The 72,089-nt window shown below is 36.1% G+C and overlaps 1 protein-coding gene and 1 pseudogene across 1 annotated transcript; both read right to left on the bottom strand.

The window, feature by feature from the left end:
* Positions 1-14,318: 14,318 nt before the first annotated feature.
* Positions 14,319-15,492, bottom strand: LOC149250969 (uncharacterized). The gene is made up of 2 exons (XM_089453803.1): positions 14,406-15,492; positions 14,319-14,323 (listed from the first exon to the last, which is right to left on the bottom strand). The coding sequence occupies exons 1-2, from the start codon at positions 15,490-15,492 to the stop codon at positions 14,319-14,321; spliced, it is 1,092 nt and encodes a 363-aa protein (XP_089309929.1).
* A 1,565-nt stretch (positions 15,493-17,057) lies between these two features.
* On the bottom strand, positions 17,058-49,819 carry LOC149250970 (putative protein phosphatase 2C 58; annotated as a pseudogene).
* Positions 49,820-72,089: the final 22,270 nt, after the last annotated feature.

Raw genomic sequence — 72,089 nt, forward strand, 5'->3', positions numbered from 1 at the left:
AGCAGGGGTTTCATGGTTGTCTAGATCTAGCTAGGCCAGGGACTCGAAGCTATTCCTTGTACTCGGTCTAGGGGGGTTATCAGCAGAGGTCTTGGGATTAGATCCAGATTTTCTGAGGTTCTTTTTACGATGGGAGACTTTGGTAAATCCATCAACGTCTGATTTTCTAGAAGGAGGAGGGGTTGAGGTTTTTAGGTTAGATGGGAAATCTCGAAATAAGTGGCCATGAGTGTGACATTTCCTACAGCGGAATGGAACATGTTCATAGTCTATAGATTGGATCCATTCAAAATTTTCATGGAAAATACTTACCACATCTGGCAAGGTATTGTTGAGGTGCATATAGATGCATATACGAGCATATGAGGTGTATCTTCTGAGCTTAGTCTCCTCTGCCACTTTGACGAACTCACCAAGACCATTGCCAATATCTTGTAATGAAGCCTCATCCCAGTACTCCAAAGGGATGGAGTAGAGGAGGATCCAAACTGGTGCCCAACTAAGATCTTCTTTATCCGGGTTAAATCTCTGAACCCATTCTTTGAGATACAGGCTAGCAGTGTTGAATAAATACGACCCTCCATCAATGATTCTATTTCTATCCTCTAGACAGTTGAAAATTGTCGTGAAGAATCCCTTAGGGCCTAGCTGCAGGGTTATATGACCTCTCGGCTTCCATTTGGCTGCAATCCATCCATGAAGCGCTTTTTATGTGGGCCAAAAGCCAATGAACTTCCCTATCAGAGCATGATCCTTCATATATTGGATTTGTGTGTTAATCCTACAACTGGGTAGCTCGATCTTTGGTCTTGAGGCCGCAACTAGCTTGCATGTGGTGGAAGTCACTTTGGGAATCTCATTAACTGTTTCTTTATCTCCTTGAGAGTCCTGTCCTTCTTCTATCTCCTCTTGGACCGTTTGTTTGCAGGCTTCCTCCTACATTGGAACCTGTTCGTTGTCATTTGGGGGAGGCTCTGTGCCCTCCCCCTGAGGCATTCTCATGATTCATTCACCTCCTTTGTCTATTGTGGTTTTTCTTGATGCTGTAAGAGTTGGCAGAGTTACTGCAAACTCTGTAGGCCTGTCATTGCAAATTAGACCTGAACCCTAGCTGCCATGAACGCCCGCGCTCTCTCTCCGGTAGTCTCATTATTCTTCTTACTTGATCTCCTTCCATGTTGAAAACATCAAAGCTTTATCCAAATTCTTCAAAATTACAAAGTACAACAAAGCTCTCCAAAACTTTCCAAAGCCATCAAGGAAGAACTACAAAATCTAAGCTAAAGAACTAAAAAACCAAGCTAAGCTAACAAATGAAGGAGAGAGATCTCCTATTTATACAAAAAGATGAGAGGCCATCTCATTAATGAGAGTCCATGAATCTCTCCCTCTACCTCTAGAGTCCTAATCAAAATAGAACTGATAAGACACATGTCTACTTGGAGTTTCAATACAATTAAGAGATGTGACACATATCCTCATGATCTCATGATTATCTCCACTCAAATTCGAATTTGGCCTTAGGGTGCCACATGAAGGTCTTCTAGAAGCCTTCTTTTTACCTACATATGTCAACAATCTCAAGCCATTTGTTAGGTATAATCATATGCACGTTATTTTCTAATTTTTAACCACAAATTCACTTAAAGAGGCTAAGAATTAATAAAGTTTGGAAAAACATAAATGTGGCCCAATGACAATGAAAGTGGGATGAATGTAGTGACATAGTAGTGAAATGGAGGTGATATAATGGACATAATAGTGAAAATGTAATGGAAATGAATGACATTTTCAAGACCCAACAGGATGGTTACTCCTTTGGGGCACAAAGACATTGTCTCTGAACTATTGTAAAATCTTGGCTAAGAGATAGTTTCTCTGTGCCCTGAAGGAGTAACCATTAGCTTTAGCGCTTCCTTCTGGTAAGTCTTCTGACTCCCAGTTCCTGCTCAAACTTATAGGCATGGTTTCTATTTGATTTACTATTTAAGGTTAACCCTTGGTTATTCATTATAGGCCACCATAGTGTCGACTCCATGGAAAAAACAATGAATACCCCAATGACATTATATCCTTCCGCTTCCCAGGTTCTTGGTTAATCAGTATCGCCTTTCATGTATATGACTACGACTAATTTATTTAAATGATTAATCATGTTTTTGAACACTTAGTGGCCAATGGATCTATCCATAATGCATTATGTAGTAATTTATGGGTTTTCTTGTGTTTTCGCTTTGGATTTACCCTTGAATCGAGTTATGTTTTTTTATAAGTCTGGTTCCCGAATTTGTCTCAACCAGGGATTATTTGGACATTGTAATTTTGATATATATTTGTATTATAATTCGAACACACGTCCATTTATCAATTGCAAATGATGTACATTTGCATGTTTTTCTATTATGTTCGGGGTTCTAGACTGTTATATTTGACTTGTTATTTAAATTTCTTGCACCTACCTACATGCTATTAGATGTATGTTTCTTATGTATTCTTGTATGAATGACAAACTAGGGAAGACTAGACCTAGCCTATGGTTTCTCCGGTAACTAGGGTATAAACTTTCTCAGTGCCCACATCAATTAAAATTTGTATGTTGTACAATAATTTCAGTTAACTTACAATTTCTATTAAATATTTTAACTCAACGTTTTGGAACATTGCCTCAGTTCTCTCAAGAGTTGAAAGAGTGACTCCTCTCGACAAACTATGGCTCTGCAAGGGTTGTCATTTTGTTTATTTTTGGCTTAATTAAACCATATACTTACCCCTCAAGCTCTCTCTCACAGTCTCCCTAGGTGAAGTTTTGTTCTCCATAAGTAAGACGATAGTAGGCTACCCTTCCATCTTGACACATAATGTATGTTGTTTAGGTTGTGGTCGTCAGAACCTTCAGTTGCACAGTATATACATTTTCATGTTGTTTTGTTCTATTCAGAGTTTTGGACACTTATATTTGACTTGTTATTTAAATTTCTTTCACTTGCCCGCATGCTATTAGATGTGTGATTCTTTTGTATTCTTGTCTTTTAATTTCACATGAAATTATTATGACGAATTGTGGAAGACCGGACTTGGCCTCTAGTTTCTCTGGTAGCTAGGGTCTAAACTTCCTTAGTGCCCACATGAATTAAAATCCGTATGTTGTACAATAATTTCAATTAACGTACAATTTCTATTAAATAATATAACTCAACTTTTTGGGACATTACCTCAATTGTCTCAAGTGCTTAAACAATCATCACTCTCATCTAACTATGGCTATGTAAGGGTTATTATTTTGTTTATTACTGGCTTAATTAAATGATCTACTTAGTTTTCCCTTTACCCTTTAGGGTCTCTCATTGTCTCCCCAAGTGAAGTTTTGTTCTTCGTAAGTAAGACTACACAAATTTACCCTTCCATCTTGACACATAATGTATATTGTTCAGGTTGTGGTTGTCAAAACCTTATGTTGTTCAAAGAACTATGTGACCCTATACCCCTATCAGAGGATTGTATAAAGGACTTATTTAGATTTTTCATTCTTTTAGTTACAAGCATAAACAGGTTCATTCACCATATCCCATTAACAAATTTTGTTCATTCGCGAAAGCATAACCTCTGACTTTATTCATCATAGTGTTTTTTGGCTTTTCATAGTGACCATATGCCAACCGTTTCACAGGTGGAGGGACAATTCTGGGGTTGTAGTAAATGGTTGGGCCCAAGAACTAACCCTTCAGCCAAGTCATTGTTTCCTACAACACAACTACACTTTTGCACTCCTTTAGTTTTCTCTTAACTATAAAAGTTTTCCACTAAAAGTTTGGCCTCGTTCTCCTAAATCTATGGTTTCCAACTTCCTACAACACTTTTGTGCCTCTAACAATTCCCCATTTTCTGATGATGCTAAAGCATCATTTACAAAAAGTTGTCCATTCCCACAGTAGTGTATTCTATAGTTACACACACTTTGTTTCTTCACTGTTTAAAAATAAATAAAATAAATAAATGTTATGTGTTATATATATATATATATATATATATATATATATATATATATATATATATATATATATATATCAATAAACAATGAAAAATCTGAAAAATAAAACTTTTTTTCCTTCGCAAGATATACTGAAAAAAGATAATTTTTGGAAGGATAGGAAGGGTCAATCACTCATTTAGCCCACCAAATACCAAAATCTCTGCAACTCAACATGACCAGCAATCTCTACAAATCTTTGAATTTGACCCAACCAGCAATTGCCAACCACATAGAAAAGCTATGTAGGAGAGTATGAGAGTATGAGAAACCACGGGAAAGGAACATGCACAAAGATGTTGTTCTAGAATGCTGCTCTACCAATATAATTTCCTGGAATCTCAATCATTTGAGTTTCAACTTCCCTTCCTCCACCTACACTAATGAAATCAAGCCATCTTTGAACTGAATAGATTCAACTCTTTCTTGCAAGCAGAACTTGGTTTTCTTCCTTTTTGGAAAAGAAAAGAAAACTTTATTAATGTCGTTTATTCAAATATTTCAATTTTGAATTGGAATCTTTCATATGCTTCAGTTCCATAATTGAATTTTAAATTTTAATATGCTATATTTTAAATGTTGGTTTTTTAATTGTAAAATTTTAATGTTGAACCTATGTTCATATCCTTAATGTTTATATGTGTAGCGTTAGAATTTGCATGTTTAATTTTAAATTTTAAATGTTAAATGATATTTTAATTTTTTATGTTTATATGTTTCATCTTTAAATTCCTATGTTTATACTCCTCCCATGTTTATCTTTACATCATTTCCTAGCTCAAACACTTGGCGTTCTAAATACCTTAGCGACTAGAGCTTTAAGAGTTTCTGATGAAAACCATCTCAATTAAGAGAAAGCACATCTCCTAAGTGTTTTCATTAATAATGGGTATAGTAGACACCAATGTACTAAGGCTTTTCTGAAAGCTGAAAAGAGTCCTAGTGCTAAGAAATATACCAAGGATCGATTTTATGGTGTTCATCTTCCTTTTATCCAAGGGACCACTGACAAGATTTTGAGGATCCTAAGGAAGCATAATGCGGCTTCAACCTTTAGGCCTTTAAATACCATCCAGAGCTCTGTTAGATGTGTAAGAGACCTAGTGGACCCCATGAATATGAAGGGTGTTTACATTATCCCATGCTCTTGTGGGACTCTCTACATTGGTGAGATTATTCACTCGATTAATCAAAGGATTCGTGACAATTCCGCTGACATCAAGCATGGCATGACCCGCTCCTCTGCTTTGGTAGAGCACGCAAATAAATCTAAGCATTACATCTGCATTGAGGAGGCACAAGATGTTGCTAGTGTTAGTCATTTCCATCATCGTAAATAGAGCGAGGCCCTAAAAATTAAAAAAAGAGCCAATAATTTGAATAGAGACGATGGTTGGAATATTAGTAGAAGTTGGGTCCCTGTCTTGTCTCCTAGTTTTTTAGGTTTCTTTTTGGGATTTTTGTTGTTTGTTTGTTTATCTATGTAGATTTTCGTGTCCTTTTTATAGTATTTGTTGTTGATTTGTTCTTCATTAGAGTTTATTTTCTTGACCCTTTGTGTTTTCTTAAGTATTTTGTCATCATATTCATTCTTAGCTCGTTTTAGTATTTTTAATGGACCTCAACCTCATATTTTATTGTTGACCTGTTTTATTTATTGATTATTTTTCTTTATTGACTTGTGGATATTTTTGTTTTACTTTATTTATTTTCCATTAATTATTTTTATTTATTAAAGGGTCTTGACTCATTTTTATAATTTTTGACTTTTGTTTGATTCTTGTTAGTTTTTTTTAATAAATTAATTTAAATATTATTTCTCAAAAACTAGCCGTTACTTATTAATATTTGTTTTTAATAAATTAATATCAGAACTTAAATATTATTTTTCAAAAACTAGTCGTTACTTATTAATATTTGATTTTAATAAATTAATATCAGAACTTAAATATTATTTTTCAAAAACTAGTCATTACTTATTAATATTTGTTTTTAATAAATTAATAAACTAATATCATAACTTAAATATTATTTTTCGAAAACTAGCCGTTACTTATTAATATTTGTTTTTAATAAATTATTAAACTAATATCATAATTTAAATATTATTTTTCAAAAACTAGTCGTTTAATATAGCCATTACTTTTTGAGAAGATTTTTCGACGGAAATCAAATTATAATATTTTTGTCGACACGTTTCATACCAACAAGTATGGTTCATCGTCAAGACAAGTTGAAGAATCAAATCATGGTTGCATGTTAAATGGGGAGAGCAGATCTTCCAACGGCTATATTTGACTAGGAAACATTTATATTGGACAGGGCAATTTGACTGAGAAACAACTAAATTTGACTGGCCAACCAGACTTGACCAAGGGAAAGGGACAAGAAAAGTTACTTTTGTTATAATCATTACCAATTTTTTTATATTTATTACCAACATTTGAATAAAGTTAAAGTATGTATTTAATAATCAAAAGAATGAAAGAATTAGTTATTACTAGGCATTTTCTCTAATTATAATTATATAAATAAATGGTTAGTTAATTATTATGAAAGTTAGTTTTTGTTATATTTATTACCAAAAAATATAATCACTAAATCAAACATTAATCATTAATAACCTTAAATCAATAATATGGAATAATGTGTGTGTGTGTGTGTGTATATATATATATATATATATTCCGAATTAAATATAAATATATAAATACATAGTTAGCTAGTTAGTTATTATGCAAGTTAGTTTCTTGTTATATTATTATCATAAACAGAAATTGTAAGAATTAACTCCCAAGACCCTAACCTATTAATAGACCTATCTAAAATAAAAAAAATCAATGATATACATATATATATAATTATATATATATATATATATATATATATATATATATATAAAGGTTTATTAAACCTAATAAGTTAAATAATGGACCACTAATTAAGATTAAGGAATCTAAAAGTATTGAGAAGAGGCAAATTCCTTAAAATCCTTGAAGAAGAATAGGGTTGGTTAATTCATTTATAGTTAACTATATCAAAAGGGGGGGGAAATAGTTAATATCAATGTTTAGGAACAAAAGGAATATTCATAATTTATCTGTTCATACAATAATGTTAATGAAAAGGATTATTCATTTGGAGGGAGTGAAAGAAATTCGAAACCATAGAATAAAAACTAAAAATAGAGAAACGAGAAGGGAAAAAATGGAAAACAAAATGATCAAGGGGATGAGGGGGAAAAACAAGGAAGACACGGGTCGGGGACGGAGGAGGGGAAAGGCGGGGAAGCAGCTAGGAGGAGAGGGCAGGGATCCAACAACTACTAATTTTCAATTGTCATCTCTATTGAGGTTGCTCTGCCTTTTTTCGATTTCTATGGCTTCCCTAAATTTCTAGTAACGGAAATGCACCACCTTGGAAATAACACAGGGCTCCTCAATGCATACATGGTGCTTAGTCTTCTCCACATGTTCTGGCAGGGCAGAAGACCGAGTCCTCCCATGTTTTATGTTGGCTGAGTGCTCATTAATCCTTTGATTAATAGAGCGACCAATCTCACCCACATATGGGGTCCCATAGGAACATGGAATAACATAAACACCTTTCATGTCCTTGGGGTCAACTAGGTCTTTTACAGATCTAAGGGAGCTACAGATAGTGTTAAGGGGTCTAAAGGTTGAGGGAACATTATGCTTCCTAAGGATTCTAGCAATCTTATCAGTGGCCCCTTAGATGAAAGGGAGATCAACACCATGAACCCCTAAGAGGGGTTTATCTCCCTTTCATCCAGGGGGCCGCTGATAAGATTGCTAGAATCCTTAGGAAGCATAATGTTCCCTCAACCTTTAGACCCCTTAACACCATCCGTAGCTCCCTTAGATCGGTAAAAGACCCGATTGACCCCAAGGGCATGAAAGGTTACTATGTTATTCCATGTTCTTGTGGGACCCCATATGTGGGTGAGATTGGGTGCACTCAGCTGACATAAAACATGGGAGGACCCTGTCTTCTGCCCTGGTAGAACATGCAAAGAAGACTAAGCATCATGTATGCATTGAGGAGGCCTGTGTTATTGCCAAGATGGCGCATTTCCATCACTGGAAATTTAGGGAAGCCATAGAAATAAAAAAAACTATGAGCAACCTCAATAGAGATGACGACTGAAAATTAGTAGTTGATGGATCCCTACCCTCTCCTCCTAGCCACTTCCCTATCATTCCCCGATCCCCCATGCGTCCCCGGCCTGTGCCTTCCTTGTTTTCCCCCTCATCCCCTTGATCGTTTGTTTCCATTTTCCCCCTTCTCGTTTCTCTATTTTTAGTTTTTATTTTGTGGTTTCGAGTTTCCTTCACTCCCTCCAGATGAATAATCCTTTTGATTAACCTTATTGTATGAACAGATGAATTATGAATATTCCTTCTGTTCCTAAACATTGATATCAATTATTGATTCCATCCCTTCCTTTTTTGAATATAGTTAACTATAAATGAATTAATGAAACCTATTCTTCTTCAACGATTTTAAGGAATTCACATCTTCTCAATACTTTTAGATTCCTTAACCTTGATTAGTGGTCCATTATTTAACTTATTAGGTTGAATAAACCCTCTCTCTCTCTCTCTCTCTCTCTCTCTCTCTCTCTCTCTCTATATATATATATATATATATATATATATATATCATTGATTTATGTTTTTATTTTAGATAGGTTTATTAATAGGTTAGGGTCTTGTGAGTTAATTCTTACAATTTCTGTTTATGATAATAATATAACAAGAAACTAACTTGCATAATAACTAACTAACTATTTATTTATATATTTATATTTAATTCGAAGAATATATATTTACATATTATTCCATATTATATTAATGATTTAAGGTTTTTGATTTTATAATTATATATATAGTTAATTCATGATATACATATATATTTATTTATTATTCCATATTATTGATTTAAGGTTATTAATGATTAAAATTTGATTTAATGATTACATTTTTTGGTAATAAATATAACAAAAACTAACTTTCATAATAATTATTAACTAACCATTAATTTATATAATTATAATTAGAGAAAAAGCCTAATAATAACTAATTGTTTCATTCTCTTGATTATTAAATACATACCTTACCTTTATTCAAATGTTGGTAATAATTATAACAAAAATAACTTTTCATGTACATTTCCTTCGGTCCAATGAAATTTAGCCATTTCTTAGTGAAATTCCCCAGTCCAATATAGTCGTTTCCTAGTCAAATATAGCTGTTTGAAGATCTTCTCTCCCTATTTAACATGCAGCCATGATCTGATTCTTCAACTTGTCCTCACAATGAACCACAATCTGTCCTCACAATGAACCACAGTCGTTGGTTCTCGACAAAAATATTATAATATGATTTCTGCCGAAAAATCTTCTCAAAAACTTGATATGGATCACATAACCTTAAATTCAACAATAGCCATTACTTAATAATATTTGTTTTTAATATACTAATTAATTAATATCATAATTTAAATATTATTTTTCAAATATAATTGTTACTTGAAAAATTTGGTCTCTACAGTGCTCTTTATTTAAGCCTTTGACATGCTCTGCCTCTTCATGTGGTTCAAAATGCGTCGGCCAAAAATTTCTCTTATATGATTTCTACCGAAAGACTTTGCTTCATATTAAACCATTGTTAAACTACCTGTAATCAATGCTGACATGCTTAAATTTTAAATGCTTAAATTTAACTTTAAATTCAAATTCAAATTCAAACTCAAATTTTAATACAAATTTCTATTTATATTGAAATTTAAATTTAAATTAAATAAATTTAAATTTATATCTTAAATTTTAATTTTAATTTTTTTTCTTTCTGGGTAAAAGTAACTTCTATATTAAGCAGGAAAAGTATTTACATAAATTACATCAACGGAGGGGGACAAGGCCACCCTCAAACTGAGACAGCTGGGACAGACTAACAGACCTTTGAGACAGCATTACAAAAATTGTCCAGATGTGCACCTTGGACAACATTATAGTTCACAAAAACCGACTCTATTACCTTGCTAACTCGAACTTTTAACAAGCTGCCACTATAGGGCCAAGAACAGGAACTGAGCGAGATTGGGGAGTTGACCAACATAGACAAGAGCAAAAAAAAAAAATGCAGAAACCTGGAGAAACGCCTTCGATCAAATTCAGGAAGGGTGACTGGGCGAAGTTGGCGGTTGCCTTTGCATCGAGCTAGGCTGATCGGGCCATATGACGGACTCCTCATCCACTTGAAGATGCCCCTCCAAACCCTGAAGAGAGAAAACCGGTTCCGCATTCCCAATTTGGACACAGTTTATTGATGGCTGAATCTCTTGCATTGATTCATCACAAATTGAGTTCGCCTGGTTCTGAGCCTGCTGAAGCTGGTCAACATGTTCCATGGGTGCCTGCGGACGGGGCATCCTATGCACTCTTCCTTGCATATCCCCCATTAGAATTTCGTTGCTTTGGAGACTGTCAAAAGCAGGGGAGGGCCATGAGGGGTTGATAGGAGGCGCCTCTGAAAGATACACAGTGAAATTGACCATAACATCCGACTGAAGGATCCCTCTGGGTATGTGGAGGCGGAAAGACTGATAGGAATCCCGCATTAGCAGAAATTCCTCCTCAGAGCTGGAAGAGGAGGGGGAAATGGCAGCCATAGGTGCTATCGGGTGTGGTTCCTCCCTTTCTATCTCATAGCGAACCCCTGAACGCCCACCACGGCAAGGCACGCCCCTACGACGCATCACTGGTTCCAACCTGAGCGCCTTGAGACGCTGCTCAATATTCTGGAGATAATGTTGCAGGGCAGTAGTTTGCCCGTTGCCCACTACAAACAACATTCCTTTACCGACATTCTGTGCGATGTTGGTATATAACCAAAACTTCGCCCTCACCAGATGCTGCGTATCTGACTCCATTACATCAGATCTCCTCGAGACCGGAGCAGGCTTGCTCGACATCAATGCGACCTCAACCGTGCTCTGTCCTCCTTAATTTCGTTTGCCTGGAGCATTGAATGATTTTTAATCGCCATCGCAGTCTCGTACCTACTCGCTGCCTTGGCTTTGAGACAGGTATAGAGGCGCGGGAGAGCCTTAATGGCCACCTGCCATTCATGCATGATGGACACCCGCATCCGGGGGAAGGATGTCTTTGTGCACCAAAGAGATGCATTCCTGCTTGAGTTTGTCATCTTCAACCATGTCCAAAGAGCCGGAGAAGAAATGAGTCGACTGTGACACTCCCTGATTTGCTAGCCGATCGGCTACCTGGTTAGCTGTTCTTCTTACATGATGGAAGGATAGATTGTGGGGAGCGTGGAGCTTTTCTTCCAGGGATTCCAAACGGTTTAACAATCTCCAGCTCTTCGCTATTTTGACTGCCTTAGCTCCTGCCTGCATTCTTTTAGCTGCCTCTATAAGAATGAGAGAGTCGCCTTCTACTTCTAGAGGGGAGAGGTGATGCTGTTCAGCTAAACAGATTCCTTTCCAAAGACCCTCTAGCTCCGCGGCATTATTAGTATCTTTCCCTATTGAGCCATAGAATACTAGCATTTCTTCGCCGTTATGTCTACGGATTACTCCTCCGAAGCCTGCTGGGCCAGGATTGCCTTTGGCCGCACCGTCGAAGTTCAGCTTGTATGAATTGTGTGCAGGCGGGGACCAAAAGGATGGTGAAGCGGATCTGGTGGAAGGTTTAGTGGTCATTTTGACTAGGGATTTAAGATCAAGATTCCATTCCTTCATAATGCGGCGTTCCTGTTGATTTTCCGGCATATCATTATCACTCCAAACTCTGATGGCCAGAGTTTCCTGTAAGTTCTTTTTAAGCGTGAGCCAGAGATCATCTATGGATCTAGATGTGCTATTGAAGATTCTGTGGTTGCGTTCTTTCCACAGGGTCCAGTATAGAAATCCTGGTATAATGCGCCATAAGGAGTTGAGGATCCTGCACTTATATGGATATTTTTCCCAGGTCCTTATGGTTTCTGTGATGTCCTCCAGCCTGGGGTGAGCTCTCATATTGCATTTCTCGACTTTCTCCCAGATTTGTTTTGCTAATGGGCATTCTTCCATTAAATGATTGATGGTTTCACAATTTATGTTGCAATTTGGGCATCTGGATGGCCCTACAATGCCCCTTTTGATCAGATTGTCCCAGGTAAGAATACGTTTTCTGCTAAGAAGCCATAAAAAGGTTGAGATTTTGGGCCAATGCCCGGCTTGCCATACTTTCTCCCATAGTTGATCTTTAACCGCCCTGAGGTTGGAATAGCGCAGGTGATGAGCTTCCTTGGTGGTAAAAGTACCTTTGGTTGTGTAGCCCCATCTGAGTTTGTCTTGCTGATTCGAGAGGCGAATCTTCCTATTGCTGAGTTCCTGATCTATGTCTGTATACACTTCTCCCTGCCAATCTATTTGCCAGAGACGCGCCGGTTTCCATGATTGGAAGCCGTGATTTGGAGATGGCTGCCAGAACTGGTGTACCAAAGGGATGCTTGCTTGGTTCATTTGAGCCTGCCAGTGAGGTTTGTGGAACAGATTAGCCAATTTGGGAAGTTTTTGCCATGAATCTTCCCAGAATCTAGCTGCCTTGCCCGAATTAATTTCCCAGAAGCTATGATCCTGGATGAAGCTGCTTTGGGTTTTTGCGTTGTTCCACATGAGTGATCCCTGCACAATTGGATTGATTCTGATGAGGTCATTCCATTGACTGCCGCGGGCATATTTAGCTTACCATAGTTGGGTCCAGGGGGTGTTTGGCTTGGAGACCCAATTCCACCAAATTTTAGCTCCCATAGTGTTGTTGCTTTGGAGCGGATCCCGAAGACCTAGCCCTCCTTCTGATTTGGTTTTGCATACCTCTGTCCATTTGACAAGTGCCCATTTCCTGTTCAAGCTTGTGGATCCCCAGAGAAAGTTCCTCTGAAGATTGCGAATTTCTTTTAGAATCCCTTTTGGAGCTGCTAAGATAGAGAATAAATAAAGCGGCATAGCTTGTAAAACTGATTTGATAAGAACGAGTCTGCCTGCCAGATTTAAAGCCCTGAAAGTCCAGGATGAAAGCTTTGATTCTAATTTGTCCAGCAACGATCTCCAAGATACCTGCTTGATTGCTGAGTCGGTAAGGGGGGCGCCCAGGTATTTTGAAGGCAGGTGGGAGATTGTAAATCCCAGAATCCGGGCTATAATCCTTTGCAAGAAGGGGGGAGTGTTAAAGAAAAAAAGTTGTGATTTTGAAGCGTTAATGGATGTGCCTGAGGCTTCAGAGAAGAGGGATAGAAGGGATTTGTAAGCAGAGGCTTCTTTTGCAGAAGGATGCCCAAAGAGCATTGTATCATCAACAAATTGCTGATGCGTTTGAGGAGTGCGACCATGAAGGGAAATTCCTTTAAGGGCATGAGAGGATACAGCCGATTTGAGGAGCCTGCTTAGGCCTTCAGCCATTAAAACAAAGAGAAAAGGTGATAGAGGGTCCCCCTGCCGGATGCCACGAGAGGGGAGAAAAGGAGGTGAGGGGGATCCGTTCAGAATGACAGAGAAACTGGGAGAAGTGATGAGGTTCATGATCCATCTGGTCCAGGTTGCACTAAAGCCAAAAGCTAAGAGCATTTTGTGTATGTATTTCCAGCTAAGCTTGTCGAAGGCTTTAGAAAGATCTAATTTGAGAAGCATACCTGGTTTCTTGAGAAGCTTTAAAGAGTGTATGACTTCGTTTGATAGAATAATTCCATCCATGATATGCCGACCTTCAACGTACCCTATCTGTTCTGGGGAGATAAGCAAGGGTAGGAGCGGTTTGAGTCGGTTTGCAATAACCTTTGAGAATAGTTTGTAAATTACATTACAGAGCGCTATTGTCCGATACTTCTCCGATTTGTTTGAGGCTGCTTCTTTGGGTACCAAGGAAATGAAGGTTGAGTTGAGGGCCGGTAGTACCCAATGCATGCTGCGGGATTCTTCCACCAGATCCCAGACTTCAATTTTTATGAGATCCCAAAATTCATGGAAGAAGTTGGCCGTGAATCCATTAGGCCCCGGTGCCTTTCCGTCTTTAAGCTGAGCTATGGCGTCTTCTACTTCCCTTAGCGTGACTGGCTGGAGCAGTTGAGTATTGTGATCCTCATTGATGATTTTAGGAATGTGTTGTGTGATAGCTTGGATTGCCTCATCTCTGTTTCCATTAGGCTCCTTTAGTATGTCCTTGAAATATCCAGTGAATTCTTTCTCCATGTCTTCATGAGCTTCCACTCTTTCACCCTGCTGATTGTTAACAAAGGTGATTTTGTTGTGCATATGCCGTTGGATGGTAGTTTTGTGAAAAATTTAGTATTTCTCTCACCCTCTTTGAGCCAGCTTATTCGCGACTTTTGCCGCCATAAAATTTCTTCTTGTTTTTGACGCTCCTCTATTTGACTCCAAAGGATTTGCTCTTGTTGAGTTTGTTCTTCGGTGCGTCCTTCCAGAATGAATCTTTGTTGTAATTCTTTCATCTGCTGTTCTAATTTGTGTCTGTTCTTCTGTATGTTGCCAAAATGATCTCGGTTCCAAATTTTGAGAGTTTGCTTCAAATGTTTCAGCTTTTGTTGGAACTGATACATTTTAGCTCCTGCCGGCGGGATGAAGGATGTCCAGGCTTGATTGACCACTGCCTTAAAATTATTATCAGTGAGCCAGAAGGCTTCAAATTTGAATGGTCGATTGCTGCAATTGCCAGGTCTGGACCATTGTAGAAGAATGGGCCAATGATCTGAGCCTCCTTGTGGAATGATCTCGGCACTGAAATCTCCTCCGAGGTGGATGGCATTGTCTGAAACTAAAAATCGGTCTAATCGTGATGCGATTTGGTGAACCCCTTTTCTCTTGTTCGACCAGGTGAAGATGCCATTTGAGGTGGAGATGTCCATGAGTCGATTGTCTTGAATGAATTGCTTGAAGCCGCTGCTATCGCTATCTAGCCTGGTTCTGCCCCCTTGTTTCTCTTCCATGGATTTTATGATGTTGAAATCGCCTCCTCCGATCCATAAAGGAAAGTGTCTGTTTGCATTGAGGAGGGAAATCGTGTCCAAGAGATCTAATTTTTGTTGTATTGTCTGCGGGAAGTAAACATTGGTAAGATGCCCATGGATGTTGGTACCGATGAGGTGGAATGTTGCTTGAATGAGATGCAGAGTGGCATGAAAATTATCAAGTGACACAATCTGTGGATTCCATAGAATGGCTAGACCGCCGGAGGCCCCAGAGGCGTCTACTGCAATTGAACTGCTACCTGCCCAGACTTTGTTACTGAGACTGTCTATTGTTGAGCTGCTACATTTTGTTTCCTGAATAAAGACTATTGCTGGTTTTTCTTGCATTATCAGGTTTTTAATCACTCTGTGTTTTGCGGGACTGTTAAGTCCTCTTACATTCCAAGAGATAAGCTTCATGTAGACGGGGATTTGTGTTTGTAGAACTTGGTCAACTTGGGGAATTGCCCCGAATCCATGAGTACTTCACCTACTGCTATTGTGCGCTGTAGATCTGTTTTTCTGAAAGGTAGTGGGCTTGGCCCGGTTTAGACTAACTACTCGCACGACGAGCTACGACCTTGCTCGGGATCGAACACAAGACCGGTCTGTCATGACGAGGCCAACTTTACCACTACGCCGCCTCCACGACGGTTTAGACAAACTACTCACACGACGAGCTACGACCTTGCTCGGGATCGAACACAAGACCGGTCTGTCATGACGAGGCCGACTTTACCACTACGCCGCCTCCACGACCTTAAATTTTAATTTTAATTTTAATTGAAATTGAAATTTATATTTAAATTAAACTTTAAATTTATGTTTATATTTATATTTAAATCTCTGTTTAATTTTCAATTTATATTTATATTTACGCCGTAAGCCATTTCCTCTTGAAATCAACTTTCCTATGGGGTTACGTGTACAATTCTGAGCCTTTGATTTAATTGTTAGACGATTAGAATAATCTTAGCCATCCAATTGATTACACCGGACGAGTATGGTATAAAAAAAAATGAGATGCGACCCCGCAGATCTACCATTGATGATCTGATATTAAATGACGAGCTCATTAAAGTTCCGAGTGGAAGCTCATGAAATTGTTTGGCTGTATGATGCGTGTGCCTGTTCATTGTAATTCCGAGTGGAAGCTCATGAAATTGTTTGGCTGTCTGATGCGTGTGCCTGTTCATTATTTGGCTGCCTAATTTGATTTTTGTTGCAGAACACATTTCTGCCCTTTGTGTTTTCATTGTTTGGCTGTCTGATTTTATTTTTGGTGCAAAACATGGTGAAGAACATAGATGTGACTATTTTTATATTTCGGATTTCTATGAACAATTAGGTATGCATACTACCGCCTGGCCTGGAGTGGACAATCAGGTATGCATAGAACCCTAGGAGTTTATTCATGGTTTAATGGATTTTCTTTATTAATTGTTTTAGATTCATCTTGTGGAAGATTGCAAGGATTTTAATTATTGGCATTGTAATAGATAGAATCTAATTTGCTTCTAATTTCTATGATAGATGTAGCCCTAATTTGAAATCCGCTTATATCTACAGGTTGTAAAAAGAGGATTAACCATGAGTAAGGGAAGACGAGGGTTATTGTGTGCTTGTTTTAACCGAAGCGCATGATGAATGGAGAGGTTTGTTTCTTCGGATTGTCTACTACTATATCATACATTGCCTGGTTTTACTCTGTTGTAGATACATGCTCTGTGAACTTATTTTTTGTTCTCTTGGAGGCAGAGGAGCTGTTTCCAAACAAATGGAGATGAGGTGACATTCGATGCCCAAGAAGGAGAAAGGATGAAAGAATCGGACCAGTCTTAAAGGTACAACGTTTTGGCCCTTTGCGGACGACCCCACCTTTCCCGCCGGCGACCTCTCGTCGTCGATAAGGCTTCCCACTATCCTCGTCTCGGGGACCTCTCTCCCAGCAACAGCGACCCATATCCACAATGGCAACGGAACGTTTAATGACGTGAAATATGGTTCGAAGACCTGTATACCACACGCCGAAGCATTAAATGCTTGCGTAACGAGGGTAGATAAGGCTCGGCACCAGCAACCATACTCTCTCCGGCCTCTTGTACTGAAAACGCCGTCTCCGCTCCCATGACACTAGCCTCAACCTGCACCGATAGCTCAACAAGCATCTGGATGAGCGTGGGCCAATTCAAACGGGCCCCTCTCTACTCCATTTATTCGTCTTTATTTGACCTGAAACTTTGGCGCTGCATGTATTGAGATCTTTCGGTGTCCACATGGAAGTTTTTTCACATGCCTGTGGTGGTGATTCCTGGGGTTTCCTCTTGAATTCCGTACGGTGATTCCTAGGGTTTCCCCTTGAATTCTGTATTCCATTAGAGCTTTTTTATTTTCCAAGAGATGTTCGAAAGCTCTGTTTTTTCTGCGCAAAATTCTTCTAAATTCAATTATAGTGCTGATAATTAATTATTTATGTTAAACAAAATGCTTACTTTCATCACTGTGCGGAAATTGAACCCATGGCTAATATGAATATATTACTATTTAATGTAGACTTCTTACAGGATACAATTCTAAAGATCCCTTTTGTAGAAACTGTGGGTGGGTATCTTTTCTATTATAATGTCTCCCTAGACTTGTATCTGGCTCTGGTTGCTTGTCATGTTTTGCTTCGCAAGATGTACCCTGGCCTCAAGGGGCGAAACATGTCTCTAAGATTCGAACGTTGGTAGGAGCATGTAACACACCTCTTTCCTAACCAAACACGCCTGTTGACATGTAATTTTTTAATTCAGTGTCTCAATACAATCAACTTTTTGAAGCACATGATGGGAACGACAATTTTATTTTCCTATCGATCCTCTGTGGGTGTGGGTTGTATTTTAAATCGAGTATGACGACACACATCTTCAGTTCAATTTTCTTTAGTTAAGTACTCCTGCCAACTCGGCAATTTCATAAGGTGTTTCTCCAGCAACACCTTGAATTGGCAAAGAATACAGGGGTTGTCAACCTTGAAAAAAGCACTGGCAAGCAATTCACGCTCCTTGCATCATATACTAGATTGAATTTTTTCAGTATGCAAAATGGTGGAAATGCTATAAACTCGAAGACAAAGGAATTGCTTGAGAAGAGTGCAACGACTCAATTTTTTTTTCTAATTGTTGTTATGATGGTGGCTTTGTTGCCGACACCTCCATCTTGGTTTGAGAGGTAGAGATTCTGCCCATTCGAAAGCTCTGTTTTTCTGGGCAAAATTCTTCTGTTCCTTTTTGAAAAACTCAGTACAAGTAAAGTTAGCTTCATGTTCTCACCCATAATGATTTCCTGGTTTGTGACCAATGTCATGGCAAGACTGTAAAATATTGTGAAATATTATCCTGGAGCATTCAAGGAATTCAACCCATATTATATATACTATTACTTTCATGAATATCACAAACAAAGATGGGTGATGCTTGGAGGTGTAGTCTTGTGTATAACAGGTATTGATTATTCTCATGATGATATGTGCCTCATTTTATCATATAGTATACTTGGAAGTGTTTTCTAACTCAATTGATAAATCCATACCAATGATTTTCTCAAAAAAAAAATCGTAACTTCATCCCAATTATTTATGCTAAAGCTACACAAATAGAAACACTAACATCAGTTCATTTCTCTGACTGGATCCAGCAGTCGAGACCATGTTTGTAATTGGGCCATGTCAACAGGAAATCAATCCATTTCCAAGCTATATGTCACAAGTATTGAATAAGGAAAAACACCTATAAAAGTATGCATCTGTCTTCTTATCTTTTCTACTTAACTGATGATGTTGATGTTGTTTTATCTTGTGATTAGGTCTAACATTTGGCATCCATCATCTACATTCCCACATTTTCTATACCTGCCAACAAGGGTGATTCCAATAGCAAAATCTACCTCAAACCCACTCTTAATAATGTCAGCATGGATCTTATTCCCCTATTCCGGAGTTGTACTACTAGCGCAGGCCTTGAAAATGGTGCCAAAGGTGAAGTTATTTGGCTTAAAAACACTCCTTCATTTGACCAAAAAAATTTAGGGCCTCATGGCATTACCCATTCTGTGCATATCCTGAAATTACAAAATTCCATGTAACTTCATCTAGCTTAGGCGTTGCATTAAATAGTTTCAGTGTTTGGTCATTACACCCATGTTTACCATAGCCACCTATCATTGCATTCTATGCAATTGCACAACATCTCTCCACCATTATTCATAACCTCGTTTTCTCTAGAAACAACAATACTCATGCAAAACCCAAATTCCACAATACGAATTTGCCCAATACAGAACCCACAACTTAGTTCTATTGTTGCTACTGCCTAATGCCATAAAAAATGTATACATTATTTGGCATTAACTACATTTTGCAATTTAGTATTTAAACATTAGCCGCTGATGAATCATGATAGTAACTGCTACTAAGCTTGAATAAATCTCTGATGGGAACTTGTATGGTGATTGGTTGGAGCGCTGACTCCTACAATCAGGTCTGCCCATAAATGTAACTCAAAAATTCCTTTCATGTCAAACTGGTATCAACGTGGCACCTCAACTCAATGCTCCATCACACATGTTGATTTTGTTCCAAATTATGATGCCTTTTTTATTCCTACAGTGATGTCAGCTATGCAAGGAATTTAGTCAAGGAATAGTAACATGAGCCAAGGTAAGATGATACAAGAATGCGAAGTAGACACTATTAGCTTGCCTTCCATGAGTATATTGGGATGCAATCAAGTTTTCCAGTATGGTTTAGTTTATTTGAAGGAGGGATGTAGCTCCCTATCATAAACATGATATCATCTGTGAGTATAATGTGAATTATGGCATCCCACTTCTTGACATAATTTATGTTTTCGTATGTTAACTCATGCTGGCGTTGTCGTACTCGTCATTTTTTATCCTATTACTACTGTTCCTTTTTCAAAATCTTAGTACAAGTAAAGTTAGCTTCATGTCTCAACCATAACGATTTCCTGGTTTGTGACCAACATCGTGATTGGACAGTATAATATTGTGAAATATTATTTAGGAGCATTGAAGGAATTCAACCCATATTATATATATTATTACTTTCATGAATATCACAAACAAGGATGGGTGATGCTTGGAGGTGTAGTCTTATGTATAACAGGTATTGATTATTCTCATGATGACATGTGTCTCATTTTATCATATAGTATACTTGGAATTGTTTTCTAACTCAATTGATAAATCCATACCAATGATTTTCTCAAACAAAATTCATAACTTCATCCCAATTATTTATTTTAAAGCTATACAAATAGAAACACTAACATCAGTTCTTTGTTTTGACTGGATCCAGGTGCCGAGGCCATGTTTGCAAACTTGGGCCATTTCAAAAGAAAATCAATCTAGGTCCAAGCTATGTCAAGGACATAATTATTATTATTTCATGATACCTGTGTGCTTCATACTCCTTAAGTTTTAGTACCATAATGAGAAATTTGGCTTTTTTGGTGCAGCTTGCTTTTTTGTGTGTTAGTTTACCCATCTCTTCTTATCACATATATAGGACAAGCGACTTATTTGATAAAAAACCTAGGGGACATAGGCTGTACATTCTACAAAGAAATACCACAACCCGTGTATTGGCCAATGTTCATTGTTGCCACTTTAGCAGCCATTGTAGCCAGTCAAGCATTGATTACAACAACAATCTCAATCATAAGACAGTCCATGGCTCTTAGTTGCTTCCCTCGAGTGAATATTGTGCATACCTCACAAAATTACGAGGGTTAGATCTATTCACCTGAAGTTAACTATGATCTCATGGTTATCTGCCTTGCAATTGTTGTAGGATTCCGGGATGCAACACAGTTTGGAAATGCATATGGTAAGAATATACAAATTTATATCTAACAATCGAATTTGGTAGTTTTTATCGATTCTTTTTAGTTTCTAAGGACAATTTTAGGTGTCTGGTGGTCCAGAGGTTGCAGTGGTTGGTGTCATGTTCATTACGATGTGCGTAGTAACCTTGGTCATGCTTGTGGTTTGGAACATGCATGTTTTTCTTATACTACCCTTCACTCTGTTTTTTGCTATCTTTGAAGGAGTTTACCTATCATCTATATTGAAAAGGGTGCCACAGGGAGGTTGGTGTCCCTTCCCAATTGCAACAATTTTGGTCATGCTTGTGGTTTGGAACATGCATGTTTTTCTTATACCACCCTTCACTCTATTTTTTGCTATCTTTGAAGGAGTTTATCTATCATCTGTATTGAATAAGGTGCCACAGGGTCGTTGGTGTCCCTTTGTCATTGCAACAATTTTTATGACCATAATGTTCTCTTGGAAATAAGGAAGGTAGAAAAAGTATAAATATTTAGCACAGAGAAAACTCAGCATAGAAGGTTTGAATGGATTGGTTGTCGGGGAGAATTCACTTGTACCAGGAATTCATTTCTTTTGCAGTGACCTTATTTCTGACTTACCACTGATTATTGAGCATTATGTAAAGAATGTGGGGTCTCTACATGAAGTTCTTGTCATTGTCACCATAAGAATGGTTCCATTCAAGACAATACTTTTGTCGGAGAGATTTATGGTTGGAAAACTAGAGCCAAAAGGTGTATATAAATGTGTAGCCCAATATGGTTACAAAGATGCCCCAAACATTGAAGGATCTGAATTTATCAACCAGGTTTTTGAAAGCATAAAAGACTATCTCAAGCTTAGAGGAACTCATTCCTCCTCACATGACAAAAGTTATGCAAGCAAGAATACAGTCGAAGAAAGTAACTACTCTTAGATGAGGAATTGTAGTAGATTGAATTGGCAAAGAATACAAGGTTTGTGTATGTTCTAGGAAAAATCACATTAAGACTAATAAGAGCACTGGGCCTTTTGAAGGATTATTGATTGACAAGCTCTACAGGTTTCTCCAAAACAATTGTCGGTTGACTCTGTCTCCCTACAATATACCACCTGTGCATTTACTTCAAGTGAGAATGGTGCATGAAATTTAGAGTTCGTTCACACAAAACTGTTAGAAGACAATGAAATTATAAGCTTTTACTCATAATAAAGCTTTTAGGGCCTTAAAGTTCTTGATCACTCAAAAATAAGATATAATTTTGTACTATTGTTACTATTTTAATAGATTTATAAGATTTCAAAATGCAAATTTCAGTTGAGATCAGAAGAAATAAGCATTGAGTTTTTTACCATTTCCGCAATAAATCATGAATCATGTAGAGTGAACTGGTACATGCATGTTTAATGTTTTGTGACTGGCGGAATGGAAAAAATGATAACAACTCATTACTTTTCAGTTTCAATCCTTCTTTTACAGTAAGGCTCTTATCTTTTAATGAAATGCAGAGGCTAGTAAATTAAAATTTTCAAGAAATCCCAAGTAGAGTTTGTTAAGAGGGAATTTTAAATTTTAATAGTAACTCCTTTTTATCCTTTGTCATCGGAAATTTGTACTATTGCCACTTTAGCAGCCATTGTAGCCAGTCAAGCATTGATTACAGCAACATTCTCAATCATAAGACAGTCCATGGCTCTTAGTTGCTTCCCTCGAGTGAATATTGTGCATACCTCACAAAAGTACGAGAGTTAGATCTATTCACCTGAAGTTAACTATGTTCTCATGGTTATCTGCCTTGCAATTGTCGTAGGATTCCATACAATCCTAAATATTGAATAGTGAAATATGACAGAATGAAATTAGATGTCCAAATAATAATAAATATGACTTGGAACTCAATCCTTGAAAATATTTTTTCCTCTTGTTGGCCCATTATCAGCTCAGCATTGGCACGTTTTTGGCGGTTTACAGTGATGATGGCTCCTCTTTTGACTCTCACTCTGACGTTGTTATTGCTCTTCCTCAAACTTCCCAAGTCCTAGCTACTTCAACGAAACATTTTCTGGTGCAACACTACTACTGGAATTCTTTCCTCTAACTTACTTCATTGTCTAGGGTTTACACTTCTGGATTTGCCCCCCTTTTGAGGCCACCCGGACCTCTTTTCCATCTTATTCTCTACTCTTCCTTTCTTTCCTTAACATAGATTTTAGACTGTTTCAGAGATGCTCTAGGCAGTCAATCGCTGCTCTTCTCAGTCCTGTTGACCTGTTTTGGTCATTTGAGCTCATTACAGATTTTAGACTATTTCAGAGATGCTCTATGCACCTGCTTATTGCTGTTGTCAATCGTTGTTCTACTTCTTCCCAATCGGTAGGTTTAATTTAGTTTGACATAACTGAACTTGCTATCAATCTGTTTTTTCTTCTAGAGAAACCGTGATCTCGATTGAAACTTCAGAATATTTGATCTATATTATTTGATGTTTTAAAAGTATTTATGTTAATAATTACATATCATTTCCATAGAAGATTTTATTTTCCCAACAGGCATTGATTCAACTGGTGAGGTCGACGGAATGTTAAGCCAACTACCTTACCTCCATTCTCGCTACAGTGTTCCGCATTCCTATAGCATAAGTTAAGGGGTGACACTACGTGCAATTCCAGGGACTGGGCAAATAAATACCCCTCGGATCTGGCACCTAGGTGAAGGAAATCCTCTCTTTGCAGTGCAGTTACTTGGGGCATCTTTCTTTAAGAACTTCAAAAAAAAAACCTCTCTGGTATTCAGATGAAGTATTGGAGTAAAATTAATGACAATACAGTAATCAAAAAATTCCTAGATGCTTTCTCCCATGAGATGAGTTTGCGAAAAAAAATATGCATCTAACAGTAACTATGCAAATAAGTCAATGATTGGAAAAAATGCCTTGCCTTCCACAATCCATCACTAGCCAAAATGAGAAATTATGTGGTTGCATCTATGGTCGTGTCTATCACATCTGGTTCTGAACTTAAATGTTGCTTCAGACTCCTGTCACCAAACGCATGAGCTACAGCAAGTTGACCATTAACTTGAGGTACATCTCCTAATATATCAAAAAAGAACGCCATTAAGTATACAGTTTCTCCCTGTGACCATTCAAATGTTACTCTTGAGCTAGAACATTAAGATAGAATTATAAAGTTACAAATCAAAAAATTATTCAAGTATGTTCTCATTAAAATTAATCTCTGCACATTTGTAGTGGTACCTGGCAGGAGTGTCACAAATCCACCCTTCTCGACGTTTTGAAGTTCAATACTTGGCTCATGATCAATTGTCAGCTGAATAGTAGTGCCGTTTTTACATATAACAGCCCTGGAATCCCCTATATTTGCTACAAAGAGTTTTTTCCCATCAACTAAAATAGCAGTGACTGTTGTGGAGCCACCGGGTCCTAAATCAACTACCTTTGCTAAAATTTTCCCATCAGTCTGGTTGTATGCATTCTTGATGGCATTGTCTGGTTCTGTCCAGAACTTTGGCTCCGTTATTATCAGAGATACTTGTCAGCATTAAAATACTTAATTAGCATTTTACACCATACGAAACTTTGAAAATAGCAAGTGACAACCAATACAAAAAATGGCAGATCAGCTGTAAAAGCATTTTACTGGATGTGCATCAGAGTCAAAAATCTCATCTGATATACAATTTTTTTCTAAAGAGTCATTTGAGAACCATCATATTTATATAAATGAAGGAAATTATCAAAAATGATAACAATTTGTCGCAAATGCAATTTTTGCAATAAGGAAGCACTATTGCTTTATGCCATGACGTAATGCTACTACTGGACATTTTTTCTTTGGATAGGTTCAAAAGACACATGAACATATAAGTATAGGAAATATATGAACAGTTTAAGCTATTTGAAAAATAGTGGATTTACGCATGAAACATATTCAACTAGAAATATGATGGGAAAAACAAGAAATTCAATATGTGTGAGAAGTAAAATGTTGGAGAATCTTCGCCTTTGAGGTTTGAGAAATGGACATGGTGATATATCACAACTAGAAAAATTTTGTTCATAGATGCAAATCATTGTTACAATTAACAAAATATATCATATGCCAAAGATAAAACACAGGAAATTAACCCATGAAGTCAATGCAAGTAGAAACACCATAATAGAACCAATAGAGGAGAAAACGAAATTGTTTCACAAGTTACAATCAAGTTAGGCAATTGACATAAACATATGCAATTTGGAAAATCGAAAGAAACTTTGAACCTGCTCCAATTTAATGTATAATTTTAATTTTTGATTGACTAGCAATAGCAAAACAACACATGTCACAATACAATCAACTATAAAATTTAAATAGATGTTGTTAAATTCACAGAGACCTTCCAAGTATTCCTTATGATTCATAGATGCTAAACCAGGTAGACCATCAGCATTGATTACAAGTATTCCCCATGATTCATAGATGGTAAACCAGGTAGACCATCAGCATTGATTACAAGTATTCCTCATGATTCATAGATGGTAAACCAGGTAGACCATCAGCATTGATTACAGTTCATAACCCCAAAGGAATCGTAAGAGTTGAACTTGTGACATCCCATTTCTGAGAAGTTCAATGTCTAACTCCAAGGCCAATCAAGCCAACCCCAGGGCTCAAAAATAAGATAATAAAAAATATATGCATTTGGTAATGAGGCGTGATACCTATCATCCAGCTCAGAAAGGATATAGGTTGGTAACAATTGAAAGAGACTTACAAATTAGCTAATTTAGAGAGTTTCATTGTGGGAAAAATCAAGAATCTCATTCTAGATTACGATTTAAATTGGGAATCAAACCCTACTCAACTAATGAAAGGACTGAAATTTGCTAAACCCCTTTCCAGCACTAATTTAAATATGTAGACTATAGATTGGTACTACCCAGGCACTCCCTAGGTGACATTATCAAGCAGCACATCGATAGCTACAGAGTGATTGATACAGATGTGGATGCTTCTTCTCCCTCCTCTACTTTTTACATCTATACCTAATGACAAGTAATGGGCACTTCCACAGTATGTTGTAACTGGTGTAATTTTGAGCCCCGTTGACCTCTCTTTTGGTCACCCACTGCCATTAATAAAACTACTCTTATCTTATCTTCTGTCGTCCGTTAATAGGAAATGGTATTGTAATATAAAAACAATACTAAATAGCCAGGACTAACTCTCACCAATTCAGATCCTCATCTAGGAGTGAGCACTTAGTGTCTATACTTTCTTTTCTATATTTGAGGCCAATGTACATCGAGAAATTACATTGTACAATACAAGTATTCAAGAGACATCTACTATCAATTCCATCTTAGCAACATCAATCTCAGTTTCATACCATGAACCACGTTATCCAAATGTACATCAAGAAATTAAACTGTACAAAACAACTATTTGAGCGACACCTCCCATCAGTTTCGTTTCAACAAAAGCAATCTCGGTTATTTACCCTGAACCTCAAAATTTTGATGACATGGTTCATGACATACAACTGAGATTGCTGTTTGCTGAAATGGAATTAATGGAAGGTGTCACTTGAATAGTTGTTTTCTTGTTATTGTTTTGATTTAATGTTTCGTTATGCATACTAAATCTTTTTTTCATATAAAACCAAATTTTAAATGTTTACTCATTTACAAATACTACAACACATACCCTTTTTTCGGATCGATGTTTATGAGTAGTAGGCCAAAACTTGCCAAACACTTCAATTTCTTTTCCAAAATTTCAAAGATGCCCATTTGAAAAACCTTAAAATAATGTACGAAAACACGTTCACATAAACAACAACTACTACATGGATAATGGATAACATCTACCTGACATTAACTATAACTCATTATCATCCACCCATGCTTTCAAGAATGTCCATCCACATGTTGCTATTCTTCCACAAACTACTATTACTTACAAAATATCCATATTCAAAACACACATAACTAATAGTTTCAAGTGTAACTCAATATCATTCACCCTTGCTTTCAACAATGTCCATTCACATGTCACTATTCTTCTACACACTATTATTTACAAAATATCCATATTCAGCATACACATATCTAACAATTTCAATTGCAACTTATTATCATCCACCCTTACTTTAACCAATGCCCATTCACATGTCGCTATTCTTCCACACTCTATGCCTTACGGCGTTTCTTTTGCAACATCAGATACAAATGCTAATTATGTTTATCAATTAAATTTATGGTTACCATCTAAATTTATGTTTACCATTTAAATTTAAATTTATCTTTTAATTTAAATTTATGTTCACAAATTAAATTTTTGTTTATAAATTTAATTTACGTTTACAATTTCATTTAAACTATTATTTTTATTTATGTTTACTATTTCAAGTTATGTTTAAATTGGCAGTGCGCAGAGTGGCCCCTCTGGCGCGGGGTCAAAAAATTAAACATTCTATATTTGAAACTTCATATTCTGCCCTTCAAGTTTAAACTCATATTCTGCCCTTCAAGTTTAAACTCTTAATGTTCGGCCCTTTCCGAACATTGTCCCCTGACTTGCGCAAGGTCAAATAATTTCCGCCATAACGGCTCACACTTCCTACTGTCTCATCCATTGCCATTGATAGGGTACTCACACAAAGCATATTCACTTCGGGCTCAATCGCGGACCAACATCAGTACATCCGTATGAATCAATATAAATATGCCTATCAACGAAATATAATAATTTTTTTAATATTATATAAATTATAATATTTAAAATATATAAGTTAGAAAATTTGAAAATATTTCATTTCATTATTTTACATTAAATTATTAAAAAGTTCATTGTTTTTTTTATTTATTGGTTTTCTGATAAAAATATTTAAAGTTAAAAATTACTTATTTTATAATATAAAATTAAAGTATTTAATATTGAATAAATAAAATATTTAAGTATGTTATTATCTATATCTTTCCTATTTCATTTAAAATCTATTATATATAGATATGAATGAATTTTAATATTATATTTATTTAAAAAAAAATTATATATATATATTAAAAGTTTAATGTAAGTTTGGTAGGACTACAGCTTTATCATGTTCAATATATTAAATGATTTCGGAAGGGAAGTGAACTGGTTACTTTGTATCAAGGAAAGTTTATGTTAAATATATCACCTCCATCGGGACATTGAACCAGTTACTTCATATCAAGGAGAGCTTATGTTAAATATATCACCAATTGAACAAGTTACTTCACATTGAGGAGTGCGTTAACAAAGAAAAGTGCCTTAACAAAGCACTCGATCTTCGTGTATCCAAGACTCCATAAACAATTATTATTTTAATTTTAAGAAAAAAAATTCTATTAAATTTATTGTTAATATATCTAAATAGTAATTTTTTTAATTATATTATATATTAATGTTTTTATTAAATGCAAAATCACAGATACTAATATATTTATGTAAAATACTATATCTATATTTTTTCTTTAGCAATTAATATAGTTTGAGTTAATGATCATAATAGTCCATTTTGTTAAATAGTTTTAGAAATGGGAAGAAGGAATTTTAGTGCTGATATTTAGACGATCTATTGTTAATTACATTTACATGGATAATGTTGAATGTTTCTAAACAACAACCAAAATTTTCTGAGAGCCACAATACCTATACTTGGAGGAACTAGGGCTCTAGCAAAATGGATATTGAATGAGTTGCATGAGTTATCCTTAGTAAGCAAACATGGGTTAGATTGGCGAGCAAACTCACTTTTACCAACTACTTTCCAAAATGGAATGGACATAGTCAAAAGAACTATGATATCTTTTGTCATCGATCAGATCATCTATGCCAACTAAAAGAATACAGAGAGTGTCTTAGTTTAATATTTGATATATTGTTGGTTTATGGTTTATAAATGAACAAGTTTATTAAAACAAGTATCAATATCTTGATAAATTGTTGTGCTCTATTTAATTAAACTCTTTTTATAGCATTTGGTCAATCAAATTAATGTTTATTTTCTTTTATTTTTTTAACATATAAATTCTTATTTTTAAAATTTAGTGATAAAACCATACTTATAAAAATATGTATTATTTATTTTAGATTACAGTTAATGGATTTCTTATTACTTTTTAATTTACAAATAAATTAGTATCACATTTACATTATTAATAATAATTAATGAAGAAAATTCATATTACAATATTTAAAAAAATGAAAATGGCAATGGAAAATATATTTAAAGAAATTAAAAAAAATACTAATATATAATATAATATAAGAAGGGTATGTTGAAAAAAAAAAGGAAATTGAAAATATAAAATATATTTAAAGAAAAAAAAATATTAATATATAACATAATGTAAAAAGTGTATGTTGGAAAAAATGAAAAAAAAATAAAAATAAAAAGAAAAAGTATGAGATACTTTTTATTTTTAAAGATATATGATAAACAAAATTTACAAATTAATATATAATATGATGAAGTGAACAAAATAATAAAAGTAATAGATATATATTTTTTTCCTATAAAAATTTACATTATTTTAATTAAAATTTAATAGTCTTCTAATGAGTGGCTTATACTAACTAATTATCCATATATAATTAATAGTTCCAAAAAATTGACATTCAAAAAATTTGATTTGGTGAAAATATTAAAAAAACCTATTATATGCTTGTGGAATTTTTTATATATTTAAACACAAAAATATAAGCATAATGAGTCTGATTTATCACAAAGAAACTGATAATCAAAATCAATTGAAAATGTGTAAATGATTCTATTGATTCAGTTCATGTATATAGTTATTGGTTGGTGATTCCAAAGGCACACCACTAAAAATAATACACCCATAAAAAGAATTATGATTAATTAATATTGTATAAAGTATCCTTAAATAATGGCATGATCATAATTGCAATTCAAATAAATGTAAATGAATTCATGAAACAAGATATACAATTAATGTGCTGAATCATGTAATAGTGGAAGAAATTTTGTTCCAACCAAGTTTAGGTTTTGAGGTCTAACAATTTAGGAGTATAGTTTTCCTCTCCATCATTTGAGCATGTACGATTCATGACACTACTTGCATGCAAATATAAGAGAGAAAAATATGGGTTTTTGTTTATATATATATATGAGTTGTTGAATCACAAATGTCAAATATAATTGCATGCTTCCAAATATTAATATACATATGGGTCTTGAATATTAATATACGTATGGTGCTTACTATTATTCACAAATTCTAAATTTGTTCATTTTTTTCACACATTATTTCCATCAATTTTGTTGTGAATATTGTGTTTCCATGAATAAGGAACACCATACATACTCAAAATATTGCAAATATTTTCATTATATTGAAGTATAGAAATATATGTATGAATATTTGCTTATTGTATCTCGATAATTCTTGTAGAAACCATAAATGACACAAGGAGCTCTCCCACAATTTTTTTTTTTCAAAATAGGAGTACAAAATAGAATAGTGGGCACTATGATGCTTGGGGATCAATTTATTTGAGTAAGTGCCTCATTTCTTACTAATTAAAGATGATGAACCATTTGTCAATTTCAAGAGAGCCATCTCAACCAATATTTCAATCCTTTTGCAAAGGACTCTTGTATAAAAATTCCATATTCATCCAACAACCTTTTCATAGAGATGCTAATGTAAGCTTTCTTAAAAGGCACGCTCAACTCATTTGTCTGAATCATATAGATTTTCATAATTACTTTTAAAATATTCATTGATATAATAATTCTATTTGTAATATGATTTTTGCTCATCTTCACAACAACATATTGATAAAAAGTCATTTCTCCCAAGTATTAGTGATATCTTTAGTTGATATATACCTCATAACTTCCGTGTTTGGAATTTATTTCATCCCATTTTAAAAAAATCCAAATAAATTGAACTTTTTTACTATGTACCTTGTGCCTGCAAGGATTGCCATTGTTTTGGAATATTTATCTTAGTGTAACTTTATTCTTGAATTTAACCTCTTGTTGCATTCCTTAGAAGATATATAGAAACTGAAATTTCAATTGTATTTCATTGTCCATATATTTCCCTTGTTTAATTCCTTTTGCATTCCCCCACTCCTCCTATTGGCATTCCTTTGCACCTCTTGGTGCAATTGCTAGTTTATATATATATATATATATATATATATATATATATATATATATATATATATATATATATATATATATATCTTCTTAAATGTAACACATCACATCTCTAGTACAATAGCGGGGGAAACTTCTTAAAACTGATAATAAAAACAATCAAGACTCTAAATGCTCATAAAATCCTATTGTGATTCTCATGGAAAGTATCGCCAACTCATAGATATTCAAATGACACCAACCATACATGGTCGTTACATATGGGTAATATTAATCATATATTTTTTATTATCTAATTGTTGATTCTTAAAAACTAACATCCAATGGTAATCAAAGTGCATTAATATGAGAAAAAGCTTTGGTATTGAAATTATCCCACAAGTCTAACATAATGAAATACAACCAAGCTTGATTTAGTTTGAATACCATGAAATCCATCTTGTCATTATTCATGGATTTTGGAGCTTCATAACCAACCAACACCTGTCCACACAAACCTAATGTTCGAGCACAACGATGCAAACTTATGCACCACCTTTAACTTTAGAAAACACATTTGATCGATCCATTTCAAGTTCGAAAACATAAACACAACATTGATACCTACTTCTTTTTTGGTCAACAATGGAATGTTTATATATATTACACGAGTAAGAATGGAAATTATTATTATAAATTTATTTAATGGATTCTAGTGCAATACTCTCATAAATTTGATTTGAATTCAAGAGGATTATAGCATACCAGTGAAAACACTAATGTCAGGAGAGTTAGGATTCGTGAGGATCGTACAGGAAGCATGAGCTCCCTACGATAGACATATAATTTCTTGTAAGCTAGGTTATGCACCATTGGATCTAAAGTTAGTACAATAACATTATATCAATGAAAATTTAAAAACAATTACATTAATGAAGTAACGACCTCTGGTACCCTAACGGAAAGTGACAGTTGCATAGAACCTGATTCAATGAAATATCATTCATTATGTTATAATTTAGGTATCATTTTAGGGTGTGAAGTGTAAGACAACAATATTGGAAACCAATTCAAACGTATATTAGGAATTGATACCAAAGAATGATGTCCACAATGTACATATAAATACATAAAGAAATTATTGATTCACTTTTTGGGTCTTCTTGGACTTTAATAACCATTCACTATAACACAAACTAACCCAACCTTAATCCCAAGGATTAGTTGTATAACGTTCCCCCCTTAATCCGAAGGGATTTATCAAAGTCCAAGAATGAGAGCTCAAAATGAAAAAATGCATCTCAGCCAAGAGTTGAATGTCTTTCAAAAATAGTTTTCAAAGATAAGCACAAACCAATGATGGTGGTTTTTAAGATAAAACCAAAAATGATACCCACGTCTGGAACCTTCATAGCAGTTCTAAAACCAATAAAAAAAACATGCCAAAAGCATGCAACCATGTTCATTCTCATAGAGTATAAATACAAAAATTTATCTACAACTTTGAATCTGATCTCAGAATCTAGATTATAGTAGAAAAATTCTGATCTTTGTCATAGGCTCGCTTGAAAAATATTCAAACATGTAGTAGACCATCAATTCCATAATTTCCCCCCTTTTCATATACAGGGTGAGAAGATGAAGTACTCTTCTTCATCACTACAAGTTTGGTCAATATTCTCAAACATTGCCCTTGATATGACCTGTAAATCTTCTTGGTTGTTTTGGACCAAACCCAAGAACAAATCCATCCAAAATTTAGTTTCTCTCTTGTAGTAGTCTTCTTTCTGGAACATTTGCTTAAGTGGTGATTGTACTTTCCACAATTCTCACATGAGTGAAGATCAAAAGATTGATCTTTCACATGTCCATCTCTATCACAATGTTGGAATTGATCAATTTGTCTTGCAACAACACCATCCAGAAATCCAACACTACGAAAATGTATAGGTTTAGAAAAATCAGGTATATGAAAAGATACATCCAAGACATCCTCATTATACCCAAAACCATTTCTGTGTTTTCGATGTATAATTTATTTCCACTGTCTTATAAACTTTTTGGGAATGAAAAGATTCACATCTATATGAAATTGTCTCATGCATACCCTTGTCTAATTTCTGCTACATCCAATTTTTCTTTTGAAATCACTTCATTACTGTAACAACCCTAGTGAAAATTCCATGTAATAAAAGGTAAAAACAATAACCATGATCAATGGGACACCTATTCCAAGTTGAATGTTGGGCAAGACATCCTAGGGGGTATTAATTTGGTTGTTTATGGCTAAGGAAATTGTCAAAGGAAATTGATAATGCTTTGGAAAGGAAAAATGACATTTTTTAGACAATTATTTATTAAAATAATGGAAATTAAGATAAAAAGGAGGTGAAAGGTCACATGTTTCATGTGAGGAGGAAAATAATGGAAAATCAAGAAAATATAGGAATCATCCATAAAAATGCTTATGAGGATCATTTGGTAACCTTTTGTCAATTGATTTTTGGATCTCTCTCATTATTCTCTCTCCCTTTCTCTCTCGCTCACGCTTGGACATATAGAGTTTCTTGAAGCACTTTGGCATTGGATCAAGAAAGGAAAAGAAGGAAAGAGGATGAAAATATCAAGCATGGAGAGGTAGGATCAAGCAGCTATTGCAAGCTTCATCATAGGTATCGACTTGCATGTGTATTTTACTTGCTAGATTTGGCATGCATGGGATTGCATGTGTTTATTTTCTACGATGGCATGGGTTTTTCTAGGTGTAACAGTATATTCATCCTAGCCTTGCCATTTCCTGATAACTTTGATGAGATGGGTTCTCTCATTTAGTTTATGTGGGATGTTTGGATTGGATTTGAGGTTGAGTGGGGTGGATCTCCGAATTGACAAACACATGGTCTAGTGTTCCCCAAACCGGACTGAGGATCATGAAGCCACTAGCCTAGTAACCACTTAACTAGACTGTGGGTTTCGGTAAAGCCGAATTGTGTGCCTCAGTGGGCCTAGGAATCCTTACTGGTGAATGGCGGGATATGTGACAAAACCAAGAGCTGGATTTTCTCTCTGTTGGGCCTCGTGATCTCGGAATGGGATGCACGGTAAATCTTGGATAGTATGTCTCAGTTTAGGTCCTAGTGATCCTTAGATCAGATTGTGGATGCACAGTAAATCTTGAGAGACTAGGAAGAACTAAAATTCCTAACGGTGTAGGCAGAGAACTCTAGTGGCATCCATGTTGATTGGTGCTTTTGATGTGTTCTATGAGTTCCACATTCATTCTTGGAATATGGCACAGGGAGTGATTGGCTGAAGAGAGACTTGGCTCAACCAATCTATGGTCAGGTGGAAAGTGGTAGTCCCATCTATGCTTGGTTCATTGCATTCATTAATGAGAAATTAATTCCCTTTATTTTCATGTGTAAATGTATTGATATATATGTTGATTTTGATGGTTGATATGTTTATGGTATTTATGTTCCTATTATGCCGGTTATATGTATATTTTAAGATAACAACTATGTATGGCTCTCAACATCTTTTTACTTGTACATGAATGGATAATGTTTCAATGACCTAATAGATGATAGTGCAGCAAATGAGATGAGGGAACAATGGTTCATAGTGATTCTTAGATAAGTATGGAATCACTACACTTAATTATGTTGTTTACACCTGTAGGTTACATGTTGATGATATGTTTGAAGAAATGCTTGACATGGCTAGTAGGGGTCTCGTTATGGTCTTGTTCATCTTATTGCTTTTGCGTCATTGTTTCCCTGTACTTTTACTAATTTTAAGCTATCACTCCATTTTGGGCAGTTACCTGGGCTCTGGGCCTGAAAAAGTGGCTTAAATCTGGGGGTCATTGGCACAAAACTGGAAACTTATGTCTCTGTTCGTTGGCAGGCAAGCCTCTGAGAGCGACTTTGGGTTTCTAGTTGCTCCCTTACCCATAGCATGAGAGAGACTATGGCCTAAGAGATCCAGAAAAACATTGGGACCCACGGACATGTTGTCTAAGTGGATGATATGTCTCTTGAGGCTTCTGAAGTTGATGTTGGATGATTTTGTGTGATGTTCCATCTATTCCACTTCCTTAAGGTCACTTAGAAGGTTTAATTTGATCATAGTAGCCTCTCATCTCATGTTTACCTGGGATGGCTAGTGACTTGGATAGATGTGGGAGGAGGGTGTTACAGAGTGGTATCAGAGCATGGGTCAACTCTTGGACTGGATGGGCGATGTGTGTTGGTCATGCATGCATGTTAGTTGCATGTGTGTCTCTTACAATTGCATTTCATGTGATTTTTGCATTGGTTTGATGATTGGTTATGGTTGTAGTATGGTTGTTATGGAGAATTTTATTTTGATTTCATGAAATATATTTGTCATGAGTATGTGCGTAGTTGCATATGGATTATACGTCGCTTACATGTTGATTTTATGTCACCTACCTACATCCTTGTATGTTAGGTTACATTATTGAACATGTTGATTACATGTATCAGTCTTGTATGTTGATTACAAGAATTAATCACTTAAGTTCGACTACATGCGTTTATGTGTATGTGTAGTTGATTGGGAATTGCTTATGCATGTTGTTCGTTCCATGTGGAAATGTGTACAATGGAGTAGTGGTTGTTGGCATGCATGAGGTCATAACATGAATTGCTGATATGGCCTTGCATTGATTACTGAACCCTAGCTAGAGTAATGTTTATGTATTGATACATTTAATTGTGTATGTCTATATGATGTTGTGATTGTGTTATACATGTATCACGTTGATTTGGTGATCTCGCAGATAAGGTATCCTCCTCGAGCTATACTAAGGTACAACAATTTATTGTGATTTGGTTTATTTGACATATTGTGCATTGCAGGAAGAAATATCAAATGGCTAGTAAGATGGTTGACTATAAAGACTATCCCTGTGAATCTGAAGATAAGTATGGTGTTGGAAATCCTTCTGATTTGGAAGTTACACTAAGGAGTTGTAAGGAAGATAATGACCAGATCATACAGGAACAAGAGAATAAAGCAAAGGTTAATGCTATACTTCTTCACAGTTTGTCAGAATTGTCGCAGCGAGGGCCACTCTGGATCAGCCATGGACATGGGGATGGAACTAATGGGGAATATGGCAATAGGTATCCTTGTAGACACATGTCAGATAGATCTAAAACAGTGAGAGATGGTAGGTTGTTGGACACTCCGGATAGGAGGGGCCATGAGTACATGTACTATTCTAGTTTTGGTTCTGATATACATCATGATCATCATTGTTATAATCCTTACAAGAGGAATGATAGGGGATACTTTTCGAATGAATGCAAGAAAGAATAACCACCTACTTTTGATGGATATGTGAAGAAGTCGAAAGATGCTGAGGCTTGGATACTTGGGATGAAAAAATCCTTTGAGTTGCTTGAGTACACAGATAACATGAAAGCCATAATAGTTATTTTTAGTGTGAAAGGTAAGGCAAACTTCTGGTGGGAAGATGGTAAGCGAGTCAGAGATATCAGGATGGATGACTTGAGTTGCCGGGAGTTGAAGAGGCTTTTGAGGAAGAAATACTTTTTGGAGAGGTACTACAACAGTAAGGCTAAAAAATTCTATGAAATAAAGATGGCATCAATGACAGATGAGGAGTACACGACCAAGTTTTTGGAGTTATTGCGGTATGTACCGTATCTTACTTATGAGAAAGCTAGAGTTCATATATTTTTCAGTGGTTTGCCATTAGAATTTAGAGATCAGATTGAGTATGATGAACCCTGGTCACTTGAGGAATTCATTGGGAAATTTAAGCATTGCTATTAGCAGTCAAAGTGTAAGAATGAATCTCAGCATGGATGGAAGAGAAAAGAAAAAGGTAGTGGTAAATGGCAGCCTAAGAGGACAAGGCCTCATAATGCAGATGGGAAAGAAAATATGGCACCGCAAAATATATTTAATGTAGCTAGACAAGGACATGGGTCACAACAGTAGTAACAACATAGAGGTGAGGGAAATGCTCGGTTGGAGTGTTGGAAATGTGGTGAGGAACACCTTAGGAGAGGTTTTTTCGCATCATCAGGGTGGAAGGCCTAAGATATACAGTGGAAAGTAGGTGCAAACTGTTGGGGATTTTGGTTAGAGTATTCCACTTATCTATGCAACAGTGGACAATAGGTAAGCATAACACCAGGCATCTATCATTGAGATGGATGGTAATTGTGTGATCAAGTTATTTATATTTTAATTGACCCTAGATCTAATTATAGTTATGTTAATCCCGACTTGGTGGATAAGTCTGGTTTAAGTAATGAATTTCATGCAAAGTCTTGGTTAGTGCAGTTGGCTATAGGTACAAATAAGTGAGTTCGTCATTGGGTAAGAGCTTGCGCATTTGATTTGAATGGTATGCCTATTGCAGCACATCTAAATGTACTACTGTTTGGATCATACAATATGTTTTAGGGCATGGATTGGTTGTATATACATAGAACCAAGGTATACTTCTATGATAAATCCATTGAGTGTGTTGATGACAATGGGGAACCAAGAGTCTTGTAGGGTAAGAAGAAATCCACATCAGTTAGGATGGTGACAACTATGTAAGAAGAGCATAGTCGCAGGAAGGGTGCAAGCTATTTGTAGTACACATTTATAGTGATAAGGGTAAGGAGGTGGAGGATGTAGACATGTTGAATAGATATCTAGTTTTGCAGTAGTTTCAGGATGTATTCCCTGAGAACATTACAGAGTTTCCAACTCACAGTGAGGTATAATTTTCTATTGAGTTAGTGCCAGGGGTAGCTCCAACATCAAAAGCACCTTACAGGATGAGCACACCTGAGTTGGTTGGGTTAAAGTTGCAACTGAAGGAAATGTTGGATAAGGGATACATTAGGCCAAGTGTATCACCTTGGGGTGCACCGGTTTTGTTTGTGAGGAAGAAAGATGGTACTCTCAGATTATGCATTGATTACAGGCAGTTTAACAAAGTGACTATCAAGAATAGGTACCCTTTGTCGAGGATTGATGACGTTCAATCGGTTGAAGGGAGCAACAGTGTTCTCGAAGATCAACTTGAGATCTAGATACCATCATACATGCATCAAAGAGGAGGACATTTACAAGACTGTGTTCAAGAACAGGTGTGGGCATTATGAGTTTGGTTGATTGATTTGGCATAACTAATGCTCCAACTACATTCATGTGCTTGATGAATAGAGTGTTGCGTCCATAATTGGATAAGTTTGTTATTGTGTCCATTAATGATATACTGGTATATTATAAAAATGAGGAAGCGCATGTTGAGCATTTAGCAACAGTTTTGAGGTTGTTGAGGGAGCATGAGTTGTATCCTAAGCTCAGCAAGTGTAGTTTCTTTCAGAGTGAGGTACACTACTTGGGGCATGTTGTCTCCAAGGAGGGCATTGCAGTAGATCCATAGAAGATAAGGGCCATCATGGAGTGGGTAGCTCCTAAGAGAGTGGAAGAGGTAAGATATTTCATGGGTATGGTAGGCTATTATAGGAGGTTCATAGAGAACTTCTCATAGATTTCTTATCCCATTACATCATTTCAAAGGAAATGTAAGAAGTTTGAATGGACATAGGAGTGCAAGGCTAGCTTTGAAACTTAAGCAGTTGTTGGCACATGCACTAGTGTTACAAATTGTAGATCCAGACAAAGAGTTTGTGTTATGCACAAACGCTTGAAAGAGAGGACTTGGTGGAGTCCTTATGTAGGATGGACAAGTGGTGTGCTATGAGTCCTAGAAACTAAAAGAGCATGAGCAGAACTACCTGACACATGATCTTGAGTTAGAAGCAACCATACATGCACTGAAGATGTGAAGACACTATCTTCTTGGGAGGAGATTTGTACTTATGAGGGATCGTATTGTGTTGAGGTATTTGTTTGACCAGTCGAATCTGAACGCCATACAGGCTAGATGGTTGGCCACAATCAATGAGTTTGATTTCAAGATTAGGTACATCAAAGGTAAAGTGAATAAGGTGGTATATTCTCTGAGAAGACGAGTACAGGTACATCCCTTAGCAATTATGAGTTCCTATGGGATGAACTTACATGATAGGATCTTGCAGGCAGGTCAGCAGGATGTGAAGTGACACAAGAGGCCAATTGAACAACAACTGAACATAAATTGAACAGCAATTGAATAGAAATTGAACAAAAACTAAACAGTAATTGAAAAACAACTAAACAACAATTGGACATCAACAGTCCCATGTTAACTTCCCATGTTGAATTTCCCTTTTGAACAACACTTCACTCTACATTGTTGATCTCCTCTCTCCAGATTTAATGGTTGGCAGTGACATCACAAATTGCAATTTCTCCTGGCCAAGGTTCATACACTCATGAATGATGTGATGTGATATAATCCAATAGTTTTCAATCAGTCAGTCACCCAAAGGTTGACAACGATATTGCACAGGGAACTTGCATAACGTTTACCCACTTCACGGAGCCGATATGATTTATAAACCGGGATCTATAAAAATTTGGGTCCAGGTTTAGACTTAAACTCCGATCAATTTAAAAACCGATATCCATTGGATAACAGAATCAATCAAATCCTACGAATAGTGGTTGTTCAACTAATGCACAGGTTAAAACTAGGCCTAACCCTCTCGTTGACTATGACATAAGAAATTGAATTTTAAATCGATGGTTGGGATGGAGTACGGGCTTTCAACCACGATCAAGCCTTTCTATGGTCTTCTACCCCTGTTATTAATATTAATGACTGTGATTAACACATAACATTGAGATTAACAATTAAAATTTGAAAATCGGGAAAAATACCCGGATGCGCTTCAGATTGCAGATGCACAGAATTAAATGAGAGTCTTCACTAGAATGTTGGAAATAATACTGAGAGGGGGGGGGGGGTGAATCAGTATTATTAAGTCAAATATTCCTTTTTCCAAATACAGATAATACATGCTACTTCAGTTAATTAAACCTGCGTATATACGCAACTATGTAGAACGAAACCTGCGTATACAATGCAAACTTATAATTTACTTTATCTTTCAGAAGTTGATTGTTAATCTGTGTATCAGAATTAAATAACCAGTAGTAAAACAGAGCAGAAGACAATCACACACAAGAGCACAAGATATAAGGTGGAAACCCAATGTGGGTGAAAACCACCTGCTCCAATTCATCTCTATCTTCTTTTAATTAGAAACATATTCTTACATTGTACTGGTGCAGTCCTTTACCAGTACGCAGGCTACAACCTACAGAGAGCAACCCTCTCTCGTTCTCCAGCTTCTCCTGGAAGGGAGGTACTACCCCCTTAGCTCTTGCACTAGCCAAGATACTAGTACGTAGGTGCTGGCCTACAGAAGGCTACAACCTTCTCTTTCTTCCAGGGACCACGCTTCATAAATTTTCAGACTGGATCCACGAACATCAATCAAGAATTCATGCCTCAAACAATCACCTTTTCACCAATCAAAACTGAATAAAAAATAAACACTTCTCTAATAGCTGTACCCAGAATACAGTAACTGTAATCAAATTCTGAACCCAGAATACTGCAGCAATAAACAAAAGCAGCTTGAATATAAATCAAGAGATGTATGCTACTTTACTGTTCAGAAACCTACGTGTATACGCTTCTGTGTCAAAGCCGTCCTGCGTAGGGTTTGCAGTTGTTTGACCATCCATGCCCAATGGAAGAGGCATTGTATGATTTCTATAGATATATAGTTCTTGGCACCTCCAAGGAGCTACCATCCCCATTGGAGCTGATGTTAGTTCCAGTCCTCGCAGCCTCTCACCTGGGATCAACATGAGCTCTTACTATGTCTGGCTTTGTTAGATGTTTTGCACATGATGTTCAGCACAAAACATGTCACAAGTGTTTCCATCAGAAGAAGCTCGGAAAAATATTTCCAATGGTATATCACACTCCCATAACCGGTTCCTGGATTAGAAGAAATGAATGAGTGATATTTGGTTATGCATGTTTTGAGGTCAGTTGCTGCACACAATGACAAGTTTAGTACAAACTCTGTTTCTGAAAGAATGGTAAGGAATTTTTCAAAAGTGAAAGAGGTTTTTGTTCATCACATATCAAGTAACCAAAAAATACTTCAGGTTATGCACAGGTGCTACTATGTGGGAGATATATAGTGATATTTTGAGCCTACATTTAAACAAAGCTAAATTTTCATATTTTTTACTGTTTTAGTCATTTTAGTGCGGGGCCATTTTACAACATATGGAAAGTAATTTTGAGAAACACAAAGAAATTTTTGTTAAGAACGAGCCATATAACAAAAACCTCTTTCAGTTTATTCACAGGTGTCATGAATTGGGATATGTGACTAGATCTTTATAGTTCATTTTCACAAATTTAAATTTTTAATGATTTTCTGTTTTAGAGATGATTTTGTGGAACACATTGTGAGCAAATGGAAATGAATTTCCAAAATTTGAGAAAGCTTGTTCTCCTGAATGACGTTATCTACAAAAACCTCTTTAAATTTTGTAACAGGTGCTATGGTTTAGGAGATACGAGTTCATATTCAACACCTATTTTCAGAAATTCCCCCCAAGTTTAATGTAAGTGATTCTATTTTGAAGAAAATAGTTGAGCTCAATCCCTTAGTACAAGGATAAAAAAATGTATATATTTTATGAATTTCATAGTGTAGGGATTGGATTTTGATAGAAGGTTGGACTTTTGAGAAAGCCTTGGGCTTCATTGTACACTCATATCAGCATTTTGGCTAAGGAATTGAGACCAGGATTTGCAGCACTCTTTGGGATCCATGTGGCAATTTGTCTTGGTACAGTTCTTTCTTTTGTAATTGTGAATTTTCTTATGTGTTATGTATGCCATTCTCTATCTTGTTTCTTCTTAACTAAACAAACAAGAGTGTAAGTAGAATCCATTGAAATTGCAGTGCTCTACTTGAGGTTTGCTTTAGTTTCTTGATGTTTTCAGCTGTTTGGAGAGGATCCATGGTTGCTCTTGCCCTCTTCAACTCCTCACCTGTCTAATCCCTCCATCACATTCGATTTGAAGTGCCAAAATCAATTTCCTACCTTGCCCCATTGAGATCTCTGCAAGACTGAGCCTCAATCCCCGTACCCAAAATCTACCTTTCTATCTGAGCCAACAAAAACATCATTTTATTCAATCAAAATTTCTTGCACATATACCAGCCTAAGATCGGTATTTCTATCTGTCATCTCAAGCCCTCATCAATCATAATTTGCTGAGATTGAGTCGAAGAGAGCCCTCTACCGACTTGGTAGGGCTAGCTACCAGGTTAAGCGTGGTTTGATGTTGGCCCTGGATCCTACCTTCTTCAGCCTAAGGTAAATCTAGGCACTAACACAAACTAGAGGAAAGAGCTCTCTTGCATCAACGTCAGCCACCATGCATTCTCATCTAGCTAGTCCTTCAAATCAAGATTCTTTCGAAGACATGTCAGTCTCTAAGATCATGATTATTTCATATAATATTGACTATGATATTGTTGAGAATATGAAAAAACTTAGAGCTAAATTTTAATTTTTGAGATGATTAAGCTAAAGAAATAAAGAAATATCGTGCTTAAAGGCTTAGGCGTAACTCATAATTCACCTTTTCCATCCATAGTTGTAGTGAATAAACATAAAACTAAAACTCAACAAACTTCATGTCCTAATAGAAATAAGCAAGAAAATGCTATTATGATAGGTGACATATCTAATTCCCATACTCTCCCTTTCCTTCTAAATTTTTGTTTTTAGTAGGAATTTTCATAATTGCTTAGTTGACTCTAGTGCTTCCTCAAATATTATGCCTTATTCAGTATGTTTTAAGTTAAATGCATGCCCTTAAGAATATACTACGAAAATAGTTCATTTGGATATAACAAAAGTCAAAGTGTTGGGTGTGTTAAAATATGTACTTATTAGATTAACATTTGATCCCAAGGTCTTCCATATTATTGATATAATGATTGCAAATATAACTAAGTCATACAGTTTTCTATTAAGACACGATTGGTATAAAAAATTTAATGGTTATTTAACAATATATTGGTCACAATCATGGTTACCCTACAATGGTAAGTCAAACTAGATTAAGGTTGAAAGAGAAAAATATATAAAAATCACAGTCACTAGTATGGATGGCGAGAAAAAATCTGTCACTTTCATAAACAATATCAGTGGAAACTGTTGTGCGTATTCTTCCTTTGGAAACTTTATAGCACAAAGATTTCCATTTCCTCAGCCCACTGTTTATTCCAAAATTGAATTTTTTCCAAAATAGATTAATCATGTTGTATTAATTTTGTAGATAACATTGTAAGTAATGTTGTATATAGTCAAATGTGGATATTCGATTTTGATGGATCAAAATCGAATGACGGAGTAGGTGTAGGATGTATCATACAAAATCCTCATGAAGAGAAAATTATGTTAGCATGTAGGTTAGAATTCTATTGCACAAATAATGTGGTTGAGTATCAAGAACTGATACAGGGCCTAAACAAAGAAATTAGTTCGAATGTGCATAATATCAAGGCTTTTGGTGACTCAGAAACAATCATAAAATAGGTAGAAAATATTATTCACTATGTTTTTTATCATATTCAAAAATACTAATAGTTAGTCCACGGTGTAATTTGTAAATTTGCGATGTTCAATATTACCCCTATCTCTAGATTAATGAATGTGAGTACTGATATTTTAGCTAGCATTGTTTCTAAACTGATATGAATTGATGTTTTCAATCCAGATAGGTTTTCCATAGAATTATTTTTTTAGACCCTTTGTCCCGAACAACATGTCTAATTGGTGTGTCTTTAATGTTGATGATGGCATCATAAATTTCCTTACTTTTGAGGGAACTTATGATGATGATATCATCAATGAAGACTCAGGATCAATAACTAAATAAATCATCCAAAAAGGATAGAAATTAGATCAAAAAATATTATTCCTAGATTTGTATCCAAATTACAATATTTTTATGATGTCAAAGACATTTGAAAATCCCACAAATTGTAAAACCAAGAGTTCCATTATGAAATTTGAGGTCATCAACCTAGGGACTAGTCAAAATCCAAAAAAAAATTAATCTAGCCTAGGTTGCTCTCCTAGTGAAAGAAATTATTATATGTCTTCTAAAGTAATATAAATATGTGTTGAAACTGTTATATGATGATCTCAAAACCTATGACGCATCTATTATTTTACACACAATTCCAATGTTTCCCGATGTGAAACTCATAAGGAAATTTCATCTAAATCGTAAGACCCAAATCAAAACTGATATGAATAAATTACTTAAAGATAAAATCATTTTTCCAATCAAACACTCAATGTGGGTTTCAAATATTGTTCCTGTTAGAAAGAAAAAAGGAAATATTAGATTTCAAATATCTTAATAGGTGAACTAAATGTTAGGCAAACTTGTTAATTCTATGCAAGCTCCCTTATCAGTATTAAAAAAATGTGTTTAGGATCATCTCAAATTAACCAAAATACGAGGAATTATGTGTTAAGTGTTGAGTGTCTTTATGAGAAATTTATGAGATTTTTTAGTTGTTTAAACACATATACAACAAGTAAATTGTAGACAAGTAAAACACAGTAACTCATAACAAAAAGTTGATAAAGGAGTTCACCCCTCTTGGGCTACATCTCCTTGGACCTGCTTCAATGGTTAGGCCCTTTTTGGGTTAATGGTAAATTCTCTGAGTACATGCACCTGCAATGCTCCAATGGCTTTGCAACTTGTTCCATTGAATTCAGAATACCCAAAAACCCCAAAAATGACTATCCAAGCTTTGTAATTGGACTTCAATTGATCTAGGCTTGAACTCCCCTCCTAGTGGCCCTCGACTTCCTTAAACTTCAATGTAGCAAAATAACATATCAAATTGCCTTTCTGCCTCTGCAAATTTTTCCATTATGTTCATAGCATTCAAATCATATAGGATTGAATCTTTCTAAGCCAAAATTGGTCGAATTCTGTAAACGCTATGGTGTCTTCATTTTCCCTAAGAAAACTCCCCCAAATATGGAGAAACTCTAGTTAACCCCACCAAAATTGGAGCAGCGGTAGATTTGTCAGGCCTACTAAAACTGTCGCCAGCTAAATCCATGCTTAATTGAGGGATAAGCATGATTTTATTAGCATTAATATGACTTAGCACATTAAACACATGATTAGCATTAGTGTTGTCTTTGGATTTTGTGGTGTCGGTCGGGGGACTAGCCTGCGGGGCTAGGCCTCTCCTCCCACAATCTGCCACATGTTACTCTCTAAATAGCAAGTGCGCCTATAGTTTGTTAAGAAAAATTGTTGCGACATAGTGGTAAAGCTTTGGGTTTGTGCGGGTGAGGTCATGGGTTCAACTATACCAAACTTCCAAATAACATTTTACCCGGCCAGTGAGAGGGCATGTGGCGGCCTCCGGGCTTGCCACGTTTTAGCCTCTCATTGGTCCACCTCAAATTTCATTGACCAATAGTATGACGACACTTGTCACAATGCAATTGAGCCACCTGTCAACATATTCCAGGAATATTACAAGTAATATTCCTCAAAATATTCTTTTTGCTGACTAAGTTGTATGGATGCCTAATCAGCATCCTAGTCAGCCTTGTACCCAAAACATTTCATGTTTGACAAAGTGGACAAAAGTCTCTATCTTTTTCATATGAGCTCCATTTTGAGTGAAACGAGTTGCATTGGGATCATATCACCGAAACGGATGCGAGCATTTAATTTTTGAGCGATTCTAAGCACTTTGATGTTTGAGCAAAATTTTGGCCCTAATCCAGATTCCGATCAATAGAGTTTCTGAAAATTATAATTTCCCATTAAATCCTATGGAGAAAATCCTTCAATCAATAGCTAGGTTAGAATTCATGTCTTTTCTCGATGGATTTTATGACTATAATCAAATCTTAGTGGATCTGAATGATAAAATTAGGAAAAAATTTAACACTAAATGTGGAATCTTCACTTATCAAAGGATGTCATTCAGATTAATACACACTAGGGATATGGATATCACATTTAGAGGTATAATTAACAAATATGCACTTGTCTATTTGCCTGATATCACCATTCATTCCAAAAAATGATCTAATCGTATTCATCATATAGTACAACTTTTTGAATGATGTAGGAAATATGGAATCTAATTAAGCCCTAAGAAATAATTATTTTCTCTTGAAGGATAGAAATTATTAGGTTTTTTGTCTCCAAAACTAGGATTAATATTGAGCCATCTACAGTCAAATCCATTTTTGAAACTCCTCTTCCACATAATAAAAAATCTATGAAATATTCCCTAGGATAGATAAATTTCATGAAACGTTTTGTTCCTATCTGTACACAAATTGTCTTACCTCTACAAAATATGATTAAGAATAATTATACATTTAAGTGGAATAGTTGTGAAAGGGAAGCCTTTTATTATCTATAATTTATGTGTATACTTGATATTTCTCATGAAATTTACTAAATCACAATAATCAAACCTACTCTATTGCTTTGTGGAATTCAATTCACAACCTAGAACAAAAATCATAAGTATGCAATAAGAAATAAGACACATACACAAATATTTATCTAGAGGAAATCAAATTCTCAAAACCTGTTCCTATATGTATTGCATTAATCATAGAATAGAGATGTATTACATATGCTTGCTCAAGCTTGAGCACAACTTGCAAGTGAATAGCCTATATCTCTGCCTGACTGACTGACTCTGACCAACATTTAGCCAAATTTCAATCCCTCCAATCCCCTATTTCCTTGAGAAAATCAAAGGGATTTAGGCCCCTATTATTTGGGTATTTTTCCCTCAATTTACTGTGTAATCCATAAGGTTCAATCTATGATTGCATACACCACCTATACACATTGGAATAACCTACAAATGATAGTACACTGCCTTGGAATCTCCATCTAAAATGGGTAACTCAAATTCTCTGCATGCAAATATTATTTTGGGTTAATGGATTAGTTATCTGGATGATCAGTGAACTTGACTGAAGTCTAGTTGCACTACTTGAACTTCCACTAGTTCGTCCAACATATGGAACTAGTTTAACGGATAAACTCAATTTCACTGAATTTGATTACTAGGAATTAGCAATCACTCATGATTACCTGAACTCTAGTATTACAACTCGAATTAACTAAGCTAACAGGGTGACACTAGCCATGCCATTCAAGTTAACTCATCCAAGTTGTCTGCTGAAATGGAAATTCAAATTTTCTCTAGTTTACCAAAGCAAATCAAATTGAGATTTTCTTGCTGCATTTTCAACACTCCCTCTAAGAAAGAAATGGATTATCAACTACCCAATTCTCGCCTCTACGGAACTCGAAGTTACCCTTTGACAAAGCCTTTGTCAAAATATATGCATCTTGTTCCTATGTTGGAATGTAATCTAGCAACATTATCCGCCTCTGCACACAATCTTGTATATGGTGATATCGTATATCTATATGCTTGGATCAATTGTGAAAGACTGGATTTTCATAGAGCTTCATGAAACTATAATTATCATAGTAGATCATAGTAGGATCCATCATCTGACCAAACATTCCCATAATAATCTTTCTCATCCAGATCGCCTCAAATGTTGCTTGGATGGCATCCATGTATTCTTCTTTTGCTAAGCTGAGTGCCATTTATATTTGCTTCTTGTTGTACTAGGAAACTCCTGTTGATCCAAAACTGAAAATTCCTCTTGATTTACTCTTCTGGTCCGATGGACTCTCTGCCCAATCTACATCTATGAAGCCACACGACTTCTCTCCCTTTGTCCATATGTACCATAGTCTAAAATGGGTGGTTCCTCTGAGGTACCTTAGTACATGCTTAGTCTCCTTCCAAAATAATTTGGTTGGATTAACCATACCTTAACTAATTTGGTTGATTACATACTACATAATTTGTTGGGTGTTCACAAGATACAATAGTGAACCCACTAACTATTGATAAATGGTAGCCTCCACTACTTCACTTGAAGTATCATCCTCTTTCATCTAGCTGGTTTCTAGAGGTCTTTCCATGGGTTTGCTACTCTCCATGTGGAACTTCTTTAGTATCTCATTTGTGTACTTTCCTTAAGAGACAAGTAGTTCCCCATCTCCTTTCGATACTTAAAATTTGAGGAAGTAGTGCATGAGTCCCATGTCCTTCATTTCAAATTCTCTTATAAGGTCCTCCCTGCAAGATCTTATCAACTTATCATCACCTGTTAAAATGAAATAATCAACATAAGACAATAATCAAACTTAACTTCTACCAAGATATGATAAAGTTTTTCATCCACTTCATTTTTGGTGAAGCCCAAACCGGTGAGATATTTGTTGACATGGTGTACGAAGCACGGGGTGCTACCTTGAGACCATACAATGCTTGGCTGAGTATAAAAACCTGAGACTCATGATCCAAGGTCTCCAAACCTTTTGGTTACTCAATGTACACCTCCTCCTATATAAATCCATTGAGGAATGTTGTTTTTACATCCATCTAGTGGACCTTCCACCCCATCTGCACAGATAGTGAAAGAATTGATCAAATGGATGAATACCTTGCTATAGGAGCAAATGTTTCCTCATATTCAATTCCCTAAACTTGCGAGAATCCCCTGGCCACAACTATGGCCTTATACATCTCTATGATTTTGTCTGTTGCATGCTTTACCTTGAAGATCCATCTCAAACCCATAACTGATTTATCTATTTGTCTTGGGACCACTTCCCAACCACAATTATTTACAATGGAATCATTGTCCTCCACCATTTCATCAACCCAAAAACGTTTCTCTACTACTTCCTCAAAAGAGGATGGCTCAGTCTCTATTAGCTCAATCATTAGAACCATTTAGCCAGTGTACCATTCAGGCAACCTTCTCTTCCTGTGCTCTGAAGTGGGTGCTCCCACATTCTCTCTAGTATCATGCAATAGCCTCTCAGCTTCCTTGGTTCATTTTATTCCTTCTCTAGATGGTTATGCTTGTGTGGTTGTCTCCACTATTTTTTACTCAACTTGTGGTTACTCCACAACTTCTCGGGGTACCTCCTTCGGAGCTAAAATATCCTCTACTGGTGGAATCTGAACCTCACTATCAAGAGAGCACTGCATCAATTTATCCTCACCAAACTTTACATCCCTTTGCAAAATTATCATTCTGAGGGATGGTAAGTATAGACGGTATTTATCAGGATTTTCTATATAACCCACAAATATGCCTCAACTGAAATGTTGGCTCAAGCTTCTTCCTAGAATATTTGGAGACATGGAAGTAAATAGATGCTCCAAAGATAGTTAAGTGATACACATCCAAATTTCTCCCCAAGAAAGCCTCCTCCGCTATAATCATTCCTAGAATCGGATGAGGCCTATGGTTTTGCAAGTATATTTTTGTGTTGCATGCATCTACCCATAAATTCAGTGCTAGTCCTTGGTCATGCAACATCGCCCTCATTTATCCCACAATACTACGGTTCTTTCTCTTAGCCACTCCATTCTGTTGTGGGTTGTGGGGTGTTGTCAACTCCCATCGAATGCCTCCTTTTGCACATAATTTTTTAAACTCATTCGATATATACTCACCTCCATTATTGCTCCTCAGAGCCTTCACCTCCTTGTCAATTTCTTTCTCAACCAATGCCTTGAATTCTAAAAACATGTAGAATTTATCATCCTTCTTCCGCATGAAGAAGATCCAAAACTTCCATGAGAAATCATCTACAAATATAACATAATATTTGTGCCTCAAAGTGGAGTCTGTCGATAAAATTCCACAAACATCAAAGTGGATCCTTTCAACAACTACATGTGCTTTGTTGTCCCGATCATGGAATGCGGCTTTTGTGTTCTTCCTCAAGGTACACCCTTTGCATGTATCATGCTTCTCAAGTGCTCCTTTGGAGAGGCTTGTGGTTATTTGTTGCATAATATTTAGGGCGCCATGACGCAAATGGACAAGTGTTCTATGACAAATCTCACCGACATCGTGACTCTACACCTTCTTCGCTTTCATGCTTAATGCAACACAGTCTTCCACATCTAGCTTATATAGGTTCTTCACATGAACCCCGATATGCTTCACCTATCCCATGGCTATGTGTCTCAGGAATTCTTTCCCTTTTCTCAAGATCACATCGTAACCATGGCCTTCCAGTACTGCAACTAAGATGATATTTTTATTTAGGCCCAGAACAAACATGACATCCTTCAGTCTAAGAGGGCAGCCCAACTCCCTCTGAAAGGTGATTATACCAATATTAGTTGTGTTGTAACTTCCATTATCTCACATCTCGATGTGCATATGGAAATATTTCTCCTCCAGGTCATTGAGAACATTTGCATTCCTCGTCATGTGGAATGAGGCACCATGGTCCAAGTACCACATGCTCCCCATCACTGTGATTTCCATGCATGTGATAAGGGTGAAGTCAGGATCAAATTATGAGGAAAAATATTTACCTACCGCTCCTCTTGAGGTATTCTTGATTTATTTCTTGTGTGGACGCCTCATGGCATAATGCCCAAATTCATAACATTTTAAGCATTTAATTTTAGATAAGTCTTTCTTCTTGCCACGTTGGCTAGATTCTGGTTGGATTGAGATTTCTTCCCTTTTACCTTATTTCCCTTTCTAGCCAATGCACAATTTTCTTCATCCTCGCCCTTGGATAAAGTCCCATTTGTGGTATTCTTCCTTATTTCCTCTTGTACCAAATTAGATCATAAATGTTCACAATTTTGTAGTTTCTCCCTCCCGTTCAACGAATCTTGGTAGCTATGCCATGTAGTTTTTAATCCTGTACATAAATTACTTGTAAATGAACTCTTAAAAACAAAGTGTATACAATGGCGAGATCATAAAACATAAAATATATAAACACAGAGATTTTCCCTTGGCTCTGAAAACTAGGACTACCAGATTGATTTTTCATTATGTTCCTTCCAATGTTACAATACATATATATACATGGTGAAGCATCCATAAATCCCAATCCATTAACCCTTCATTAGAACATAATCGTAGTTCCCTTGATCGGATCTACTCATCCAACTAATTTCACCTCCAAATAGGTTAAACACATACCCACTTGTAGATATTCTTTGATTAATATTTCTAGCCCAGTCTGCATCAACAAAGCCATAGATGTCCAAAACTTTGTCTAATCATGTTATTCCTTGGTAGCACAGACCATAATCACTAGTGCCACATAAATACTTGAAAACCCGCTTGACTATTGTCCAATGCTCCTTCCCTAGTTTTGACGTAAACCCCCTCAATACTCCAACTGCATGTGCAAGGCATGGTCTAGTACAAACCATTGCATACATCAAGATACTGAATGCACTTGTGTATGGAACAGGTGACAAGTCCTCTTTGTCTTATTGTGTCTTGGGACACTGTTCAATAGATAAATTTACACCTATAGGAATAGGAACCTTTGCCAGTTTACTATCCTGCATACTAAACCTATGCATTATTGTCTCAACATACTTCCACTGGTTTAACGAGAGCTTCCTCTTTGCCCAATCTTTTTTAATTTCCATGCCCAAAATATAATTTGCAGCAACGAGATCCTTAATGTCGAATTTGGAGGACAATTGGGTCTTGAAATCTTGGATAATTTCCTTGTAATTTCTAATCAACAACATACCATCCATATAAAAGACCAAATAAATAAAATGGTCACCAATTAATTTAAAATACACACAGTGATCTTCTTTTCTTCTGGTGAAGCCAAGTCCCCTTATAAATGTATCAAATTTTTTATACCACATCCTTGGTGACTGTTCTAACCCATACAGAGACTTTTTTAACTTGCATACCGGCTTTTTCTTACCCTTCAATGTAAAGCCTTCGGGTTTCCTCCTTTAGATATCTTCTTCCAGATCCCCATGAAGAAATGTTGTCTTCACATCCATATGTTCTACCTAAAAATCAAAAGTAGGAGTAACAGATAAAAGTAATATAATAGAAGCTACCTCTGCAATAGGAGAAAAAATATCACCAAAATCAATTCCTAGCACCTAGGAATAACCTTTTGCTACCAACCAAGTTTTGTATTTATCCACCTTGCCTTCTGCATTCATCTTCTTCTTAAACACCTATTTTCTTCCAATGGGTTTCCTTCTAGCCGACAACTCCACCAAATCCCAAGCCTCATTTTTTTCCAAAGATGTCAGTTCATCAACCATGGCCTCTTTTTAGATTTTTCTATCCTTTTGATCTATTGCCTCCTTGACAGTTCTGGGATGATCATCAGTAATAGAGAAAGAAAAATTTTAACATAAAGAAAATGGACTATACCTTTCTGGATTCCTTATTTCTCGTAATGGTCTTCTCATAGCTAAATTTTATGGCTATTTATTTTTTGATTCCTCTTCTGCTGTAGAGTTTGATTCTTCTCCTTTTAGATCAAACTCTATATTCTCAGGTTCCATTGGTAGGACTTCATGTTTAACAATATCTTTCACCTCTCTAAACACCACATCATGGTCATACACAACCTTCCTTGTTTCTGGGTTCCAAATCTTATAACCTTTTAAACCATCCTTATACCCAATATAGATGCACCTTTCAAATTTACTATCCAACTTGGTTCTTTTGTCCTTTAGAACATGTACATATGCATCACAGCTAAATACCCTCAGATGTGAAAGAGAGGGTTACTTACCAGTCCATATCTCTTTTGGAGAATTATCCTCCAACGCTGATGAAGGTGATCTGGTGATCAGGTAACATGCAGTCTCCACCACCTCTGCCTAGAATTCATGCCCTAACCTGACACCACTGAGTATGCTTCTTGTCTTTTCCATCAACATCCTGTTCATTCTTTTTACAACTCCATTTTTATGAGGTGTGTATGGAGTAGTTTTTTTCCATTCTATACCACACTTCTTACAGAACTCTTCAAATTCCTTCTTTTAGAATTATCCACCATTATATGTCCTCAACACCTTTATCTTCTTCTCTGTCTTTTTTTTCATTAGAGCCTTAAATTCCTTAAACCTGTCAAATACTTCAGATTTCTTCTGAAGGAATATATCCATGTATTCTTTGAGAAGTCATCTATAAGTGATACACAATAAACAACCTTACCCATTGATGGAAATGACACAGGTCCAAAATCATTACTGTGAAGAGGCACTAATATCCATTTTGCCCTCTTAACAACAGAGGGGAAGCTCACCTGATTCAGCTTCCCATATACACATTGTTCATAGAAATCGAAACCTAGATAGAAATTAGACATACCTTCTACCGTACCATTACCATGAAGTATTTGAAGACCTTTCTATCCAATATGTCCAAGACTTTGATTCCATAGCATGGTCTTTTCTCTAGAGACTACTAGCTTTCCTACTCCACTTTCAGGAACCACAAAATAGTTGCACCCATCAATAACAGTGCTACCCAGAAGGTTTTACACATTTCCAATCCGAAATCCCTACATCAATCCCAGTGCTCTCCAAACCATCTTTCCAGTATCTTTCTCGAACGATGTTTTTACATCTACATCATCAATCTTGCTTACAAAAATTAGATTTTGGCCAATGCAGGAATATGCAGAACACTCAGAAGTGTTCTAACCCTTCCACCTTGCAACTTCAGCTTGAATTTTCCACGTCCAATGATTCTATCCTTCTTGTCCTCCCCTAAGAATACATCACCACCATCATATTTATCATACTTGCAGAACCACTCCCTATGGGGAGTGAAGTGAAAGGATGCACCTAAGTCAATCAACCATTCCTTATGATCTACATGTGTACTTGAAGAAGAAGCCAACTACACATCCCCACCTTCATCTGAGGTGGTTTTCACGTCTCTATAAGGAGAATCATCAAATCCATTTCCTTTCTTGGGAGATTTATATCTACAGTCCTTTCTGAAGTGTCATTCCTTTCCACACTTCTAGCATACCTTTACAAGTTTTCTCGAATATTTAGATATCCCTCTAGATTTAGATCTCTCATTTGGGGACTTATTTCTGTTTCTGTTCTGGGACTGTCCTTATACAGAAAAAGCATCTCCATTTTGGCCCTCCATATTTTTCCATCTCATCTCCTTCAACAGAAAGGATGAGACTATTTCATCAAACTGCAAGGTAGTTGTACTGCTACCTATTGCAACAACCATACTATATCATGTATCTAGTAGAGAACACAAAAAACTGATGCACTTATCTTCATCTAAACTTTTAATATCAATAGATAACAACTGGCTTACCAAAGTATTAAAGGAATTTATATGCTCTCTCACTAAGTCTCCATAATTAATCCTAAGGTTGTATAGCATTTTCCATAGGAACAATTTATTCACCAAAGACTTAGATTGGTATAAATTCCCTAGCTTGTCCCACAAAGCCTTTACTAAAGCTTCCCCTGATACATTCAAAAATACTAAATCTGAGATACATAACCATATTGTGCTCTTTGCCTTACAATCCAACTTCTTCCAATCTTCATTAGACATTGTTGTTGGTTTAGTACCCGAATCTACTGCGGTCCACAGATATTTATCCACCAATAGATCCTCCATCTTGAGTTTCCACAACTCAAAACTCTGACCATTAAATTTCTCGATCTCTATGTTTTCACTGCTTGCCATCTTCTTTCATCAGAAGAATCAATCCTATAGATATCCCACTAAAGAGGGTTTAACACAGGCCTGAGAAAATCCCCTCAGTAGCAAAGGAATCCCCTTGAAGCCAAAGCAACTCTTATACCAAATGTAGGTTTTAACCCTGTATAGAAATTACCTGCAAACGAATTCTTAAAAATAGAAAATATACAATGGCGAGATCATAAAAAATAAAATAAATAAACATAGATATTTTCCTATGGATCCAAAAATCGGGACTACCATATTAAATTTTCATTTTGTTCCGTTCAATATTAGAATACATATATATATACATGTCGAAGCATCCATAAAACCCAATCCATTAACCTTGGATTAGAACATAATTGTAGTTCCCTTGACCATATCTACAAAATATCTTGGGAAGAATAACATCATCCCCAAAACCATGTGTGTAATCCATGTACAAAACCATAGGTAGGTGCATGTCAGGCTAGTGATGGAAAGAATATAAGGCACATCCAACATGCTAGCTCTTAGGAAGGCCTAGGAGGGTTAGGATTGCCAAATCATCATCTGAAATTGTAACACCAACTCCTGCAAGTTCATCATGACATTGTGTGAATCTGCTTAGATACTGCTAAATAGAGTCATTCTTCTACATCTTGATATTTTGAATTTTATCATTGAGGATCAGTTTCCTGTGGTTGCTGCTACTTTGGAACATATATTTCAAGGCTTGTCACATTTCATAAGGAGTTTCTTTCTCATGGATATATTTGATTCAATGTGGTCTCGTACTCCATCCAATATTATTCTCCTCACCATGGCTACAAACTTCTTCCATTTTGTTATACCATAAACATCAACTGATCCTAGTTTTGGAATGTCATTCTCAACAAATTCCTTCAATACATTACCTTCTATCGATTCCTCCATGCGTTCCTTCCAAGAAACAAAATTTGAGTTTCCCTCAAGGGAATACTCATGGCTTAGTCCATAGAAAGCCATCATTCTAGCTTCGAATAGTTTCTTCTACACTGATCCTATAAGTTTGAAACTTCTAAGAACCAACTTCGAAATTTCTGCCCTAACGTGAATCATGCTCTGATACCATGTAGAAATTATGTTTATATTTGATACTAGCGATGAAATTTACTAAATCACAAGACTCAAACCTACTCTATTGCTCTGTGGAATTCTATTCACAATCTAGGACACAAATCATAAGTATGAAATAAGAAATAACACACATATATAAAGATTTATCTAGGGGAAAACAACTGCTTAAAACCCATTCCTATTTGTACTGCATTAATTAGAAATAGAGATGTATTACATATGCTTGCTCAAGCCTGAGCACAACCTGCAAGTGAATAACATATATCTCTTCCTAACTAATTGACTCTGGCAAACAATTAGCCAAAGTTCAAGCCCTCCAAGCCCTTATTTCCTTGTGAAAATCCAAGGGAATTAGGCCCCCATTATTTAGGGATTTTTCCCTCAATTGGCAGTGCAATCCATGAGGTTCAATCTCTAATTACATGCACCATATGTACACACTGGAATACTCTACAAATAATAGTACACAGCCTTGGAATCCCCATCTCAATTGGGTAACTCAAATTCTCTGCATGCAATAATTATTCTAGGTTGATTGATTATTTATCTAGATTATCACTGGACTTGAATGAAGTCTAGTTTCACTACTTGACCTTCCACTAGTTCCTCCCACAATTGGAACTGGTTTAACTGAGAATAGTTCAATTTACCTCAATTAGATTGCTACAAATTAGCAATCACTCATTCTTATCTGAACTCAAGTCTTCCAACTTGAATTAAATAAGCTAAGAGGGTGACACAAGCCTATCACTTAATTTAACTCATCTAGGCTGTCTGTTAAAATAGAAATTCAAATTTCATCTAGTTTGACCAGGGCAAATAAAATTGAGATTTTCTTGTTGCATTATTTTTTTTTTTTTTTCTCGCTAAAAAACTAATCTATTATATACAGTAATAGGAAAAACATTACAATCATGGAGTTTCATCCCCAGAAGCCAGATTCTGGCACTCTGGACTGTGAGAGATCAAAAGAGCCACCTTCGCAAAGGTGCCGTGACTAACCAAAACATCCCACTCAGGGGTTCCTTGTTCTTCAAAAAAGAGCAGCCATAACGAACTAGAAAGCCCACGCAGGAGAAACAGATTACCAACAACATTTTCCCACGCAGGGGCTTCAAAAAACATGACACAAACAAGCATTAAGACCTGATAACATAAACCAACAGCCAGAGCAGAACCTGAGTGATGCTGGAGAGGGAAATGCTGCGCAGAAGACCAGCTACTCCTCCGGCTCCTCTTCGACAATCGGGAACCACCCAAATTTTCCAATTTCCTCCGCAGAAGAGAAGGGGTCCATATTGATGTCATCCTTCTTCGACGTGGATGCCTCCCGAGGCTGGGGAGGGCTGGGAGCCTGTTCTGCTTCCTTCCCAGGCATGGCCTGGACAAATTCTGACCTTTCGCCCTGTTGCATCCCTTTGCCTCAGAGCTCTTCGCTGTCGGTTTGTGCTTCCTCCACAAAAAGCACTGAAACATGGGCATTGATGCGGGGTCTATCCATCGAGCTGCTGAAGGTAAAGATAGCTAAACCAAAGGCTAGCGAAGGGACTGAGTCAGGGTCTGGACTGCCAGAGTCCATGAATTGCTTGGCTTGGATAGGATTGGTTGCAGTAAGGTGATGGCAACGGCAGCGACAGCACTGGGCGTGAGTATCTTCAACAAGAGGCCGAGAGGACCCTCCGCGTGCAGAGCCTCGACAGCTGAGCATTCGCTGTCGAGGCCTGACCATTTTTGCCGGAGCGCCGAGGGAAAAGAGCGGAGCTGGGTGGGGAGGCGGAAATGACAAAGAGGTAAGCGGGCGGCAAGAATTGACACAGAGGCTGAATTGCCGCAGAGGCCCTTCCACAATAAGATTGCATACAGTAAAAAATGGGATGACAGATGATGTCTCCCGGGGATCCGAAGACCAGAAGAAGAACTGAACGATGAATGCCGAACAATGAGCGTGAAGCAGCTTAAGCTGAGCCTCTCCATCACCTTTTCTAACCACTGCTTCCTCACCTCGATCCTCGAACGCCATAACTGCTCGTTGCAGTCGAGCCAGCGGCTTGAATGTAACAATGAATGCATACCTGCGATGAGCCTAACCATAAATCCCTTGGCGGCGAACGGGCATTGAATGCCATCCTTACACCTGAGGCAGCACATGTCTACCATGTGGCTCCTCGTGGCTAGCTGTCGAGTCACCCGCATCCGGGGATTTTCTTGTTGCATTTTCAATAGATTGTTTAAAACAAGATATTATACAAGATCCTAATTTTCTCTCTTGATTATAAAAAATAATTCATTCTTTATGCTCTTTGTTTCTGATCAATCATATGTAGTTTTCCTTACGCAAAAAAAATGATCAATGCAGAAAAGAACCTATATCTTTCAATAGTTCGGGATTTCAAGGAGTTGAGATTAATTACTCAGATGCATAAAAACATGCCTATGCTATCTTTAAATTTATTAAACATTTAAGTCATTTTCGACTTAAATCTCATACAATAGTAATTGTTCCATATTTTGCAGTTTGAAATTTATTAATCAAAGCGATTTGGTAGAAAAAGGGGCCAGTTGGGTCAAACACTCCAAGAATATGATTTTGAAATAAAAAATTTCTAATATCATTCAATCTAGATTGGTAATGCATGAAATTGATTTTTATTTTGATAAAATTTGAAATGATTAGGAATCCATGATTACTTCCCAAGAATTACAACATGTATGTGCCACTCCTAATCCTTCAAATTCTTTACATGTAGACTTAATTTACTACTTATCTCATGGCACTAATCCTTGACATTTATACTTCAAAAAGAAATTTGCTCTGAGACTAAAAGCTCATCAATATCAATTAATTAATGAAGTGATATTCACAAAAAAAATATGATCCTATGTTACATAGATTCCTTGAAAAAGTTTGATGTTGATAAGGTGTTGCATGATTTACATGATGGGCCCATAGGTGAACACTATGGTGGTGACACAATCACACTCAAAATTATACATGTGGGATACTATTAGCAATTTTTTTTCAAAGATACTCAAGCTTATGTTCAAATACGTTGAACTTGTAAAAATTCAGCAGGCAGATAGAAAAGGCCTACCTTGCCACTTCAAGCAGTCATCATCGAATAACTTCGAGAAATGGTGATTGGATGTGACAAGTGAATGAATTCAATGTTCCTCTAAAATTCCTAAGTATACATGTACAACAACATATTATTTCACCAAATGGGTGGAGGATATTCCATTAAAAGGTATTAATTTTGAATATGTAATATCTTTTATTGATCATTATATCATTACGAGGTTTGATCTCCCTAATATATAGTTATTTGATAACACAACTTATTTTTCTTCTGCTTCACTTACTAAGTTTGTTGTTTAGAAAAGAATCAAATTAAAATATTCTAGAAATGAGTACCCTTAGGGTAATGGCTTGTTAGAGTCCACCAATAAGAACTTTCTGAAAATTATAAAGAAAACCATAGTCGATAATCACAAAAATTGGCACAAATATATGACTATAGCATTATGGGAAGATTAGGTTACATATAGGGTTGCAATAGGAAGTTCACCTTATTTCCTAGTATATGGAAAAGAAGAAGTATTACCCACTAATGTAGCATTACCATTCTTAAATCTTGTTCAATCTGTGTAAGAAGAACCATGTTCTAGCTTACAACATCTACATTAGGATAGGAGAGAGAGAAAGCCAAACAAACATTTTCCAATCACCAAAAAATTATCAAGAAATGGTTCGAAAATCACTTAGTATGTGATAAAATTTTGGATGTTGGTGACCCTATTATGGAAGGGGACAAGGCGCACAAAGAAAAGAGTAAATATACGAAATTTCAAAATCTCAAAAAAGAGAGGCCCATCCACTTTTTTAATTTTTATTACAAATCTTAGATCGATTAGAGTGAAGAAATGCCTGGTAGCAAAATAACTAGTTCAACTGATTTCATAAATTCAAGACATGTAAAATTTTCCTAATGGTCAAAATAAATGTATAGTTTCCCATTTATAAAGGTTAAAGTTATATTTCCCCTTATTCCCCTTGAAAATAATAAATGGAAAAATATAAGTATGAGTATCTTTTTCTTATCTTTATAATTGACCTTAGAAGATATAAAAAACCTGGGTTAAAGTTAATGTAACAAAAGTAATAAAGGAAAAATAAGACCAAGGTCATGGAACGTGTATTCCAGGTTGAATGTCGGGAAAACACTATAGTGGGCATCGCTTGTGGGTTATTATGGCTAAGGAAATTTTACAAAGGCATAAGAAAAGGAATTGGAAAGGGAAAGAGGCATTAATTAGAATTTAATTATGAAAATAAAGGAAAATAGGATAAAAGGTGTAGGAATTTATAGGGTAAGTTCCTCGAATAAAATGCCAAATGACATCACTCACAAACAGACCATAGATCAGTACACTAGTATTCTTGACATGGTTAAAAGACTCAAACAGGGAAATAGTCCACATCTTAAGCCAATGTGGCCACTTCAGGAAGTCTATTGATGTAAAAGAAAGAAAATTTACATAAGCTTCTCTCATGAATGATCACCTTACAAATGACCCTCCATTATCTTTAAATAGATATCGTGGACCAATCCAGTGTTCAGCCATAGATCAAGTGTCAATAATACCAAGGAGAGAATGAATTGCTGGATCACTTCCTGTCTGGAACATATCATGACCATCAGATTGTAAGTTACAAAAAGTACATACTAAAGAAACACACTTTACCTAAATATACACTAGACCAAGTTATACTTAACTATTTCCTATGTGTCGGAATATCCTAATATCCCCCCTTAAGAACAACTTGCGATAGGATTGAAGGATGTACAAATATGACACAATAGGAGAAGGAAGGAGGCATTAGATCCTATCCCCCCTTAGTGACAACTTCCTGAATTCCAACCATAAATCAAAGTTTAGTTAACTTTTCCTTTGTGAGAGCTTTTGTAAAGATGTCTGCAACTTGATCATCGGTCGAACAATATTGAACTTCAAGAACATGGTCACGAATGAGCTTTCTGATGAAGTGCATGTGTAGTTCAATGTGTTTGCTACACTAATGCTAGATTGGATCTTTGCATAGATGAATGACACTTTGATTATCGCACTAAAGTGTAGTCGGATGCTCCTGCTAAAAGCCAAACTCTGACAGGATCTGACAAAGCCACATGGCTTCCTTAATAGCTTCTATGACACCACGATACAATACTTTTGCTGAAGAAATAGAATTGGCACTTTGTTTCATGCAATCCCATGTAATAGGTTCAAAACCAAGAGTGAAGACATAACCTGCAGTAGAGTTCCAAGCATTAGGGTCACTAGCCCAATCCAAATCAGTGAAACCAACCAATATAGGAGATGCTTTTGCACTGTAATGAATCCCAAACTGAACCGTACCTTGAACATAACGAATTAATCTTGTTTCTTCTTTCCAATGACTTTCATGTGGGTTTTGGATAAACCGATAAATAAGGCCAACAATAAAGGAAAAGTCAGGATGGGTATGGGTCAGATACAAAAATTTTCCTACAAGTTGATGGTATAAGGTAGCATCAACTTCAGGGGAAGTACAAGTGACTGAAAGTTTGGCTCAAGATTGAAAGGGAGAAGGGGTTGGCTTACAGTCTTCCATGTGAAAGTGACGTAGAAGATCACGTGCATACTTGGACTAGGAAAGGGAAATACCTTCCTTGGATTGCAAGACTTGAAGACCAAGAAAATAATGCAAGTTTCCTAAGTCTCTCATTTCAAATTGCTTTTTAAGGTTGGATTTAAAATTCTTTATAAGGTTGGGATCACTGCCAGTAAGGATAATATCATCAAAATAAAGAAAAAGAATGGTAATAGACTTACCCGCTTTCTTGGTGTAGACAGTATTGTGAGAATGACACCTAGAAAAGCCAGTATCTAAAAGAAAGTTATCCATTTTGTCATACCAAGCCCAAGGGGCTTGATTAAGACCATAAATGGATTTCTTAAGCTTACATACAAGGTTGGAGTCTGTTTGTATAAAGCTAGGAGGTTGTTCTATATAGATTTATTCATGCAAGTCCCCATGCAAGAAGGCATATTTAACATCCATCTGATGGACTTCCCATTTGAAAGAGGAAACAAGGGAAATAACAAGGTGGATAGAGTTAATTTTGGAAACAAGGGAGAAGGTTTCAGTATAGTCAATGCCTTCAAATTATGAAAAACCCTTAGCAACAAGACGAGCTTTATGTTTATCAACTTTCCATCTGGTCTAAACTTGGTTCTGTAAACCCATTTACATCTAACAAGTTTTCGTCCCTTTGGAAGAGGAACAAGATCCCATGTATCATTTTACAATAATGAATGATATTATTCATTCATAGTTGTGTCCCAACCTAGATGGTCTAAAGCTTCTACAAAGGTGTCAAGATCATAATTCGTTGAATCTTGAGACATTAAAGAAGAGTCTCTATCGAACTAAGAATGTGTACGTTGATGATCTGTAGGATCACCTGCAAGAGCACCTGTTACATCCCGAGTAGCACAGACCCATTTTGGAAGCTGAGGAGCTGAAGGAAGATCCTGAGAAGGTGAGGGAGGATTGTCATCCTCCTTGTAATCATCTGAAGAAGAAATAGTTTCAGAAGTAGAAGGGATAGAGAGAGGTGGAACATATGCTAAACTAGGCTCGTGGAACAAAATAATTTTAGCAAACTTGACATCTCTTCTAATGATAAAATTTTTGGATTTAGGTGGAAGAAGCCTATATCCTTTGACATCTTCAGAACATCCAACAAAAATACATTTTTCACTCTTATGTTATAAGGCTTTATGTTTCTCAACGGGAATATGGGACCATGCTTTACTTCGAAAAACATGAAAGTGACGTACATCTAGTTTAATTGAGCTCCATGATTCTTCTAGATTGATATTCTTTAAAACCTTAGTAGGAGTATGATTTAATATGTAATTTTCACAGTTAATTGCTTCTACCCAAAAATTAAGACTAAGCCCTTTAGATTGAAGCATACAATTAGCCATTTCCTTTATGGTGAAATTCTTATTTTCGCCTACACCATTTTGTTGTGGGTATATGGAACAATATGTTGAAATTGAATTCCATGCTCAGTGCAAAATTTGATGAATTTGTTGTTAACATATTCTACGCCATTATCATATCTTAGCTTAAGAATTTGATGTCTAGATTGCTTCTCAACAAAGGCCTTAAAGGCTAAGAACATGTTAAAGACTTCACTCTTGAGTTTTAATAAGTATATCCAAGTGTGTCTAGAGAAATCATCAATGAAAGTTAAGAAATACTCGTATCCAGATAATGAAACAATTGGAAGAGGACCACATAAATCACTGTGCGCAAACCATAAAGGGGCTAAGGCATGACAAGAGGCATGTTTTTCAAAACTATGTCAATGATGTTTTCCGTGTACACATCTAGAACAAACACCATCTCTGCAAGATACCATAGGAAGACTTGTCACCATATTTTCATTACATAGATTTTGAATGGAATATAGTTTAAGTGACCAAATCACTCATGCCAAAGTTTTCTCACTTCATCATTATGAGCAACAAATACCGAGGGAAGAGTTGATGACCCAAAGTTGTTAAAGTTATACAATGTAGTAGAATAGTCAGTAATGCCAGTAGCTAAAATTTGTCTCAGATCCCTTAGGTATTTAATTAAAACATCATGAGGTGAAAATTCAACGGTTTTACCTTCACCTGAATGATTATCTGATATATAGGTAGAAGGTTGCAGGACAAGGTAGGAACACATAACACATCATTAAACTGACCATTGTCTAGATGAATAGTTCCAATCCCTACAACACTAATGGATCTATGATCACCAACATATATATTTTTTATGTTATAATAATTTAAAGAAGAAAACATGGCCTTGTTTTTGTCCATGTGATAAGAAGCTCTAGAATCAATGAGCCACTCATGAGAATGAGAAGAAGAATATACATTTAGTGCATAACTAGATCAAGATGCTTGACAACCATGTGCAGAAAGTGTTATTCCTTAAGATAAAGTTGAAGTTGAAGAGTGCTCCAAATGGATGTTATGCTTCTTCATTGCCACTTCCAAGGCTTGCATCCTTTTAAAGCATTTGGATTCTAAGTGGCCATCATGATTACAAAAGTTGCAATGTGTATCAGTCTTATTCCCTTTGTTTTTATTTTCCTTATCATTTTTTGGAATTGATTTTTAATTTTGAGAATGAAATTGCTTAGGTCCCTTGTTTGGTTTAGGACCTTTCATTTTATGATGTTGTTTCTTAGGATTCTTTGAATTTGGTTGTTGCTGGGATGCTAAGGCTTTCTTAGAAGATTTTCCAATATTAATAAGACCAAGATGTAAGAGTTTTTCTTGTTCTATTATTAAAGAATGACAAAAGGCATCAAAAGAGGGGGACTTGTAGTCTTGTCCTTGAGAAATAAAGGCTACTCTTGTAGAATAGAAGGTGGAAACAAACACAGAGTAGGTTGGTCCCAACTTAGTAAGAATGGAATAGATAAGGCTACCATCTTCTTTCTTAATCTTAACACCTTTCAAGAGAAGTCTAAGGGTTTTGAACTTGGAAAAAAAATCTTCAATGGAAGAAAAATTATTGGGGCCCAACATAAACAACTCATTTTTGTGCTTGATGGGCTCTGAGTTCATTTTTAATTCCAAAAGCTTTATTGAGATGTTTCATTGCTTCATCAGGGATATGAAGTTCTACGATATGGAATCTAAGGTATGGGGAAATAGACATCCCTATCAACCCACTTGCTTGAGCTTTCCTATTTTACGATTTGGCTTCCTTACCTTCATCTTTAGGTTTATCCCCTTGGCCTAAGGCTATTCTATAAAGAACTTTACTTCTAAGTAAATCCTCAATGTAGACCTTTACTTTTAAGTAAATCCTCAATGTAGGACAAACATTGGAAGTAGTTGGTGCTGTCAAGAATAACTTGGCATGGACTTTCCATTTTAACAGAAACTAAAGCTGTAGATTCTGAAACTAAGTATTCTAATGGAAAGATCTCGAAAAATTAGGTTGATTAAAAAAAGGCTTCAGGATGAATAAGTTATGAATTTTTTAAGAAAAGTTGTTGACGATGTCGATGAAGTACATGAATGTGCGGAAGTGAATGATAATATTATATTAAAAAAAATCCCCCCTTTTGAAACATAATCTAATTAGCTCACTTTAAAAAAAAATTATGTGACCCACTATTATAAATAAGTGAAAGTCACTTTTATAATGGCACTTTATGAGCTACCCACTAAATTGTAACTTAAATAAAAAATAAAGAGACTTTAGAATTATAAGTGACTCACTTTTTATAATGGGTGTTAACAATTTTACATAAAGTAACTTTAAAACATAAATTACATGTGTTGTTTGAAAAAGTAACTCAACAAAAAGAAAGACTTGAACCCAAGACCTCTATTCTTACAAAGTAACTTTGGACCAAGTGAGCTAGTTTAAAAGGCTAGTAATTTTTGGCAAAGAGGAAGGTTTTTTAATCATTTTTTAAGTCATTGAAGCTTTGGAGGCGTGCTTACTTGAGAAAGTAATTTTTTCCTACAAAACAAAAACCACACAACCCAAAATGGACATGCAAAAAAAACCAAATATTAGGGCTTGAAGTTATAGTTTTCTGGAAACTAAATATTTTCCTCAATGTTTGATTTTCTGAGATCACACTATGGTGTGGTGGAAAAGACCATACCCATGAGAGAAATCCTTCCTTTCTGTTTTTGATTTTTCCAAATCACATAGAGTCATGGGAAAAAGAGAATACACAAATCTCAAAAGGTATGGATCCAGTAATAAAAAATAGAGAGACAAATAAACCGAAATAAACAAAGAGATAAATAACTAAAACTGCAAATAAAGATTGTATACCTCCAGATCTTAAAAATGACGTAGCTAGGGCTACCGGAAACATTTTTGCATGAAACGAAAAGGTTTCCTCACTGGAATAGATGCTACTAACACAACAGAGTAGTCCTCTCGGCCTGAAAGTGGTCAGAAACAATAGATATACGAAACGATAGTCGGATGCAGTTATACCGGCTTCGGATTTGGATCACCAACAGATGCAACCCTCAAATATCTCTAATACCATGTATGAATTTATAGGGTAAGTTCCTCGAATAAAACACCAAAGGACACCACTCACAAATGGATCACAAATTAGTACACCAATATTCTTGACATGGTTAAAACCCACAAAGAGGGAAACAATCCATGACGTGAGCCAATGCAGCCACTTCAGGAAATCTATTAATGTAAAAGAAATAAAATTTACATAAGCTTATCTCATGAATGGTCACCTTAAAAATGACCCTCCATGCTCTTTAAATAGATATCATGGACCAATGGGGTGTTAAGCCATAAATCAAGTGTCGGTAATACTGAGGAGAGAATGAACCATCATATCACTTCATGTCTAGAACATATCAAGACCATCAGATTGTAAGTTACAAAAAGTACATACTAAAGAAATACACTTTACCTAACTATACACTAGACCAAGTTATACTTAACTATTTCCTATGTGTCGGAATATCCTAATAAAAGGAAGGTGAAGAGACACAAATTTTCATGCTCAGGAAATTAGAAGGAAAATGAAGAAAAATCAGACATTAATAATAAAAAGGCATTAGAAAACCAATTCATGATTTTGGAAAGTTTGGTTGAGATTTTGTCATTTTTGTCTTGGATCATTTTTCAAAGAGAGAGAGGGCTCCAAGAGGTGAAAGCAAGCAAGAAGAGACAAGTAAAGGAAAGCAAAGGAAGGAAAAGGACAAGCAAAGGAAAGCAAGGAGAAGGCTGAATCAACATCTTCAGCAAGAGGATTTTGTAGGTAACATGTTACATGTGTGATTTCCTAGCTAAGGTGTGAATGAATGGTACATGCATTTGTTTATTTGGTTCATTTTTTATCATTAGCATTGACTTTTCCTAGTTTGACAGTGGTTTTTGCCTTGCATCCCCATTTCCTGGATAGCCATGGTGTGATGGGATTTATTATTGATTAAGCTTTGGATTTCCATAAGATTTTGAATCCAGGTAAGGTGGTCTTCATGGAAAATTTTAGGGGCTAATGTTTGCCCAGTGGGCTATTTTTCCTTGATTTTTCCAAAAAAATATTCGCCAATTACCAATTTTTATAAAAGACGATTCGTCCAAATTTTAGAATATAAAATTATTTTACCTCAAAAATCGCCAATATTATATAGAGACTATATATAAAATCATTATAGATTTGAATAATTTTACAAATATATCAATACACATTTTATAGTTTGCATATTAGGGATTAGTGAGATTCGCCAATGTTTTTAAACTTCAAGAAAATTTTCCATCCTTAAAATTTTCCTTGGTGGTCTTAGGAAAATTCCCAAGGGTTGGGGGTGGATATGGTTTTATCCGGGAAACCCTCAACAAGTGGTTTGAGACAGGAAAATTCCTCAAGGGATGGTGAAGGAATTCTAAGAAATCCAAGCTTGGTTTGGTTTTGTGATCTCGGGACCGGTTTAGGTGATATCATGGTAGTTTGAGGGTGGAGGTGGTTTAATATTTGGATTCCTTGTTTGTTTATGTCTTGTTTTATCCCATTACATCCCTCATTCATTCTTGGAATATGGCATGTGGGTGATTGGCTAAAATAAATAATTGGTTCAGCCCAATCTATCGTTGGGTGGTACGTTGAAGTCCTTGACATGGTTGGAAATTTCATAAGTTAATAAGAGTTATTTTCATATTGTAATCTATGAGTACTCGTACTTGTTATTATGCTGACTTGATGGTTGTTCTATCATGGTTAATATTCTAGTTATATGCTAGTTATAATCATGGTTTTATGATGTGCTCTAGATATGGCTCTTGTTATGCTTTGATAAGTTATTGGATGTTTGATGAATGCATGGACTAACTAGTGTGTTGCAACTACTTGGGAGGGCAGTGGACCTTCTTAGTGATTTTCAACTAAATTTCAGGGATTTACACCAAGATATGGATTCATGACCCGTATCTTACATGTTTTCCATAGGTTTGAAGAAATGTCTAGTGTGTTCTAGGAACTCTAGGTCAAGTTTACGATTCAATTTTGAAGGTTTAGCATTATTTGTATGTCAAATATATTTCTAGAAAGTTATACACAGTTCTGGGTAGTGGTATGGGGGCTATCTTGGAAAAGTGGTTGTTGGGAACAGGTCCTATGGGGTCAATTTTGGGGTTAAAAGCCCAAGTTTTGGGGCTAAAGGCCCAAGTTTTGTATAAAGAATGTAAATTCTCCACATTTTGTAGTCACGATGCATGAAGTTATAAAGGTTCAAAAAGCGTTTCCGCCCTTAGTTTAGATAGTTTGTGTCAGCCTGATGAGATCCGCCCTGTTAGGGTCCTATAATTTATAGGATCTCAAGGTGAGTGAGTATTTCATAGTTTGCAGATTTCAAATTGTTCATAGATTCCAATATTCAATTGATTTCACAAAAAAAAGAAAAGAAGAAGAAATGAAGGTATATAAAAATAAGAAAAATAACAAAAGAGAAAAAAATAAGAAAAAGAAAACCCCAAATGTTGTTCAAATCATACAGTCTAAGCATGATTCAACAAATTTCAATTTTTGTTGATAGGGTAGAAAATAAAGATTTGCCAAGCAGTTTAATCTCGACAAATCAGTAGCTAGGTAGAAATAAAATTGGTTCAACTGTTTAATCTGGACCAAGGGGAGAGATAAGTGATAGACTAGGATAGAATTACAAAGAAGAAAAAGAGAAAAGATAAAGGGTCTGCAAGTCGAAATGCACCTTGCAAATGAAAAAGATAAAATGCTAGATAAGGAAAATAAGGGTAGGTAGATTGAGGAAAATCCAAAGAAATAAAGACATTAATGTTATTTCAAGGTTGGAAGACATATCCTATTTTTTTCCTAAGGTCAGGAGAAGAAATTAAAAGTGGAAGGGGTCTCATATTGGTTTTCAATATTATTTCCCCTAACCTTACTCTATACCTCTATTTTCCTATAGTCTACCCCCTATTTATTTCCCTACCCCACCACTCACACTCATCTGTCACATCCTATGTTATCTACCCCCCATCTATCACCAAATCCCCACTCACCACTCATGATATGATAGCTCATGTCCTTTTCCGCCTCCCCCCCCACCCTCTGAAAGTTAATCCCAGGGGGGTGGTCCAAAATCAGTGGTTTCCAACCACTGATGTGTCACGCCCTCATAATTTCGCACCCCCCCTCTCATACCTCTTACCACTCCCCAAGCCCCCCAAAAAGTGGTTTATGTTGTTACTTAAACTGCTCTGCCATTGTGACCATTTGAACGCCCTTGCCACCTCACGATGCCAACCCATCCCATTAGCCCTATCACCTATGTTCCTATCATTATGCATTTAATTGGATAGACTGTTATCCAACGTATCCGTACTAAGTAAGGCCAATCCAACTACATCAAACCAAATCCATAAAAGCATCATGTCACACCATTTTCAAAATTTAACTATTATTTCTACTGTCAAGTGCATTTCATTTCCCTCCGGACATACAATGAGAGTGCACAATGCATACAAAAGCAGTAGTGCAATAGCAGAAAGATCCATTTTTTCGCAGTATTCAAATGTTCCCATTCTAGAATCCCACTTCTGGTTAATCCCTTTTCTTCCTCCCTCACTGAATTCCCATTTCTTTCTATTCCCTTTCCATTACAAATTCAACACATGACAATTTTACAGGTTTTCAGAGAAGACAACCATGGCACCAAAGAAAAAGGAACAAGAAATATTTAATCCAATGGTGCACCCACCATTGGATTTGGATCACATACCACTTGCAGACAAGGATTTTAAGATACATGAAACACTCTCAGAGTTTGATTTGTTTGACATATACAGCTGGTGGGAGGATAAATTTGTGGAGGAGATGGATGACATAGGTCTCTGGGACACTAATCTACCTTTTTATATTTTTCCTAAAACACATAGTTTCCTAGAACTGATCAGGAAATGCCACTCATGCTACAATTCATAGCAAAGGGAACTGAAGGCCCCATTAGGACATATTCTATTTACCATTGATGCCAAGTCCATTATGCAGATGATGCAAGCCCCTGTTATTGAAGGAACTACTCCCTTTTCCCATGAGATTCTCACTGAAACGTATGAGAAGCTTGATTTCTCTAAAAGAGCTCAAACCTTAGAACTGTTCATGAATGAGCACACACCTCTGCCAAGAAAGAATCTTCCTTATTCCTCCTCTGTTTTCCTTGAAAAAACTACACACATTGTCATTGTTCCCTCTTATTTACTTTGCTATTACTCAGATCAATGGCTTGATAAAGCTATCATAGATTTCTTGTCTATTCTATCAATAGAATCCAAGCCCTCTGTTCTCTTCAATTTCAGCCAATTTTTAACAAATGTCATTCATGAGCAGCTTACCAATTTCTTCACAGAGGAAGTGTTTCATTACTCAGGTTTAATGTATATGTTGGTTTATTTTCAAGCAGACAGGTTCCAATTTACAATGAGCAATGTGAATGAAGAAGGTGAATCCCAATCTATGATTTTTTGGACAACATTGGTGATGAAAGACCAAAAGGACTTTAGCTACAAGACATTTGTAGAAATGTTCCTTCACCCAGCAATGAACCTCCTTAGTCGGACTGCAGAACCCAGGATTAGTGAAGAAATTAAAAGGATTATGCAGTTGACAGACTAAGCAAGAACAGGTGATTGGTACTTGTATCAGAATTACACTAAATTAAGAGTATATGGCTGTGAGTTGGCCCCTTACAAGGTGCCAACGCTCCTCCCCATGAGGATGTTTTCACTTGATTACATTAGAAAAATTGTTAATGCAGATGAAGTGCACTTTGTAGCAGCTAAGAAACCATCCCAGTTTAGGATCAAATCTAAGATTGGTCACTTCATTTGTAACAGCAGAGTAGCAGGGGAGGAGGCAGATAAAAGACTAAAGGAAATTAATTTCACCCACAGTTTTACATGGTCCTGTAACTCATGGGGTATCATCTCCAAGAATAGGGTGTAAAACAAGTCAACAACATATATTCACACTGAAAGGCCTAAAATTGAGAAATACATGAACCAAATTGAGTGGATGCCTGATACATTACAGGAAGTTTAGGAACAAATGATTTCTTCTTCTAGTGCACAAACTCCAAGACAATAGGAAAAGAAAATCACTGAAGATATAACACAAAAGGTAAGACAACAAGAACAGGGAATAACATGGAAAAGGCCTAGAGAATAACAGTCACCAGGGACTGATACTTCTATGAGAGAATTCAATATGAAAAACAAGAAAAAGCCCAGAATTCACATGGACATAGACAAAGGATCATTGCAGCAAACAATCATCAATATCATTGACATTCCAGACATATCCCCAGCAAGAGGGCAATCATTTCCTACCACTCCGATTTTAGAAAGGCATAAGTCTCTTCAGGTTTCATCATCTGTAAATGTGACTAGAGAAAAGGAAGAGAAAGTCTTTGACACATTCAGGGACATTAAAATTATGAATGAGGTATTGAAAAAGAACACTTATGCTCAATTTTGGAAATAGAGTGCAACTACACAAGGCATACTTCTCTCTGCCTTTGATTCAGAAAAAGGAAAAATGCATATGGAATTATTGGAAAACAGAGCCCAAAACTCCAACATATTACAAGCAAACTTTTTTTGAGTTTGATACCAGAAGTGTCCATCCAATTGACCAGCTGGAAAAGCACAAGAAAATAGCTGAAATGATTTCATCTACTCTAACCAGCACTTCTATGAACTTGTTTAAAATGCAGGTAGCTCTATCAAATGCTCAATCTCTGTTAAAGATGGAAATGATTTCATCACAATCAAAGGAAAATAAAATTAAGTCTTTAGAAGACTTAGTAAATAAGATTGGGTATGATCCGTCTAATATAAAAGCAACTGAAGAAATAATAAAAAAGAAAGAGATGGATATAGCATCTTTGAAGAAGCAACTCGGGATGCCTACCACGCATGACCGACTAACCAAGGAGATAGAGGAAACAAAGAGCCAAAAGGTTGATATGACAAAATTAATAGTGGAGCAGTCTCTCCAGATTAAACAAATGGAAGTAGAGATGGAAAATATGGTGGAAGAGAAATAATAGGAAACATATATTGCTAACACAACAATGGAGGCCCTTCCTCTAACAACCCCTCCCATAGCCACTCAAG

This window comes from Pinus tabuliformis, chromosome 7 (assembly GCF_031772625.1).
Source record: "Pinus tabuliformis cultivar Carrire ecotype Pingquan chromosome 7, CPIR1, whole genome shotgun sequence".
NCBI classification, from domain to species: domain Eukaryota; kingdom Viridiplantae; phylum Streptophyta; class Pinopsida; order Pinales; family Pinaceae; genus Pinus; species Pinus tabuliformis.

Coding starts and splice junctions, on each gene's coding strand:
- LOC149250969 (XM_089453803.1), bottom strand. CDS start 15,492: ATGAAGCTTATCTCTTGGAATGTAAGAGGACTTAACAGTCCCGCAAAA.